Genomic DNA, 67570 nt, shown 5'->3' with positions numbered 1-67570 from the left:
TGGGATCTTCCCGGACCGGGGCACGAACCCGTGTCCCCTGCATCGGCAGGCGGACTCTCAACCACTGCGCCACCAGGGAAGCCCTGCTTTTCTTTTAATGGATAATAGCCACTTGACATTCTCTAAAGATATTTTTTTATGTGTTTCTTATTAAGTTTTCATCCATTTCTTGAATTATTTCTTTTATAACCTTAGATCTGTGGTTCTGTTACTTCATGTTGTTCCTTCTACTGTTTTTCATCAACTACCTGGTGATAGGTGGTTGTCCATTAATAGCTGGCATGGGTTATTTCTGCAGTGATACCGTTCCAATGTTCCAGCAGGCCTCAACTTTGATTGAAATGACTGCTTTTAGTTTTTACATAAATTGTTAGAGTGGGTCAAGCAGACAACACCCCTTCAGGTTCCCTGGGCATGGGCGGGCAGGCAGGCTGGGTACCCATCTGCTCTACACCTTGCCAACTTAGGAAGATGTGTACATTGGCAGAGAAGCACTTCAGAGCATGAAACTCCTGACAGAGCAGTTTGTTCCCTTTTTTCCCTCTGTGCCTGTGTGCGTCTCATGTCACCACATGATCTGCTCTCCTTCTCACTCAGACCCCTAAAGGCTTTATTTTGATAATACTTTTCAGGCTTACCCTGGCACTGAATTTCACTTGTGCCTGTCATTTAGTTTAGCGGGGGAAGTGAAAGGACTGACTGGTCTGCTGCTCAGATTTAGCTCCTGTTTAATTACTCAGAGGGCTATTCCTTCACCTCCCTCTCCTCTATATTAGGTCACTCTCAACTTGGAGGATCTCAGGATTGCATTCTCTCTAATTCACAAAAATTCTCAAAATTTTCTGCCTGCTGATGACATTCTTCCTCCTTTTCCAACATTGCTCTGAAATATATACATATATTTTATATATATATACACATTCAGCCACATAAGAGATTCAGGACAAGAGGAAATTTAGATATGTTGTCAGTCTAATCTCCTACAATAACTTCTCTTAGATTTCTCCCATATTAAACCACTGATACATTTGACCCCAGGCACAAACACAAACATTAAACCACATCTTTCCTAAAATACGTAAGAAACCAGTGAGTAAAAAAGCCACAAAACTCAAAGGCTAATGACATCTGTTTCCTCATGAAAGCATAAATGGAGGAATTATATTTTATATTTGACCATTCCTTTTTTTTATTTTCTTTTTCAACGAAAGAAGTTCTATCTGACAAGGTATCTTCTTTGGTAAAGAGGAGCATTGCTAGAGATGATAAAGCATACCATTCGACTACATATAATAGTTTCTATCATTTTCAAAATATTTAGTCCCAGAGAAACGTAAAGTGAACCCATCATCATGGCCTATTGTGTCATATAAGTTTATAATAAGAATGATGCCTGCAAGTTACTGTAAAAACCTACATTAATAATTCTCAATCTCTTGGATGGTTATCAACCATCTGAATTTACTAGTTACACAAGGAAACTGTTTCTTGCCAAAACACAGAACCACTGGCAGAGGGTTACAACCTCCTATTAATCTGCATACATGCTTCCCTTAGAGACTGAATTTTGAAATCACATAATTTGATATTTGTAAATATCACTCAGGTACATGCTATCTCCCATCTACCCATGGTGAAGAATCAGGAATCACTCATAAGTCACACACCAATTCTATGTGTTCACCACAACATTAATCATAAATGTATATATATATATATATATATGCACACATGCACCCCCGTTGTGATGTAAACTCAAAACTAAGGGCATTAGAATCTCCTTATCCTATTTCCAATTTACATCTAGATGGTAAATAGGGCACAAAAAGTGACAACAAGAACTTGTCTGTCACATATTCATGCATTCAATTTGGTCTTGAGTTGATGGGAGATGACATTGCACCATCCCGTTGTGATGTAAACTCAAAACTAAGGGCATTAGAATCTCCTTATCCTATTTCCAATTTACATCTAGATGGTAAATAGGGCACAAAAAGTGACAACAAGAACTTGTCTGTCACATATTCATGCATTCAATTTGGTCTTGAGTTGATGGGAGATGACATTCTACACGGACAAAAATATAAAGGGAGAAAAGCAAAGAGCTTTGATACTAAATGGTAAGTCGCCCAGACTGCCCAGAGCAGCGAACTATAAAATTAACCAATGGGCCAAAAGGCCATGAAGGTAAGTTGAAAGCATTTCTAAACACCAGGAGATGGAAATAGAGCTGTAATGGTAGTGCCAAAAGTTGTGATTATCTTTTCCCTGTGAACTTAGAGACATTCTCAAATCAGCCATGTCACACTAGGCTACCCCCCAAATTATAAATTAATAGCAAGCCACCACTAAGGTAGAAAAGAAAGAATCTGAAGAAAGCAAATGCTCATGCTAGCAGAAGATTCTACAATATATATGCAATGGAAGAAAAACCTGCCTTGGGTCCCAGAAAGCCAGGGATCTGACAGTATTAAAATGATACATAAGGGACTTTCCTGGTAGCACAGTGGTTAAGAATCCATCTGCCAATGCAGGGGCACGGGTTCGAGCCCTGGTCCGGGAAGATCCCACATGCCACGGAGCAGCTAAGCCCATGCGCCGCAACTACTGAGGCTGCGTTCTAGAGCCCAAGAACCACAACTCCTGAGCCCAAGTGCCACAACTACTGAAGCCCAGGCACCTAGAGCCCGTGCTCTGCAACAAGAGAAGCCACTGCAATGAGAAGTCCGTGCACCTCAATGAAGAGTAGCCCCTGCTCACCACAACTAGAGAAAGCCCGCATGCAGCAACAAAGACCCAATGCAGCCAAAAATAAATAAATAAATAAAGTTAAAATGATACATAAATCATATGCAAAGACAACTTCATTTTGATGGCCTAAGTTGAAAATATTTCCAGTTAAGACTGTGTGTCATGTTATGTTGAGTTTGGAAAAAGAAATAATTATATTACGATCTTTTATTTGTGTATAGAAATGTATTGGACAGATAAATCTAAAAATGTGTGAGGCGTTTCAGGCAGGAAAGTCTGGGGAATAAAGCACCTGTGCTGTATTAGCTTTCTAGAGCTGCCTTTCCTCTATACCTGTGTCCAAATTTCCTCCTCTTATAAGGGCACCAGTCATATTGGATCAGGGCCCACCCTAATGGCCTTAGTTTAACTTAATTACCTCTGTAAGACTCTATCTTTAAATACAGTCCCATTCTGCCCATTCTGAGGTACTGACAGTTAGGACTCCAACTTATGTATTTTTGAGAGGACACAATTCAGCCCATAACACATGCTATCTATTTTTGCTAGGTTTTTCTGTAAAGAGAGCAGCAGTGAATGGGTGAGGGCAGGGGGGTGGTGGCGGGGAGACTTACCACTGAGTTCTAAATAAATAAGTTCACCAGAGCCCACACAACTGAATTAAATGTCAAGCAAGAGCCCACACTCGATGAAAGAAAAAATTCTACATATTCTTGACAAGAAAAGAAGCAGTGGCAACTTGAAGGAGACACACTGGTTCTTGCATGTGGGCCTTATTAATTCATATTAACAATAATAGTATACAAAGGTATAGATTCATCAACAAATTAGAGAAACATTATTAATTGCAAGGTGAACAGATAATCTAGGATTGTTTAGGATGAGATCAAAGTTAATTACATATGAAGCTCCTTTACTGGAAAATATGATAAAGTATTTGTGGTATTATTATGATTAGGATATCAAATCAATAATATTGTCTATACTATCTTTTCCAGTTTTCTGGTTTCTATATAGCAGTTGATTTTCATTATTAGGATCAGATTGTTGATTGAGGTGTTTGGCTTCTTTTTTCAGTTTTTTTTTTTTTTTTTAAGAATATCATTAATAGCATATGAGTAGGAATATGAGTAACGTGAAATTTCCTGGAATTTTGACCCTTACTGAAAAATCAGGCAGACCTGCCAAGATATGAGTGAGGACTAGCATATCACTTCATGCTAACATCTTCCATTTCAAATTTTTCACCATGAAACATCCATGCATTTAAAATAAAAAACTACAGCAAATTCACTTCAGTAGGGTTTTTGACTTTAGCTTTATACTCTCCCCTCCAGACCTCATCAGCTGTCTGGAAATGCCACCAAGCAGTCTAGGTTTAAAAAAGTCAAAAGCATTGATGTTTCTTGGCAAACACATATTCCTCCTTTCTGAATCTCAATCACAGCTCTAAAACTCTATGGGGTGATGCTGGGACCTGCTTGGTTTACCTTGGGATGTGACCTGTTTTAGCTCTTGTGCTGGTGACTCACTGAACACATCTCTTTTATTAATCCTTGTATCTACTGCTATCAATCAACACTGGGGCTGAAACAGCTTTCCCAAATGTCAGAAATAAACACAGTGTTTTCCTGTAAGCTCAGAGGGAAAAAAAAGAGATGAGGGCATTGGACATATAAAACCATATGCTATATATATTTGGCTTAGAAAGCTAAAGTTTTTAAAATCTGTATTTTAAAAGTTGGGAACCTATTTAATTTTCCCTACTCAGATTCTAGGGGACATGATTTGTCTATCTTAGCTTTTTCCAGTTTTCTAATATCTATATGAGATTGATTCTCATTATTAGGACAAGATTGTTGGTTAAAGCAATTGTATTTTGTTGCTGTTTTTTGCTTGTGTGGTTTTTTTATTCATTTATTTGGAGGAGTTTCATTTTCCATTCATTGGTTTTTCCTGGACAGCCCGCTGTCTCTGCTTGCCATAGGTCATAACTATGGTTACTCTGAATCTTCTCTTCTCAAAAACAAAGCAAAACCTTTTATCCAAATGAACTGTTTATCCTAAATATTGTTTCCAAACACCATTTTGTTACAGACCTCAAAACAAAAGTACCAGTAAACACTGTATGTCTGAAAAAAAAAAAAGGATAGGATGTGGGGACTCAGCCTCTCCAACACAGAGGCAAAATATGAACACACTTGATAATGAAACCTTTCTTTTAATACAAATCATAGAAAAATCTTCACACATGTGCTCAGAGACATATAAAAATATTTATGAAGTATCGTTTGAAGTAGCAATAAATAAGGAAACTATGTGTGTTAATGGAGGAGTAGTGAATAAACTATGAAATATCAAATCAATACAATACTATGCAGCAGTTAAAGGAATGAGGTGGACCTGTATATATGTAGCAGACATTTACCAGGTCTCTATATTTTGTTTTGCTTTTGGCCATTCAGCCTGCAGACCCATTTCTTTCTTTCTTTTTTTAAATTTTCTAATTGTACTTTTGCTTGAGTTGAGAGGCATTTATTTATTTACTTACTTTTAATGGCTGTGCCGCACAGCATGCAGGGTCCTAGCCCCCCAACCAGGGATCGAACCTGCACCCCCTGCATTGGAAGTGCAGAGTCCTAACCACTGGACTGCCAGGGAAGTCCCCCCATTTCTTATTTGAAGGGAATTCTCCTTTCACAAGATAGGAACACTTGTTAGATTTAACATGTGACTTGCCCATCTCCTCTATGTGCCCCTGGGTGGGCCCACAAAAATATTCTTTATGCCAAAGATTTTGGATATTTGGTGAAAGAGATTCCAGCATCTAGAACATTTAGAAACAAGAATCAGAACAGTGCCTGATGCATAACAAGTGCTCAGTAAGTGTTATCTATTCCTATTATCCATCTACATGGAAATCTACAGCATTAACTGGGAATGTGAAACAAACTTTTTTATCAATGCTACTGCACTCTGGCTCTGAGTTAACACTAATTCCTGAGGACCCAGAATATCACTCTAGACTACTGGTCAGAGAGAGGGTATATGGATTCAGATTAAAATGGAATGTTGACAGCCTCAAAGTGGGTTTAGGAGGACACTGAATTACAAACAAACTCAGGAGCTGAAGAATGGATATCCTTAATCATAGAGCCCCCCCATGATAGCTTCCTGATTCACAGAGTAAAGAATAAAGGACTAAGTAACAAATGAAATACTCTGGAACACATATCCCTACCACAATATTCAACCAAAAGCCATACTGCAATTCTGAGGACTAGACAATGTGGTAACACCAGTTAAGATTTGAAATGAATGGGTGGTGGCTTCTGTTCTACTACCATTTAATTCTCCAGTTTGGCTGGTTGAAGAAAGATGGATGGATACTGGAGAGTAACAGTGGGTGAACATAATCCATCAAGTAAGGCTGTTCCCAGAAGCACTCCATTATCAAACAGAAGTAGATTTAAGGATGAGGTTTGAGCAGTTCTGAAAATCCAAGTAAACTGAAAAGGAGATTGCTTATACTTATTTTGGTCCAACTGCAAAGCCACTCTATTGCTGAGAGGATCTTGGAAGCATTTGCCATCAGACTGTGACTGCCCTGGTCCATCTGGCAAAACCATTCCTCTCAAGAGATGGAGACATCACATATCCCTGTACTGGTGCCACTGCACACTGAGTTTATTTAAAGCCCCTTTCTTCTGGTTCTCGGATTACCAAGACACTGTGATTCCCAAGTTGTTTAACTTTAGGAAAAGAACAGACTGATAATATAACTTTTATTCCTGAAATCATTGTATTTTTCCCATGGTTTTTAACCATGATATAGCTTCTCAAGAAGGTTTGTCTACAGAGAAGGACTGCATTGATCATGCTCTCACGTATATGCCCAGGCCACACAATAGTTATATTTTCCTTTGTTAATAAATAAATCATCATTCTGTGTCTACCTCAGTCATGCAAGTAGTTTGGTAAGCATGAGTCATATTCTCAGGGCCTGGTCACTCCTGGGAAATACAAGTCATTGGAACTTTAAAAGATGACCAAATTTAGCTGGCCTCTCTTTTAGATGACACTGCATGCAGGAGCACATGTCCATTCAAAGCATTTTGAATTTCCTTCCTCTCCATTTAGCTGTTGGTAAGTACCTGCACTTCCATTTTTATTCCTCCATCCTTATTGCATGGTAATTCGATTTCCAGTTACTCTTCTACTCCAAGGTCTTCACTGAAGGTTCTAGAAGAGTTTTCTGGGAACCCATGGTTTTATTAATATTGTTGTCACTGTTGGAGATTATGGTCACATGATAAAACTAGGCCAGGCCCCAATTTTTCCTTCTCTATCCAACTGTGTCTAGAAACAATTAATACTTCATGTTCGTATAACTGAAAAACTGGCTTCTTTATAGGTCCGTGGGATTTTTTTTTCCCAAGATGCATATGCTTATCGATGCCTCTCTAAGAACTCTCTGCATCTGCCTGTTGCCCAAACCTGTTGCCAAAGCCAGTACTCTTTATTTCCTTAGTCTTACTTAAACACATTAATCTGGATTTAAAAAAAAGCAGTTTTCTGATGACCTGTCAAAAAATCAACTCCACAAATGATTAAACTTTTCCCAAGTCTTCTTCCAAACAAGTACTGGATTGCCCAGAGATTTATCTTGGCAAAAGGAACACTGCAAACCTAGGGCATGCTGGGTAAAAATCCCATCATTAATCCTCAAAGAGGTGACTGAGTTTGCTTGGTATTCACCCTTGGCCTTTGGCCAGATATGTAGAAACTTTTTCTTAGTGACAAAATAGAACTAAGGATATTCAGGAGAGAAAGGGAGAAATGGAGGGAATAGAGGAGAAGGAAAGCATAATAGAAACATGTAAACAAGAAATGTGTTCCTTTGGGCTTATGCGTCAGAGTAGTGTATTATACTCAAATCCCAAATATAGGTTGAAATTTTATATTGTATTATTTTTGTAATTGGCTTATTAAGAGTAAATTCCCAAAATGGACCTATTACATGTCACAATTTAACAATGGAAGAGCACAGAACTTTAAAAAATTGTTTTAAAAATAATTGATTCTCTAATTCATGAGTTAGCAACTGAATCATTATAGAATAAATGGCTCACCTAAAAAAAATGTGTTAGATTTTCATATAAAGTTAGTATTTTTGAACTATTTTAAAACTAAGTAGTTGCATCACCTAAAATTAAGTTTAGCATTTGGTAAAGTCACTTTCTTCAAAGCTCTAAGGATCTTATGTTAGAGCAGTTAGTAAACAATCACATTCCTTTTTTTTTGTGGTTTGATCTGCTTGGTTGATGCCCCATTTAAAGAATATGCTTCGATTAACCAATTGCTTTTATGTGGGGACGCCCTATAATATAGTGGATACAACTGTGTTTGTACTTATATGCCTGAAGTAAAATTAATTAACATATAGGATGTTTTAGTTTTTCAGGCCTCCTCAACGGGAAAAATTTATCCTAAATCAATGAACTAGAAATTTAAAATAACACGCGTACACTTATATTAATATAAAACAATAATGATGATGGCATTTACATCTTTAGAAGCCATCTAGCTCAATTTATAGATAAGGGCACTGAGGTCAAGAGAATTATAAATTAGATGACATCTGGCTTCAAAACAGTAAAAATATTTTTGTCCTCTTCTTTTAAAAATCACTCTCAAAAAGCATAGGTAACAAAAAACAGAAACAAAACTTTGACTTCAGTACGACTGAGGCTCTCTATAAGCCTGAACCAAATAGTATATGAAAGCCGAGAGTGGATGGAGAAATGGTAAATGGCTTAGCAGGCAGCAGGAAGATTAAGTCTACAACAGCATGATACAAATGAGAAGCAAGCCATTTCTATCCTAGAATCCTGGAAAGTCTTAGGAAATAGAAGTAGCAGTTGTTAAGGAAGCCAGTTGGAAAATCTCTACGACGAGCAGTGAGAAGTTCAGGTCCCCACCTCCATAACCAGGCAACATACCTCTTCCACCTCCAACAAAAACTGAACCAGAGGGCCCTAGATTGGGACACCAAGCACAGAGCAGGGTGAGATGTGGTACCTTGCTGAAAACTGGAGGATTACATTTTATCAGCATAATAGCATGCTAAAAGCCATCATTATACCCTCCAGGCAGGAAGCTGGAAGATCCTCTTTCTGAGAAGAATTGTTCTAGAATAAAAATCAACAGAATCTCACATCCGGAGGGAAAATCCTGCTGACCATCTTGATGGAATCCACCAATCGGTAAGACCCAGCGAAATACACCAATTCCAATCAGTATTTTACTGCTTCTCTCATAAATATAAACATAGTCAAGACTGATTAGACATTTGAGATATCTGATAGAGATCAGATCTGCCTTGCTGGGCTTTATGATAATCATATGAGTTTGTAAATTCACAGTGTCTGGCAGTGTGAAGGTGCCTGCAATGCATCCATAAGATTCTCAAATAATACTGAATTCAAGTGTACATTTCTTCCCCTCCCAAAATAACCAAATATGCATATTCACAGTATACCTTTAAAGGTAAATGGAGCATTTTGTTGTGTTGCTGTTGCTCTTGTTGTGATTTTTGTTTTTAAATAAAGTGGAAGGACTATGTCCTCAGCAGTTTCAAGAAGGATATTTGGAGCATGGCTACTATAAAAACTGGAAAATTCCTTGTCTGAAATGCACATTCATGGAGAGTCACACATCTAGCTACAAAAAGAACAAGCATCTTTAGATGCACACTTTTCATACAGGTGTGCAAATCAAAACCTCCATGTCTACCTGGAGGTTCTGGAAAGGGATCTTTCATACTACAATTAAAGAAATCGAAAGCACAGTGATACTTTTTCTAGATAGGGTGTCTGATCACCAATGTAAATGGCAAAATACATAAGATTAATGTTACTCTGAAGCTCTTTCTCCTCTCTCTTACCAACCCCATCAGATGGAACCGTCCCACACCTGTCACAGGATCTTTGCTGTGGATCCTTGTGTGACTCCTCATCATGCATCCCTCTTCCTTGAGTAATGGGCCTGGGTGGTACTTCTTACCAACTCTCAGACTAAGTGGTTCACATGGAACCAACTCCATCCTCCCATCCTCAAGTCTAGAGGTGGACACTTGATCCTTGAGGGACAGTCAGAACATCATCCACCTACTCCCAAACACAGTAATCAGTTAAGCAAAGAGAATATGTCCACATCAGAAAGTTCCAGGCCTTTGGCCATGGGCACAGGGTGAGAATTCTTTCCTTTCTGCAACATGAAAGATGTAAGTCTGAGCTGCTACGGGACAGCTCAAAGAGAAAGCCTACCTGAGAGGGAAGCCAACTTCCAGAGGGATGCGAAACCAAGATTAAAAGGGTGATGTGGTTCTGATTACATCAATACACTGGATCTAGCAGTACTCAAACAAGAAATACCCTGGACTTTTCATGTACATGGGCCAATAAGTTCCCTCTCTAGCTTAAGCCAATTTGGATTGGGTTTCCTATCACTTGAACTAAAAAACCCTAATACAATCCTGAATTTGTATGTAAGTACATTCAAGATAAAACTTTATGATATAATCTAGTCTCCTTCCTTAGATCGTAAAAGCTAAACTCCCCCACAGATGTCTCACATAAAAATAGTCTTCCAGCACAAATATCTATCATATTAATAATAGAGCCTAAAAGTTATTATTAATTTTCCAACATCTAGTATACTTAATTAGGAGTGCAAAATGCTCAATAAATGTTTATTGAATGATTTGAAAATGATAGGCTGAATAAATGAATGAATAATGTAGATCCCTGACCCTGTCTAACATTAATGCATGATATATAGATTCTCTATATAGATAATCATTAATCCTAATTTAATGATTTCCAAGAATCGTTGGAAGCTCCCAATCTCCTTCAGTGGAAAGAAAAATATTAAATTAGCTTTATCTAATGCAAACAGAATGTGCCTACAAAATTCTTAGTGCTTGGTTAGAAATTTAAAAAAAACAAGTTAAACTGGCATGGTTCTTGTCAACTAGAAACTCATCAGCTACTATGGATAATGTATGGAGAGAACTCTAAAGGAAATATGAATCTACAACTGTATGTATACAGTTAAGACAATTACTTTTTAAAAAAATCCTCACATTATACTAATCTCTTTATAGTCCTGGGAATTTTCCTCTAAATATACACTAATCTGTTTGTACAATAATAATAATTAAACTCATTTATTAAGCAATTACCTTGTGCCATACATTGTGAGAAATTCTTTATATACATTACTATTTCTTGAACTCCTCATACCGATTGTACTTAAGATAATTTATCTGAAAGTTTAAATACTGTAAGCATTCAAATAACTAATTTATTCTTAAAAAAAGGTTTTTCATGATTGTCCATTTTTAGTTACACTATGTAATAACAGAGGAGCATTTTGCTACAATATTCTGTGCTAAGAGATGGTGTGACCTTCAAGGCTGCAAATGACAGGAAGGTGATGACAAAATGGACAAGGCAGTGAGGATTATAAAGGATGGTTAGAAAATGATTCTAATGAGGGTCTTTGATGTTGTGAAAATTTCATAAATCCCATGGAACAAAATGTATTCATTGGTAAACAGAAGTTACTCCAAATGCATAGGATGGGAGAGAACCTTGAAAATCAAAGAAGGCACAAGCAAGCAGAGGCCCCTGCCTGATTTTTTCCAAAGACCTACTGTATCATCCTCTCCTGTGGCTGCTATAGAAAAAGCAAATCCTGATGGTTAGTGATCTTACAAAACCTCTTTCTGCAGATTAGGAACAAATTTCATGTTTTTAAAATAAATTTTGTGCTTAAAAAAATTACCAGACTTTTTTTAGCCATTTTTTTAAGGAAATGAGTATGGCTTATAAAGTCTGATTTTGCAGTAAAAATTTGGTGGGCAAAATATATAATTATATATAACAACATTTACATCATTAAATATTTATATTTTATGTGATACATATTTTCCTTTCACAGGTAAACAAATATTTTCATTCAAAACATCCACAGATACACAATGAATTAAGTAATTTGCATGGCATTCAAGTCATAAAAAGGATTCTGTAAGACATCTATGCATATTAAATTTGTTCATTTCTTATCATACTTGACATCTCATATTATATACCAAAACTGTCAGACTAAAATGGCTTTTGTAAATCACTGTGCTCTTTTGGAGTTAAGATACCTAAAGTAAGAAATATTAATCTGGAATGGGTCAGGTCCTGACAGTCTAAGTAAATGATCTTTTACTGTAGGTACCAGTACCCACACTTTATTGATGGAGAAAGTGGGGCTCAGAGAAGTTAAGTAATTTTTCCAAGGTCAAAGTGAGCCAAGATTCAAATCCTTGTCTCTCTGATTCCAAAGCCCATGCTCTTAACCAGTGTGATTCAAAGAGTAATGACCAAAGGACATGCAGTATGATTGGTCTGGCATAGCCCATACAGAATACAGTGTATTACACTAGATACAGCAGTGCACAATAAAATATACCAGAATATAACTCCATGAGGTCAAGGATTTTTGTTTTGTTCACTGTTGTAGCTCCAGAACCTATGACAGTTACTAATATATAAGAAGTACTTAATAAATATTTGTAAAACAAATAGAAAAATGATTACTTCCCTTTACTATTAACATGACCTGATGCTTAACTTTTTTAGCAATGAGAAGATAACAGTGTCATGTATTTACATCTAAAACTCTTGTTTTTTCTCATAAGCAAATGGTAAGTCACAACTCTTCCATCATGTAATTGTGAAGTGTTTTTAAATTCTACAGGGGGAGAAAGACAATAAACCTGATAAATAAGTAAATAACATAGTATACTGAAAAATAAACAAGTGCTATATAAAAAGAAAAAAAATAGAGCAGTATCAGAAGTGCTGGGAGTTGGGGAGCAGGGGGGTGCAATCATTAGTATTTAATAGTGTGCCAGAGCAGACTTACCGAGAAGGTGACATTTAAGCAGGAGGTTACAGAAAGGCACGCAGGTATCTGGGGCAAGAGTGCTGCAGGCAAAGGGAAGAGCCAACTCAGACCCTAAGGTGGGACTGCGACTGGTGTGTCTGAGCCACAGCAAGTGAGCCATTGTGACTGGAGGGGAGTGAGCAAGGAGAAGTCCAGCAGAAGATGAAGTAAAAGTTATGGGAGGAAGGGCAAAGCATGCAGGCTCCTGCAGCCACTGCAAGGTTCTGACTTTTACTCTAAGTGAGATGTAGCAGGATTTTCAGCAGAGGCTGCTATATTGAGCACAGACTGAAGGCACCAAAAGTAGAAGCAGAGAGACCAGGAGGAGTTTCCTGCAATAATCCAGGCTAGAGATAATACTGTCTGGGTCTAGGGTGGTAACAGTAGAGGTGATGAGATGTGATGAGATTTTGGATTTATTTTGAAAGTAGTGTCAACATGCTTTCTCAATATACTGGATATGGAGTGTGAGAGAAAGGGAGACAAAATCAAGGTTTTTAGCCCAAAAAACTTTAAGGATAGAATGCCATTAAATGAGATGGGGAATGCTATAGATGGAGCAGATTTGGCAGGGGGAAATCATTCCTAGACAATTGTAAGAATCAGGCATTTGGGAAGGAGATCTAAACTGGACATGCAAATTTGGAAGTCATCAGTATACAGAAACCATGAAACCAGATGATCATCGGGCAATAAATGCAGAACGAGAAGAAAATCAAGGAGTGAACCCTACTTCTAGGGCTCATGAAGAAGAAGAGGCTGCAGAGAAGAGAAGTACAAGCAAACAAGACTGAAAATGAGTAAACAATAAAGTAGTGGTAAAAACAAACTAGAAAGGTATCTTGGAAGTCAAAGAAAGTATATATCAACCAGAAAGAAAGAGGTAATCAAAGCACCAAAGGGTGCTAACAAATCATCTAAGATGAGGATGAAGAGCAGTTTTAAAAGAATTATGGGGGCAAAATGCTGATTAGAGTGGCTTTAATAGAGAATGGGAAAAGAGAATTAGAGACATTGTCAAATAGACTCCTCTGAGTTGTTTTGCTGCAAAGAACTAGGGCAGAAGATCTAAAGAAGACTTTTTAAGGTAGAAGAAATAATAGTATGTTTATACTCTTGTGAATGTGACATAGTAGAAAGTGAAAAAAGAAAAGACATTGTAAGAAGTCCCAGAATTCCTGGAATTATTTTCTTGAGTAAATGAAAGGGGTGGAATCCAGTGTATATGATGATGGTTTTATGTCTGGTTGTAACAGTTTATCTCTCTAGTAACATAAAGGAAGGTAAAGTATGTGGGTGCAGAGGAGATGATGGGTGATGTGGAAGTTTTCATGAGATTGCTTACATTTTTTTCAGTGAAAAAGAAGGAAGGTCATCAACTGAGAGTGAGAGTGGGGAACGTGATAGTGTTTGAGGAGAGAAAGAAATAGTCTCAACAGTCATGTGACAGACTGGGAGAGGGAAGAGATTAGGGACATACAAAATGATCAGTGGCAGCATTAAGGGCTCACTTCAGGTTAGTGGTAATGAATTAAGAGTGAGGCAAGTGGGACTTCCCTGATGGCACAGTGGTTAAGGATCTGCCTGCCAATGCAGGAGACATGGGTTCAATCCCTGGTCGGGGAAGATCCCACATGCCGTAGAGCAACCAAGCCCGTGTGCCACAACTACTGAGCCTGCGCTCTAGAGCCTGTGAGCCACGACTACTGAGCCCTCGTGCCACAACTACGAAAGCCCACACGCCTAGAGCCCGTGCTCTGCAACAAGAGAAACCACCGCAATGAGAAGCATGCCCACAGCAACGAAGAGTAGCCCCCGCTCTTCGCAACTAGAGAAAGCCTGCACGCAGCAACAAAGACCCGACGCAGCCAAAAATAAATAAATAAAATAAATAAATTTATTTACAAGAAAAAAAAAAAGAGTGAGGCAAGTCTGCAGGGTGGTGGGCTTTTCTTCAGTCCTGTTTATCCATGGATCCATGTAGAGAGTTGTGGTTTTGTACAGGACAAGGCAAGAGATGAGCAAGGAAGTGATTATAATGATCAACCATGAAATTAGGCTTGGTGAGGAGGAAATAGAGAACAGCAAGGGGGTAAGAGACAATCAAAGGTGGTCGGTAAAATCAATGGAGTCGAGGTATTGAACTTCATCATTTTAATTGGAGCCATTTTTTTTAGCCACTCAACTCTTTTTGAATCTTAATTCTGTTATTAACTATATTGCATTTTTGTATTACATGAATGTAATGCTAAACTTGGCATTAAATCACTCATTCATTCACCTATTCAAAAATTTTTTTACTGAGTACCAGATGCTGTGGGATATAAAGTTAAATAAGATTGGTCTTTGGCCTCAAGAATTTCACAGCCTACAAAGGGAAACAAGCAGGAAAAATGAGGAATTACAGAAAAATGTGGTAAATTCTATGAAAAACTACTACAGCAGTACAGAGTGGAGATCTCTAAATCAAACTGAAGGATGACAGAAGACCTCTGAGGTGGTGTTTTGAAGATCAAATAGACAATCAAACAGGAAATAGAAAAGGGCCTTCCATGACTCATCCAAACCATAAATCAAAACACTTATTGAAGTTGGGCCAACTAGAGTCTAGTGGCACATCTCTAAAAATCACCTCCTAAATTATATAATTTCACTAAGTAGCCATAGCTGTTCTGCCAGACCTGACCATTTCACCCATCTCTGTTTTCTACATCTTGTCCATGAAGCCACCTTGAGTAACTACTTCAAATATCTTGCTGGAATCAAAATGCTCTATACAGTTTCTCTGACCTCCCAGTGCAGGGAACCTATCTAAGGGAGAGATTGGTTTGCCATTTGCTCTTAGAAAATTCATTCAGACCCTCACAATTTATCACTGACTTTTTTCCTAAATGCTAACAAACCACTTGTTTAATATTCTGTTTTAGGATTTTGCCACTAACTTACATCAGATTCATCAACCTGTAACTTGACTGCTTATACAGGATGAAATCAGGGTGGGAATCAAAACCTCATTTTGAAAATATTTTAAGGAGATGTCAGTGTTTGAGAGTCACTTTCATGCTAAGGGAATTGAGACAGGAAAGTTCTGCCTAAGACAAAGGATGAGGATAGACAGGGTAAGATAAATGGAAGGAAAAGAGAGAACATTAGCCTGGAGAAATGGAGTGTTATTTAAGAAGTCTGCATTCAATCCGTGAAGGGGAGTAATCCAGGTCAGCCTGGATAAAGTCCTTAGAAGTCAAAGACTATGTCTTGGTTCTGACATCTGGTAAACGGTTCTCTTGGAGCTTGAGATAAAAGCCAGACTAACTGGGGAAAAACTTGGAAACCACTTTTAAATAAAACAAAGGAAATTCTTTTCTATGACATCACACCAACTCTGCCAAATCCCAGTTTGCCGATGCTTGTCACAATGTTTACAATTAAGAATTTGCATACATAAAGTCCTTGGCTCCACTGCAGTTCAGCAAGGCTGCCAGGAATCTGGAATAACTCCTTCAAGGGGAAGGGAAAAAAATTTAATTGATGACCGACAAAGAATCACTGCTCAATCCAGATAAAAGAGACTAGTGGATTAAAGAAATTGCATTAAATGGGTCGGTAGGTGAAGGCCTATCTGATAGCCAGGCCACTAATTGCTTTTCTTCTTGCCTTAATTGTAAAAGTTAATCCCCAAGTTTTGTTTTATTTGATTCCTTTAGTTGCCTACATTAGTTTTTCAATCTTAAAATCCAAATACAGACTTAATACTGCTTTTATCAAGGTTAAAAACAGTGCCTGACAAGGATGAGGATGGCCAAGGGAGAGACTACTTTTGATTAAATCTTATTTAAAAACTAAAAAAAGTAATGCTTGAGCAAAGTATCTGACAAGCAGAAAATCCAATATTCTCTGTTGAGTTTTTGTTGGGGAGGCAGGAAATGGAAGCTAGAAATCCTGAAATTGTCAAAATGAAAGCAGTCTGATTAAATTTCTCTCAACTTAACATTGAGAACAATGTATTATTATTCCAAGATTAGCCAGCCCTGAAAACAAGCATGTTTCCTTCAGGGAAGGCAGCTAAGGCAATCAGAACAATATGCCAATTGTTGCCTTCTAGAATATCGTTGAAATACTCCTCCCATTTCAACAGAAAAAAAAATTTTTTAACCAGCATTATTTATGAAACATCAACCAAACACTGTGAATAATTATATGGGTGGGTACTCCATGGGTGGGTATTGTCTTCTCTGTTGTTTTATATGCTCTGAACAGACAACCATGCTACAAAACCAAGAAATTTTGAAAACTGAGTCACATGAATAGTTTAAATTGAAATGAAATGAAATAGATGCAAAATTAATCTCACATATTTAATGATGAATCATTGTTACTGTGATTTTATGTTACTGGTGATTATGCAGAATTGAAGATTGGTTTATATATTTATCGTAACCAGCATTTTAAACAATTTTTTTCTCTTTTTTTTTTTCTCAGTGCCTGCTGTCGGTGCTGCTTGACAGTTTTCTTCACTCCATGGTAGGTTTTAATTCTCATCACTTTATTCCCGTCATAGAAGTTAAAATAAATTTCTAGACTTGGTACCTCAAATTTAGGTCCAAGGCTCTAGTCTGTGGACCTCTGCCCCACAGGGCCTTGCTCACTCCCACCACCACAGCAGGCCTTCAAATGCCATCGAATTACTCTCCATTCAGGACCCTTGAATTCCTGCTGGCTGAAGAGTGAAGAGAATGAAAATGTTGATTGTAAGCCTGTGCACGAGCTCGTGATATGGCAAGCACATGTGGGAAGCGGTGTACAGTGCAGGGGTGGAAGAGCAGGTCAGTCCGCCTGCACGGACTGACAAAGGGGTGGGTGACAAAGGGAAGAGGCTGATGCCAGGGAGCAAACAGATGTGGAGTTTATAAGCCTACACCCCAATACCTTCTGAGAAAACACAAAGCTGTTTCCATTGTTTTTTTCCTATCTACCTTCTCCTGACATTTAGCCTTAATATTGCCAGATGCCTTTAAAAATAAGGGACAGCTTATCTCCACATTATTTCACAGACATCTTTTCCATTTTATGTACTGCCTAGCACTTAGCGTAATGCCTCATATGCTATAGGAACTCAATGAATAATTACTGAATACATTATTTTTAATCATTTTTGAAAGAAACTGCTCAGTATTGTATGTATATTGCTCACTAGAACCAGGTCATTGACTCACCTAAGCAGTTCATAGTTTATTACTAAATTGTTGATCCAGAAACAGTCCAGGCATCCAGGGTATAGCAGGGAGAGAGTGTGCCTGAGTCTAGTTCTGTATTGTTCATCCAGTGTTCTACGTATAAAACAGGCAGAAAAAAAAAAAAACAGGTAGAAATCTATTTTCTGGCTCAAATCTACATTTTGTCTTAAATAACTGTGTGAATTTGATCCTAATAGCAGCCAGCTGCTAGATCTTAGAGCATATAGTTATTATACTACCTAGGTTTTCTTGTCTTTAAGAAGAGGGGCCTATTCATTTCACTGCATTTTATTAAGCAGGTCCTGCCTGCAAAGCATTGTGCTCCACACTTCTATAGAGGAGAAACATGACAGTACGGTGGTGCCCTCTATTTTCTTCAGGAGCCGAGACCACCCAAAATAGGTAGGTCTCTATCCTCCTCTAAACATTCACAAGGAAGGGCATTTAGGAACATCTCTTAATAAACAATGTTAATAAAAGTAATTCTTCCTATTGCTTTTCCTTAAATCCCTTTTGGGATTTAACAAGGACACTGATAAAATGCCTTACATTCCCTAGAGTTAGAAAGCTTTTTATTTCTAATCTAAATCCTGTGTGCTATAGCTTAAATCCACTTCCTCTTATTCTGTTCTCATGGAAGACAGAGAAAAATCATTCATCCTCCTCTATATCCTCTATATAATAGTTCTTCATGTATTAAAGATTTCAGCCTTCATTTCTCCAGGTTACATAATGCCAATTCCTTTCATTTTATTCATATATCTTATTTTCCCAAGCTTTTAAATTAATTCCATTGCACTCCTCTTGGACTCTATGGATAATGAAATAGTCATGCAGTCCCTTTCAGATTCCAATTGGGTAATAAACATTCAAGGAGGGAAGTATTTTTAAATCTTAAATCAGAATCTCACATGACCTGGGGTTTAAAACATTTTTGGAGAGCAGAAGGAGGCTGGAAAGCACATATAATATTGTCACAGAAAGCATGGGAATAAGTAGGAAAGTACTGTTTGGGTATTGTTATTATTTTATAAAAGAGAAAATTAAAGCATGTGTCACAGCAAGTAAGGAAAAGATGCAAGATTAAAGTCACAATTAAAATAACCAGCTGCTGATTCCTGGTTTCCTACCAAATTGCTGTCAAATGACTATGATATCTGATCATAGTAATCTGGATTTAAGTTAAAAAAGCAACAACAACAACACAGTATCACAGTTTAATTGGACAGTGGGAATTCACTCTACACTGTGGTCATAACATTGTTCTAGAAAGTCTTCCAGTTTTCTCCTCTTCCCTTTCCAACCAAGTTCTGCAAAAGAATTCCTCTCCACTGATATATCCTACAGGGAGAAGTAAGTAAAACCTCTGAGATTGTTAACCTACTAGACATCATCTGATATCTAGAATCAATTAGCATGTATATGAAATACTACTTGCCTGAATTCCTTAACTGATGAATGGATAAATAAAATATGGCATATCCATACAACGGAATATTATTCAGCCACAAAAAATGAATGAAGTACTGAGACATGCTACATACCATAGATAAACCTTGAAAACATTACGTTATGTGAAAGAAGCTAGGCACAAAAAGCCACATATTGTATGAGTCCATTTGTATGAAATGTCCAAAATAGGCACATCTATATAGAGAGAAGACAGATTAGTTCTTACCACAGGCTTTGAGGAAGAGGGTTGGGGAGTAACTGCTTGACGTGGACAGCATTTCCATTTGAGGTGATGAAAAAGTACTGGAACTCGATAGTGGCAATGGTGTTGCAGGGCTCATAAAGCGATATCATTTTTGTGAAGTTCGCCTTATGAAATGCACTTAATCCCCCTGAATTGTACACTTTAAAATGGTTAAAATAGTAAATTGTATGCTATGTGTATTTTACCACAATAAAGAAAACATCAATTTGTATTCTCAGGGACTGTATTTATTAACACAAAATGAAGCAGAAATAGAGGTGGGACACAAGAGGACCCTTTTGCAAGTTGGTAATCAGTTTAATATTTATTGAGAGCCTATGAAGAGCAAAGTACTGGGCTGAGTGCAGAAACATAGCAGCGAACAGAGACAGATGTGGCCTCTGCCCTAGAAAAGCAGTTTAGTGGAGCAGCCATTTTTCCATTGCTTCTCTCCCGCAAGAGATATGTTCACATTCTTAGAGAAAAAATAAGAGGAAAAAAAAAAGAAAGAAAGAAACAGACTCTACTGAGCCACCAAATATATCTCTATCTGTAAATAAACAACCAAAAATGAAGCAAATACCTGCTAAAACAAACAGCTGCTAAAAAGTTCATCTCGGGTCCTAAAATAAGGATTGGCAAACTTATAGTTAAATTTACTCTTAACCTTATTGGATGCCATGAAAAAGAAGGGATACTATACAGTGTATCTGCACATAATTTCACAAATAGGGATCCTTTCCATCTTACATATAATTTATCATAAAGAATAAAAATTACAAGAGAGTTTGGATTACTCTTCAATAAACACTAACACCTACCCTTCCTCACTCCTCCATGGGTTTGGTATATTCCCCTGCCCTGTGGATTCCGGGCTTGGCCACATGACTGACTTTGGCCAGAGGAAACTTAGAGGATGATGGGTGTAGAGAGTTTCTGCTCTTTGCCACAAAAAAGTGCTCTGAGCAGAAACTGGTCCAAGGACAGTGAAAGGGACACAAAACTGATATAACTCCAATTAGCAGCCTTAAGAAGAATTGCCCAACTGTTCTGGGCTAGATCACTCTGCAGTCAAATATACATCTTTGAGCATGAGAATAATTTCATGTTGTTGTTTAAGTCATGAAGTTTTGGAGTATTTATGCAGCATTATTGTGGTAATAGCTGATTAATACAACACATACATTGGAATCAGCTGACCCAAAATTCTCCCACAATATATGATTTTTTAAAAATACTTAGAAAGTTAACCAGCAATAATAATTTAGCTTTTTCTTTATATATTTCCTTATTCAGTTATAGATTTAGTATTAAAAATTGTCAACAGTGTAAAATGGAAATTTACACTAAGTAACCTATCTTTTATCTATTAGTATAACTGGTAAGATATGCAAGGATATACTACCGAGATGTTAAGAAATATAGAAACTATATATATATATATATATATATATATATATATCTCCTGATATATATCCTGATATAATCAGGTTCCAATAAACATTTTTCTTTGTGTGTGTGTGTGTGTGTGTGTGTGTGTGTGTGTGTGTGTGTGGTACGCGGGCCTCTCACTGCTGTGGCCTCTCCCGTTGCGGAGCACAGGCTCTGGACGCGCAGGCTCAGCGGCCATGGCTCACGGGGCCAGCCGCTCCGCGGCATGTGGGATCCTCCCGGACCGGGGCACGAACCCGTGTCCCCTGCGTCGGCAGGCGGGTTCTCAACCACTGCGCCACCAGAGAAGCCCCAATAAACATTTTGATGAAAGCAAATTAATCACTAATTTGACATTCTCTTTTGGCAAATTAGCACGATTAGATTTCACATTAAATGAAATGTGTTTGTGCTTAAGTACTTCATCAAAGCAAGATCACTGGTGGCATGGCTAAAGGGATATAATTCAAGTAAATCTCTTCACTATATTCTCCCATTTCAGACATTTCTATTCTTAGTTTTCATGTTTTCAGGCCTCAGGCAGAGCTTATAAAGCAATGTCAGATATTTTTGTGAAATTTTCCTTATGAAATATTGAAGAAGTTTATAGGGAAAGCATCTGGCACGTTCAGAAAACCTTATGATGTTTTTCTTTTAATCTGTGTCCCTCCATTGGTCCAGGTGGAAAACTGAAAATACTGTACAGTGACTATTAAGAAGATATTTATAAAAACACTGAGTCTCTTAAAGAAATGTAATTCAGTTTTAACTTTTCATAGGGCGTAAGTTTTTATTTTTCCTAATAAAATGTTAGTTTATGAGATAAACATTGTTTACAAACTATGATGGAATATCTAATGAAGGTAATTTTCCTCTCATTGAACACTCCCTGATATTCACAAAAGTTCACTGGAATAGGAAAAATGCAAAATAATAAAGAAGAAAAAGATGAAACAATGCTTATTAAGAAACACAAACCAAAAAAGGAATTTAATCTTTATGATAATTAGAAAAAAATACTTTAGGATAGATAAGTAATAAAGGCAGGCAAAGAGACACAGTATTCTACTTGCCTGGGATAGCTGAGAGTTAAAAATGACTGTGAAAAGACCAAAACACCCCCCTAAATAGCCACAAGATGAAGTGGAACAGAAACTGCTATTCATTCAATAAACATCAACCATACAGTACGTACTTGATTAGAAGCTTAAATAAATCAAGGGAGTGGAGATTACAGGTTGTAGTAAGTCTGAGAAACTTAAATAATGACTAGAGTAGAAAAACACATCAAGGAATCATGAGTTCTGCCCTGAGGGAAAGAGTAGTCATGAAAAATTCCAGAGGCAGGTCTCCAAAGTAAATTCATTTCATGTGTCCTTTGACTAAATTAGAGCCATGGAAACCTTTTTTTTTTTTTTAAATATTACTGCACTGTAAAGCAATAGGGCTTGTGATCAGAAAGAAACTTAAAGAAAGCAAGAAAAGAAAGTATTTGAGAAGGACTCAAATACTTTAGTTGCGGAGCACAGGCTCTGGACGCGCAGGCTCAGCGGCCATGGCTCACGGGGCCAGCCGCTCCGCGGCATGTGGGATCCTCCCGGACCGGGGCACGAACCCGTGTCCCCTGCGTCGGCAGGCGGGTTCTCAACCACTGCGCCACCAGAGAAGCCCCAATAAACATTTTGATGAAAGCAAATTAATCACTAATTTGACATTCTCTTTTGGCAAATTAGCACGATTAGATTTCACATTAAATGAAATGTGTTTGTGCTTAAGTACTTCATCAAAGCAAGATCACTGGTGGCATGGCTAAAGGGATATAATTCAAGTAAATCTCTTCACTATATTCTCCCATTTCAGACATTTCTATTCTTAGTTTTCATGTTTTCAGGCCTCAGGCAGAGCTTATAAAGCAATGTCAGATATTTTTGTGAAATTTTCCTTATGAAATATTGAAGAAGTTTATAGGGAAAGCATCTGGCAAGTTCAGAAAACCTTATGATGTTTTTCTTTTAATCTGTGTCCCTCCATTGGTCCAGGTGGAAAACTGAAAATACTGTACAGTGACTATTAAGAAGATATTTATAAAAACACTGAGTCTCTTAAAGAAATGTAATTCAGTTTTAACTTTTCATAGGGCGTAAGTTTTTATTTTTCCTAATAAAATGTTAGTTTATGAGATAAACATTGTTTACAAACTATGATGGAATATCTAATGAAGGTAATTTTCCTCTCATTGAACACTCCCTGATATTCACAAAAGTTCACTGGAATAGGAAAAATGCAAAATAATAAAGAAGAAAAAGATGAAACAATGCTTATTAAGAAACACAAACCAAAAAAGGAATTTAATCTTTATGATAATTAGAAAAAAATACTTTAGGATAGATAAGTAATAAAGGCAGGCAAAGAGACACAGTATTCTACTTGCCTGGGATAGCTGAGAGTTAAAAATGACTGTGAAAAGACCAAAACACCCCCCTAAATAGCCACAAGATGAAGTGGAACAGAAACTGCTATTCATTCAATAAACATCAACCATACAGTACGTACTTGATTAGAAGCTTAAATAAATCAAGGGAGTGGAGATTACAGGTTGTAGTAAGTCTGAGAAACTTAAATAATGACTAGAGTAGAAAAACACATCAAGGAATCATGAGTTCTGCCCTGAGGGAAAGAGTAGTCATGAAAAATTCCAGAGGCAGGTCTCCAAAGTAAATTCATTTCATGTGTCCTTTGACTAAATTAGAGCCATGGAAACCTTTTTTTTTTTTTTAAATATTACTGCACTGTAAAGCAATAGGGCTTGTGATCAGAAAGAAACTTAAAGCAAGAAAAGAAAGTATTTGAGAAGGACTCAAATACTTTAAATACTTCAAAATGAAATCCATCTCCATAATCTTGATAAATTTTTGTTTTTCTTAAAAAGATAACATCCCTTAAGTAAAAAGGGAAAACACCAATGGCAGGTTGAACCTTGAAGAAGAAAAAAAGCATCCACTAGAGTCATATCTGCACATCCAAGGACAAACAATGAGACAAGGTTGAAGATGGTACTGGGCCCTGTGTCATCTTTATTTTGTGTGAACCTAACTGAGGTAATCCATCATTATGATCTTTAAAACAAACAAAATTAGAAGGCAGTACCTCTTTCCCATATATTACCCCAACTTCACACCCACACATACAACCAGAGTGAGATGTCTAAAGGCAGATGATGTATCATTTCTGGAAAATGTTTAGAAACAACATACTTGAACTAAGGCTACAGGCTGCCTGCTATCCTAGCTCACACATCACTGCCCCCCACCCCTGACACACACACATAAAATCTTACTTTCCATTTAAGTTTTAATGGGACAATTTAAACAATGCCTACATAAGCATAATGGAGATCCCACCCACTCTCTGACAAACAGCAGATCAAGAGTCTTCATTTATGACCCTAAGCCCAATCATCAGGCATCAAGGAGGCCTGTTCACAGAAACTGAGACCTATCCTCCTCTAGGCCTTCTACCTAGATTACCAGTGATAAAGGTGGGTTGCGGGGGAGTGTCTTTGCACATTAAGTAACAAGTTCCCCCAGAATCCCAATTCCACTAAGGTTCAAGGCAGAGCCTCTCCCATCAATAGCAAATCCCAGACTGTGTCTAGTTCAGGGAGATGCATCCCTTAGGCTTTCTAACCCTATGATACAATGTCAAGTTGGAGTCCATACACTGGGTCAAAGACCCACTTCCTCATTTCCTGTTGCCTCTGCCAATAGGGATCAAGAGGGAGCTTCAAACATCCAACTGTTCCTGCCCAAAACACTCAGCTTTGCTCACTTTCTGCCTTGAATCAATGAGAATGAATCTCACTATAGCCTTTAGCCTTGTATATGTTAATCTTTAGACCCAGGTGTCTAGGTCCACCCTTATCTCCTACCTTGTAATCCCCACAAGGTTCTGCTAGCTCCTCATCTATTCTCTTCTCCCAACCCTCCTGTAATCCTATTACTAGACTTTTGAACTCCATTACTGGCATGGTCCCAAACATCCCGAGCCCCTTCTCTGATTCTCTTTATCTTCTTACTCTAAAGGAAATCTGGCATTGCCCTGAACACACTGCTTCCTGCATAGCCCTCTCAAGCGAAGGCTGATTTTCTCTCATAGCCCTTATGTCCCTGAGCACAGGAATGAGGTGGATATCCTCTCTGTTGCTCATTCCTTTCTCAGTTCCACTACCTAAAAACCTCCAGCTGTATATTTCATGGCATCAGATTATATTATCTCCTACCCCTCAATATTGCTTTATCTACAGATCTTCCACCAGGTTATTCACTCTTGTGTCTCAAAGACTTTCACTTCTGGCTCATTGTCCTCCTCTCCAGACTATTCCTTTCTTAATTTTTGGAAATTTCAACATACATGTAGATAACCTTTTCAAGGCCCTAGCTTCTCAGTTCCCTGAACCCCTCTCCTCTAGTGAAACTGTTTTCCACATTATTTTAGCCATCTGCTCCCACAGATTTTGTCATTATAACTTCAGCCTCTCCATAAGCATTATTTCACATATTCTACTATTGGATAACTACCTCCTTTTATTCTTCTCACTCTATCTAGCATGCAAACTGCAACAATCCTTTGGCCCCACTAGGACTCCAGATCATTGGTCTTACCAACTTCCACTGTACCTCACCTTCTTGCTATTTCTCTCCCTTCTTTAACCAGCTTTACTCTCATAATCCTTAACTCTCTTGTCCTTCTCCTCCATCATTATAAATACTTGGAAAATTTCTAACCCTGGTTAAATCTAACCTTTCAACCACTACATGTATGCACCTCTGCAGCTGGATGCGGCTTTAAAAAACCACACAACTACCTTGATTGGTATCACTTTGAATTCATGATCACAAACCTCAAACAATCCCCTAATGCTCTCTTGCTATCATACTACACTTCTGTAGCCTGTTCATTTTCTACTCTTCTAGAAATTCATTTTACTTTTTCTCATTTCTCTTCAAATTTCCATCATCTCCTCCCACATCCTCACTCTTGATTATGATTTTGCTTCCAACTTCACTATGAAAACTGAAGCAGTTGGAGGACAACATTCACAAACTCCTACTACCACATCTACCCAATTGCCAGTCTTACATATGTCACCTGTTACCACAGCAGCTTCCTGACTTTCACAGACAAAGCAGCCCCCATAGTACACCAGTTCTCGAGGGCTAGTCTGGGAATCATTCTTGGTGACCCAGTCTAAAACCTGCTCCTCATGTCTTTCCAGATGCCGTAATACAAACTTTCCAGCCATAAATTCCTTGTGCTTAAAATAACGAAAGTAGCTTCGTTTATCTGCAGCTTAACTCACTGCTACATCAGTCAAAAGTCAACAAAATGCAGTGGAAAAAATCTAATATGGTTCATAGGGTTTGTTTTTTTTTTAAGGAAATAAAGGAACATACCCAACAAATAACAGATGAAGAAAAGATTTTTGAAATGGGAGATACTCCAGAAAACAGAAGAAAATTTTAGGCAAAACATCTTAAATAGGTAATTGGATCAAAAAGAAGAGATGCAAAAGAACAAAGGAGAGATGCTATTTCAAGTGAAGAAGTTATAAAAGGGAGCCAGAAAAGCTAAGGAGAAAACACCATTACAGAAGTAAAAAATAAATTGAAAGCAGCAAGACAATGAACTAATACTGGTGAAAATACAGTTGTAATATGGAGGGAAGCTCAGGAAAGTAACAGAAAAGTGACGATAATAAACTTCTAAGGTAGTCAATACATAAAGCAGAGAACAGAATGTAAAAATTATTCACCAATATTTCTTTTCTAAAATAACACCTATATGTTAACGTTAAAAGGGCTAACTGTGCTCCATGAAAAAACAAAGAATTGTATTTACTAATGATATTATTAGATGTCCAAAACAAAGGAAGACTCTTATAAGTACCTGAGGAAAAGAATCAGATCCCCTACAAGTGTTAAATAAAATAAAATAATCTCAGGCTTCACTTCAGCAACACTGAAGGCCAAAAAAGACAGAGGAACTACATCTACAGAGGGTTGAAGGGAAAGGAATGGTATCTAAACACTATATATCCATCCAGGCTGTAGTGTCTGATGTTATAATACCTCAGGAATAAAAACACTAAAAGCTCTTCTTGAAAAAGAAATATACGTGAATTCTTAATGGAGCCAACTGAAAGATGATCTGGAGTGCAGTAAAAAGGAAAAAGAGAAATGCTTCCTAGATCATTTATAAAATAGATATCACTGCTACTGTAATCACACAAAGGTGCCTTTAAAAAAGAAAATATAGGTTAATTTCACTTATCTAGTGATAGCCATTCCAGAAAGGCAGGGATGGATTAAAATTAAGAATTCTATTAATAATGTCCACCATATACTCATCTAAATAGATAGCAAAAATACATTTGATAAAATTAATTATTTATAAAAATTGGTTTGAAATCAATCGATTCTTGATTTTTTTAAATTTCAATAAACATTTATAGTTATTTAATTAACATGGTAGCATATACAACCCAAAAGCCAGCATTATGCTTAATTTAAGACACCAGAAGCATAAATGTTAAAGTCAGCAGTAGGGTGAAAAGATGCCTAACACCATGACAGCTTCACTTTGCACTGGAAAAAGTCGGAGAACAGAGCACTGAACTAAGATTTAGAAATACAGAAAAGAAAGGCAACGTCATTACTATTTACAGACTGTATGACTGTCTCTCCGGAAAACCAAAGGGAAGCAACTTTAAAAGTACTAGCAGGGGGCTTCCCTGGTGGCGCAGTGGTTGAGAGTCCGCCTGCTGATGCAGGGACACGGGTTCGTGCCCCGGTCTGGGAAGATCCCACATGCCACGGAGTGGCTAGGCCCATGACCCATGGCCATTGAGCCTGCGCATCGGAGCCTGTGTTCCGCAACGGGAGAGGCCACAACAGTGAGAGGCCTGCGTACCGCAAAAAGAGGGGAGAGGCCACAGCAGTGAGAGGCCCGCGCACCGCAAAAAAAAAAAAAAAAAAAAAAAAAAAAAAAGTACTAGCAGGAAACAAAGTAATCAGCACAGAGCTGGATTCAAAATTAATATACAAAAGTCAAAAACTTTATATATTCTTATAAAAACGTAGTGAAAAAAATATTTATAATAGAAATGAAAACTACAAAACATCCTGGGAAAACTGACCAGAAATACATATTCCCTATAAGAAAAGAGTATAAAATTCCAATGAGGGCCATAAATGACTTGAAAAATGAGTTTTATTTTATTTTGGGGTAGAAAGACTCAAGAGTTTAAAGCCATCATTTTTTATCAAATTAATCTATAAATCAGTGTTACAAAAATCAATATACCCACTGTACTTTTAAAGTTGGGTCCAAAATTTGAGCAAAGGAAAGTGGAAGGTCTCTTAAATATTCAAATATATTAAAGCCACCATAATGAAAACATCCCAGGATCAGCACAGAAATAGAAAGAATTAATAAAAGAAAAGACTCAAGTATATAGAAAAATAGAATTTGATAAGGATGGTATTTCAAATCAGTGGACAGAAAAATGGACTATTGAAAGAAGCAGGTTGTACAATGAACCTGTCATTTGGAAAAGGATAGCAATTTGGAAAATAATTAAATTGAATCCATGACTTATATCTTGTTACAAAATAAATTCCAGAAGAACAGAAACTTACATATAAGGCAAAAAAGTAAATTCACAAATAAACTAAAGGAAACAATGGCAAATGTGTGTCATAAACTTCGAATGCAGCAGGTTATTTCCAAGCATGACATGAAATCTAGAAGCAATAAAATAAATAATGGACACATACGTTCACATGAAAATCTGAAACTTCTGCAAGGCAAAATATACCATAACAAAATGAAGAAGACAGAGTCGATCAGAGAAAAGTATAGACAATACAGAGAAAGGACAAAAGTCTAACATCCATAATATATATTAATATATATATTTATGTATCATATGTTAATATATTAATATATGATATATTAACATTATATAAAAGTCTGTACTTAAAAAGGCAAATAACCCAACAGGAAAAAAATACATATGAACAGGAAACTCACAGAAGAAATTCTGTGGGCCAATAAACTTCTAAAGAGAAGCTAAACCTAACAAAGAAATTTAAATTAAAACGGAATTAACAAAGATTAATAAAGACCAACGACAGATACTAGTCAGTATTAATGAGTGTCTAGACAGGTGTAGCTTAATACAACTTTATTTGGCAGAGCAATTAATAACATGTCAATTGGCAAAATATTTACTGACAATCTACTAAAACTCTAAAAGTTCAGAATCTTTGATCTAGCAATGCCACATGTACTAATTTAGAGAACAGAAAGAAGAGTGGGGGAATGAGAATGGGGGGATATGGGGAAGAGGAATAAAGAGAGTAAAATGAAGGGAAGAGGAAGAAGAGAAGGAAAAGGGAAGGAAGCCAGAGGAGGGGGAAGAGGAGGAGGAGGAGGGAGAGAGTTCTATAAAAAATAAAAAATAAACTCTGGAAGAATATAAAGAATATACACAAACTGTTAGTGACAGTTACTTCTGGAGGATGAGGCAATTTCACCTTACTATTAAATATTTGTGTAGCACTTAATTTTTTAATAACAAGGAAATATTGCTTTTGAAATCAAATATTTCAAAAGTAAAATGAAATTGCAAGCAAGCTTAGAAAGACAGCATTTCTTCTACATTGATTTCATTGCTAGGTTTTTCCTGCCAAGTGTATATCTAGAGCTCCCATAGATAAAATTTCTGATTTCCATTCCAGTTGTGACCATCCCATCCCCTCTGTTCATGCACTATAAAAATAGAGGAGAATGGAATGGTCTCCATCAAAGCTTTACCCCTTAACACTCAACACTGACACAATCTATTTCCCCAAAGTGCTCAGACTGTTGATTTTACGAACCATTAGGCAAGAAATGCTGTAAAGCTAGCACTGAGTTATATAAATAATGATCTGAAAGGAATGAAAATGATCGTTCTTTGCCAAGTCAGCAATCTAAGAATTGTGTTGGGGAAGGAACAGAAAGTTGTTTACATCAAGATACTTTGAGATGTTTCCAATAAAACTAAAAATCAAAGAAGTTACTTGGACAGGCCTGCTCCTTAATTAACACTTTGGGAATGTCTTATCAGCAAAAGGTCCCCTAGGAATTGGTATCCCCGCTCAGTGAAGAGGAGGATTTTGACCTTTTGACTTAACATTTTTGAATCTTTCCTAGCATTGATTCAGTACCCAAAAAATCCAATTTAGTATTGACTTCTACATAATAAACAATATAGTAAATGGATTTATACATATTAATTTTTGCCTCTACATATTTATATTTTCATAGCCTAGGCAATGATAAAAATGATGAAAGGAACTTGGAAAAAATAGTTTAGTAACCAATTCTCCCAATCAATACACAAATTATTTCAAAGGCAGAGAGTCAAAGTTCTCTGAGGATTTAATTTTCTCCCCACTGAAAAGCACAGAGATGACTCAAAGAAACTGAAGTCAACATCAACCCATCTTCTGTAATTTGGAGAGAGTTTAGGGGTGTGTGTATTGAATACAGACCTTGGATGGTCCTCTGTGTCCTCCGTGAAGAAAAGCAACAGCTTGCTTCTCTATATCGTTCTCATCTTCTGGGTGACATCTCTCATAGTTGCTAGAAAGCTGTACTTCACAGTTAGTTTAATTCAAACCTCACTTATGCGTTTAGAGTAAAGTAGTCCTTGTCTTTTGTAGTCTGTTTCTAGGTTAGTCTTCAAGTTGAAGTATGTGATCATCTTAAGACAGATCCAAAATTACGACCCCCTGTGAGTAAAACTCCACCACGGCTGACATGGGAAAGAAAGAAATTTTGGTACCAGGTGTTCAAGGGTTAAGATTAGAGGCAGATCATGGCTGAGTATCCATAGAAAATGTACAAAAAAGATGGTAATTCATAAGACGTCTTTATTTCCAAATACTTTGGTTTACTTTTTTTAATGAATAATATTCAAAGGAGAGAGAAGATGGAGCTAAAAATATAAATTCATCCTCATGTGGTTAACAGCATGTATATAGGTAAGAAGAGTGCTTTCTCTCTGTTTTAGTAATGGGAAGGAGATATTGTTAAATCAATAAGGACATGTTTATAAGCCAAAGATGTACCATATAACATGGGGATACATGTTTAGCCCGAGACAGTTCTGTTCTAATGAGACAATTAGCTAGCTTACTGGATATTTTATATATGCTTAATACAGGTACCTTATCTCTCCTTTCACCCTGCTCTTACCCCACAGGCTCTCATGCATTTTGTGTTCAGCCAACAGGGATGCTCAAGCAGAAAATAAAGAGAGAAGAGAATATGGTCAGGGTATTACGCCCTTAATTCTCTCCTTGGAAAATCACCTCAACCTGGTTGTGTCCCTCAAAAGAAAGTCATTGGTTCTCTCAAGGAAGTATGCCCTACTCTCATCCTTCTGGCTTCCATTAACATCTCCCCTTGTAGCTTCCAGCCTAGGGGTTGTAACAGCTTCACTATTCCTAGCTCCAGGTTGCTGCACTACCCTTGACATCTTACAGAATTCTACAATAGATCAGACTTAATAAAAGAAACGTTTAGGCATTGGCTCTTACTGGCTATTGAAATGGTGGAGAGAGAATTTATCATTATTCTTTCCATTGAATCACAACACTTGATTTTAAAAACAGAAGTATAATATAATAAATTGTTTATAACAGAATCCAATTTGTTATTTTACTAGGGCTATCACTTCATGTTTATACAGTATAATAAAATACTTTTGTAAAGAATCTGCACGTAAAAAGAGCAATCAACTCGATAGGAGAACAAAACAACTTTTGCAACAAAACCAGTCGACAAAAAAGACCCTCATATCCCTAAACACAGCAGGTAACAATAAATTAACAGCATCCACAAGTGTCAGTGTCTGTGTGGAAGAAGACAGAGAGAAGAAATGGGGTGTCTGGTGGATCTGAAAAATGAAAGAGCAAAATAGTGCACAGGTATTCACTGAGAAACAAGACCAGCCAATTTGAAAACAGCAGCCAAAACTGGAAAGCATTTTGCCCAACTCAATAGTAGATGATTGCAAGGGACCCACAGTAAAGTCTGAAAAAGACTGAAGCAGTGTGGGTCACATGAACTGTCAAGACCAAACAGCCAGAATTTCCTTTCGAGAGAGCACCCCACAACGGGGAGAAACTTCTTAGAATGAAATAAAAATTCAGGAAAACTTTGGACAATATAGAAAAATGAAAGACAGGGCCCAGGTAAATAGGGAAAGGGAAAGAGAGCCAGGAAATCTCAAAAAGTAAGTGAACATATGCTCTAATGTTTCAAAAAATATAAAAACTGAAGTGGGAGCACTAAAAATTAAGAAAACTACCTTGAGCAATAGAGCCATAACTTCTAAAAAGTTAGGAAAACTAGTTTCACATAAATATGAGCAACAGAAAAGGATCTAGGTCAAATCCAATACAAAGTTATAGGAGGAAAAAAGAGAAAAAAACATATACTACCCCTCTGGACACTGAAAACATACTAGAAAGACATAAGCACAAAACAGATCTAATCATGACCTCCCAGATCAAATGAAGCTGTTAAGAAAACTATATAACTTAAAAGAACAACATAAATCAGAATTATAACTCAGAGTGTTAAGAGTTGATACACCTAAACTGAGCTGTCAGGCCATTTACACTGAACTCACCATCACCCTGGCTCTGCACCCACCTGTCACCCACCCACCACCACCTTCCTTCCACTGATTTATGAGGGAAGGTGAGAACAACGGGGACATGGCATTGCTGTCAGGTCAGGAGGCTCCACGGGCTCCAGCATAAGCCTACAGCAAAGCATGCGGGAAGGAGATCTTGGGAGAACCTGATCATCTTCCCCGGAACCAGGGTGTCACAGAGCTTGGTTTAGCGCTCTCACCCGAAGACATCAGCTGGCCCTGACTGAGAGTGAGAAGAGCCCCTGATGGGTGCAGGCACACATCCACCAATGGCAGGCAAGAGCACTACCTGCAGGGGACCAGTTCTACCAGAAGGAGGTGGCAGTGGACCACCAGGGGCTGGACCTCAGGGTGAACCTAAAAGCGTCAGCATGAAGAACATCACCTGCACCAAGGAAGTGCAGGTGGAAGATTCCCTATGGTGAAGCTTCCTAAGAACTCACCAGGGTGGCCTGTGAGAGGAAGAGCACTGAGCAGTTGCTGTGAGGAACGCCAACACCAACCCAGTCAGTTTAGACTCGCATGTCCCATTCCCTCTCTGTCCTCCTCCCCACCCTCAAGCTGGAAGAAACAGAAACAACCTCAAGGACAGGGATAAAGATGTGGAAAGCCCAGGAGGTGTAATCATTGGTCAAACTGTGCACCCCTTGCCTACTACAGGTTTCACAGGAGCAAGCTGTGAAAGGGGAAAGTTTTTAATTGAGTGAGAGATGGACGCTGCATTTAGAGAAGACTGAACTTTCTAATGTCTGAAAATGAGACTGTCTCCAATGCCTGAATATGACCAGAAAATGATGAGATCTGTCCTAGATAATTTCCTGAGGTGAAGGGAGATCAGACAGAGAGGGCTGATCCACGGCAAAGTGAAAGTAAATAATGAAATAAAGTTGCTCCTGCTGGTATCCTACCAATGAATTGGTTGCACGGTAACATTTCCAGATCTAGCACAGAAGAGCTACACTCTCTGGGACTCCTGAGGAAATAAAATTAACAGATGGTGAGGACTGACTGTGCCCACACTCAGTGTGGGCCCTTAGTCCTTACAATGTAATGATTCAGTATGGATTCATGCATTCTAAATCTTATAGGTAAGGAAACTGAGACTCAGAAATTTTATGTAAATTCCCCAAGGATGAAGCTGATAATAAGGATGGCTAGGACACTTGCTGAGTAGGCTGCACCAGCTCTGTGCTGAGTTTTACACACGTTTCTCATTTAATCCCAAAAACACCTTAAGGGGTAGGTTTTATTTTTATGCCCAGGTCAGGAAGTCAAACTCAGGTCTTGGGTGCCTCATCCTGCTTCACTACCTTGGGCAGTCGGGTGCTTTAGGAAGCCAAAGAAAAGCTTAGTGCAGTGTATCTTTTAGTGAGGAAAAGGTCCCATTGGCACCCTCAGAGCCAAAGAAAATGTGTTCTAGATTTAGTGCCCACTTTTCTTTTCAAGTCAGAAGCAGGTAGTTGCAACAAAATTACAGAATAGAGTAGATTTTACTCACTATCCATTTGTATCCCAAAATTACTTGATTCATACCAATAGTTGCTGGGCTGTTTTAAAAATACTCATTTTCTCTATTTAAAGCTGTCAGACACAAACTCTTGGGTTGCCGCCTGATGTAAAATTAACTACCAGCATACTTCTACTGCCAAGAATAAAAACTCAGAACCATAAAATGTAGACGGCTTACTGTGCTAGAGTTAACGTTATAGTTAGCATTATTAGTTTTCTTCCTAAGGAAGAGCACAATATTAGGTTCGGGACATACCGCTCAGTGCCAGGCAGTCACAGAGAAATATACTTCCAGGAGTCATTGAAACTGTACTAGCTGGAGAGGAAGGATAGATAATCATAGTACACAAGTACACAAATTACACAAGTCAGTAGGACAATGGAGCAGACAGGAAGATGATAATCCTGGTTTCCTTGGGGCAGTATAGAATGTGGTATTCGTAAATCTTAGTTATGATGGTACTGAAATCTACAAAGACACCCTCAGTCATCACCTCGGCCCTTTTTTATTTTTAGTTACAAAGTAAGGTTACATTCTGCTCTGTTTCAGTAAGAAATGGATTTTGTTTTGTATTCTCTAGGCTCTGTTTTAATTAAGAAATTCTATGACAAAGAGACTTAAGTTAATTTCTATAAATTAATTTTATAACCAAAATCTCTAAGCCCTCCACCCTTTGGCCTAGCTTGTTTTTAGTAAAAATGTATTCTGTAACCAACATCTTTTTGTTCCTTTGTTGTGTCAGGATTTGTTTTCTGGGTTCTTAGTATATAAGACATAGATACATTCTATGACTCTTGCTGTCCTAGAATTGGTTTTCAAGGTGGACAATGAAAAACGGAGTATTACAAAAAGACCTATAGGAGCCAAGAAACTTAGTCAGATTTCTTAAACACTTCTAACTTCTTGGAGTTTCATGTTATTATCTCCTTTCTTTCCCCCTTGTGATGATTAGTTGTTAAACCATTAAAATAAAAAGATTCTGTGCTGTCTTTAGGTACAGAAAGCAAAGGAGTTCTTAAAGGGCTGCATCTGAATCCTCAGCCAGAATCATGGAAAGAGGAAAAACACACGCACACACACACAAAAGAAGTATGCAGTAGCATCATTAAACAAGGAAGGATTCCAGGTTCAGGTAAAAAGGAAGACCTTCAAGAAAGAACACCAGAGCCCTGGGAGCATATTTGGGCCAGGCTGAAGTGAGTGGGGAGAACGTTGCACCACAGCAGTTACAGGTGCATGATCCAAAGGACACCAACAGGTTTGCATTTAGGTAAAGTGCCATGCCACAGCAAGCATACCGAACCCAGCAAGGTCATGTCACACAAAAATCTTTCTGACTTTCTCCATTTTAAAGGAGATATGGCCAGACCACCTCTCCCTACTAAGACAGTTGGTAGAGAATATCATAGCATTTATTCTTCTCTGGTATTGTGGGCCTATCAAGCCAAACTAAAAAGCCCCCTTAAACTAAAGAGATAAAGTAATTCTCCACAACTTGGTGTGTTGCAGTCTCAAAATCAAAAGACCATGGATACCAGAACTGGAAAGTAGATAGGAGAAATGAAAACTGACTGAGTCCTCATATAGAGATGTTCCCCCTAAAGGAAACTTTCTTTAATAGCCCTCCCAAGAACAAGCCTCCAAGGAGAAAAGGAAAAAAAAGATTTGTGTACTTTGCACATATTTGGATATTCATAATTGGAACATCTTTTGAAAACCTCAACAAAATGGCCACAGAAACCTGGATAAACACTGGCAATTTTTAAAGTAACGACTGCTCCCTTCCAAACCAATTTCAGAAGCAACAAGGAGTATAATACTGCAAGGAGTAATTGAGCAGTCCATAAAAACAATTCTGCTTTATGAAAGTCGGTGATACTCATGTATTACAAGAAACAGGAAACATTCTCTGTTTCTGAAGCATTTATGGTCATGTGTTAGTATTTATATTAACCTGGATTATTCCCTCTTTAATTTTAGGTAATATAGTGCTATCTAAAGTTAGGTCTCTTTTTTCTTTGTTACATTTTTCTTATGTCACATGTGCTTTTGGGTCAACATTAATGGTGCAGCACAGAAACACACATGCTGGTAATTATATTTTCCTTAAGATGCATTTCTTCTCTGTTGTGGATTAATTCTTATGATCTTTCTCATGAAAGCCAAGCAAATCAGATTTATGTTCATGGAACTATAACAAGAATTTTGGAAATGTTTTTAATGGATCCCACATGTTCTGTTTGCTTAGACTCATAAAGCTGGAAGGGAATTTCAAGAGATCATGTGGGGATTTTAGAAACTGAATTTTATATGATCAGATATCATTTACTAATTTTCCAGGACAGATTTCTAAACAAATGGGTAGTTTCTCTTAGGCCTCTGGAGTTCTCACTTGTAAGACTGAACCCACTTTTGTGTAAGAGAATAAACTGTTTACAGATAAAGGGAATTCTGATGTCACCCTTGTGAAGACAGCAGAAGGCAAGTGGCAGACACCACAGAACACCTTAAACAATTCTGGTATAAAGAGAGACAGATGACACCAGAATTCCAACCAATTAAAAGCATAAAAACATCTATGAAGCATGTATAAGTAGTCAGTATTATTTCCTAAATGTACTAGTGATGCAATATGCAATATAATGTATGTTGAATGTCTGCTTTCCACATGTTGAATCTACAAGGGATAATCCTGCTCAATTACTCTTCAATCAGGAAACTGTTTTATTATTTGGTGTCCCAAATATCGTTTGCCTTGAGGAAACTGAGAAAGTTTAGTCATTTTGGCCAGCCCCCTGCTGCTCAGGCATCCATATTTAAATCATCCAAAACAGGTGGTTGCTTATCTAGTTTTTAAACCCTTTCAAAAACAGGGATCTCAAAACCTCATTACACCAAAATGCTTCCTACATGTAAATTTGCTCTTTGGGTTACTACCAAACTCACTATAATGAGTAGACCTTATCATGGCAGCAGATAGACTTTGTAAGTTGGCAAAGAATTAGTAATGCATGGTAGGGAGCAAAGAGACAGCTGTAGGAAATAAAGAGGAAGACTGAGACTAGCTCATGAGCACATGGTTCACGGTGGCAGTTCTCAAACTGTGGCCTGCATCAGAATCACCTGGTGGGCTCATTAAACAGATTGTTGGACCCAGAGCTTCTAATTCAATAAGTCTGTTGTAATGTAATGCCTGAAAATTTGCCCAGTGAGGCTGATACTGCTGGTCCAGGGACCACATTTTGAGAACCACTAGCCTAAAGTATTTACTCATGCAAAAGCCCTAGCTTCCTGAGATACACTAATGTATACAATATAAAGACAGAATAATCTTAGGAAGAAAAAGTTTGCTTTCATTTCTCCTAGAAACATTTTTCACATACCATAAGGATTAGATCTGCAACCGTTTGTCTCTCTAATGATGGAGTTAACTGCTCTGATCCAAAAAGACCCTAAATGGTTACTGCTCAGCCTGGAGTGTTACCTCCCTAGGTATTTACATTTCAAAGAGGCATGAGCTCCAAAATTTGAAGACATCTCTTGGTGGCAAAGGCCACATGGCATTCTGGCTCCTGGAGAGATTTTATTTATAAACCAAAGGGCTGAAGTAAAGATTCAGGCCCATTATGTTTCCAGGGAGACATTTTCAGGAGGGGAGGGGGTACAGCTGTCTCCTTCCCATTATAAACAGAGAAAAATCATTTTCCTTGTCTCTCACCTATGGAGTGTTCAGCAGCTCAAGTAGGATACTTGTCCTGACTTTTTTTTTTAACATCACTTTTTATTTTATTTTATTTATTTTTTGGCCATGTTGGGTCTTCGTTGCTGTGTGCAGGCTTTCTCTAGTTGCAGCGAGCAGGGGCTACTCTTCATTGTGGTGTGTGGGCTTCTAATTGCGGTGGCTTCTCTTGTTGCGAGCACCGGCTCTAAGTTCGCGGGCTTCAGTAATTGCAGCACGCAGACTCAGTAGTTGTGGCTCACAGGCTCTAGAGCGCAGGCTCAGTAGTTGTGGCACACGGGGCTTAGCTGCTCCGCGGCCTGTGGGATCTTCCCAGACCAGGGATCAAACCCGTGTCCTCTGCATTGGCAGGCGGATTCTTAACCACTGAGCACAAGGGAACCTCCTTGTCCTGACTTTATCACATCACCCCAGAGGTGAGTTCTGGGGCAAAAGGGGTTGATGTGCTTAAGAAACCTCTCTTACCCACAATAATTTATGTATGCATTTAGGATAAAATTAATAAAAACAAATATTAAAATCCAACAGCATCCCAACCCTAAATCAGCTCTACTGTGATTAGGATACCTAGCAACTCCTGATAAAGATCAAGACTGCACCCAATTGATTCAGTAAAAGGAATATTAACAAATTTTATCCAAATGATTTCTGCCTGGTAGAAAAAATAACCCCATATGTTACAGTGTATTGCCTTTCAGGCCATTAACCAGTTTCCAATCTAACTTAAAAATCTCATTCTAAGATTCTCTTATTGAATTTCCTATAAATGTCCAGTTTCTGTACATGTCCAGTGCTACTGTAATCAGCCTTTCATCTTACTGGTTCCTTCATTATTTGATAAGCTAAGTGATATTGTTGACAGGTTGTTTATATTTGTATGAGTTATACTTTTTTTTTTGTTTGTTTGTTTTTCGGTACGCAGGCTTCTCACTGCTGTGGCCTCTCCCGTTGCGGAGCACAGGCTCCGGACGGGCAGGCTCAGCAGCCATGGTGCACGGGCTTAGTTGCTCCGCGGCATGTGGGATCTTCCCGGACCGGGGCACGAACCCGTGTCCCCTGCATCGGCAGGCAGACTCTCAACCGCTGCGCCACTAGGGAAGCCCTATGAGTTATACTTTTAACTTTGAAAATTTTATTTACAGGAGGGTCCAGTAGTCATCACTCCAACAAAGCCTGTAGCAACTGGTCTTGCCCCTGGTCTGTGCTGCTACTGCATCTCTACTACCTACTCATGGAAGTACTGACTCTTCTCTTGACAAAAAAGGACTCAGTTTACTTGGGCAGACACAATCATTCCTCACCTAACATCATGTTCACTCTACCCTGATTGAAATGGGGAAAAATGTTAACCCTTATATCTGCTCTTCCTTTGACAAAAGGTCCTCCTAGAGCTTTTAAGTAGCACAATTCCAGGCATCCACGGACATTTACATAACCCCCATTTAAATGATGACCTCTGGAGTTGTGCAATATGGGTAGCTCTTGATCAACCCCACTGAGTCTTGTCTTGGGAGGTAAAGATGGATCATTAAAACATTATTTATATTTTATCCATACTCTATGAGCCTGTGGTTGTAGAACTACACACTCAGCCGGAGGAAAAAGAATCTACTCTATGTACACATTTGGAGTTATAAAACTAATGAAGAAAGAGGAAGCTCTAGGCTGCTTAAATGTATATAATGAGCACTTTCCATTTTTCTTGCTCTTATGCAGACAGTCATTCTTTCTCCATATAAGTAAATACATTTAGTCACTTCATGACTCTCAAGCACTGAAGGAGTACAGAAGGCCAGGCTCAGCTGTCTCTACCTGTTTCTTTCCAGAGCACATTTGCCTCAGAAGCAAATTCTGTTTCATCCATCCAGCTGTATACATGGTTTGTAGTGTAACAGCCCTTGGTAGGAGTGATTTTGCTGAACTGTTGTTGGATGTGAAGCCACTGATAATCAACAACCCTGAGAAATTATCAGTGCACCACAGAACTCTGTTGAGAATACCATTCTTTACATTACAAGATGCCATCTCCATTAAGTCTTCATTCAGGAAACAGCTAGCTGCCTGTCCCCAGCCTCAGGGATATTTCTGTACCTCTGGAGCCACAGATATGTTTGTACCTTATGTACAACTGACTCCATATGCTTCTTTTCTGAATGGCTTCTAAAATATCAGACACAAGCATAAGGGCCTTTGTAGATCTTTGTGGTTGACTTTTTAAATTATTATTATTATTAATGTTATTTCTTGCTCCATTTTAATATCCATGCCTTTGTGTTGCTTACTTCTCTTTTCCTTTAAAATTGTATCATTTTGCTTTCTCTTGCTCTCATTCCCATCTCTTTCTCTCTCTCCATCACCCACAACTGTCATACAGTCATACACACACACACACACACACCCACACACACACACACATCTGGAAATGTAAGATCTTTCTGGAACAGGCAGGCAGTAGAAGAAAGAAACTGTGGATTCTCTAAGTCAAGGACTTAGTACTCTAGTTGTCTGTTAACATATGCCCTCATGACTCCACACATTATTCATCTGTCATCCCCCGCCACCCTATAGTTTCCAATCTTTCTTCCCTACTTTTATCAGGAACACTAATCAGCTTATCCAATATTCAGTAAGTTTTCAAAAAATGCAGTTCTTGATATTAGGTAGTTCTTTCAATGTTGTCAAGAAACTGGGACGTATTAGTTAAGGTGAGTCATTTGTTTGGGGGAAGCAGTTTTTTGAATTAGTAGGCAGTAATACGTGTATTTATGTCTCTGTGTAGCAAAAATAAAATTTATTACTGCAGAATATGTTTCTGATTGTTTTAAACTTTCATTGACCACCAGCAGCATATGAAGTAACAGAAACAACAGCATTAGACCTAATTACAGCCCACTGGGCATGCTGCCTAAAATGGTCATTTTCTGGCTTCTGTCTAATATAATTCTGTATATTTGGCTTACCCTGCCAATTTAGGTTTTATTTGTCATCACTTATTCATCATTATTCTTAAAGACCTATATCTATCACTAAAAATTCCCAAGCAACTCTAATCATGTAAAGAAAAGAAAAATCTAATTTGTAGAAAATATCCGAGTCCCAACTTTGTTATAAATTCTGAGATTTATTTCTTCAATAATGTATCAAGACAATTTGAATAACAGTATTTTTATAGGTTTTAATGTTGTAAATTCTAGATGTTAAACTTTTTGCTTTAATTCTCATTATTTCCAGGAACTCAAGTAATGTGGAAAATATTCCTTCAGGTACATAGTATACTAACTAATGCATTACAGTTTCTTATGTATCGTGATTACTCGTGTAAGATAAGAACAAGGATAGGGTGAAGGTTACCACTTCCTACCAAAGAGGCTGTGGTACTAAGGTCTTTATAGTTCGTGAGTGCTACCTAAATATTTGTTGACTGTGAAAAGAAGACACCCCTTCCAGGGCCCAGTTCCGTCATTCAGTCCATCCACTGGTCTTGGGATACTTGCATTGTGCTGTTACAGCTCTCACTGTCCTTAACCCCTATTCCCTTTCAGCTTTCCGTGATCTTTGGCTCTTACGCAGACAACATAAGCGGGAAGCATCATTAACATCAAATATGGGGAAAGGTGGGGAAGCTGCAATCCCTCTTCCTTTATTTAAACTGCATAAAGGCTCACAAGGCAGTCATATAGAAAGAAATCGTATGTCTCAAATGGATAGTTGTAAAAGTTCCCACACCAGGGCAATAGAAAATGTGAAATGTAAATCATCCCCCTACTCCAACCTGATGATATTCCAAACTCTTCCAAGTTCTAGGGCTGGATCAAGAATTCATGCATGTTGTTGGCTATTTCTAAAAATCCCAGATAAGTTACAGCCATTTGGACATGCCTCCTTTCCTCAGAATCCAAAAAAAAGTGACTGAAATCTAAGGCCCACCCCCACCCTACCCCTGGAGACAGCTGAGTCATTCCAAAGCATCAGAAAATTATCTATTCTGGCAAAATTTCCATTCTCCCCTGCTTGCCTCATCTTTATGGCAGTTAGAAACCCATTGCAAAGCTTCTGGTTACATCTGAAGACCATGCATTTACCTAGCCTAACTTGCAAAACCCCATTAAAATGACAGGGAAGGAGAAAAAAACAACTACGCCTTATATTAGTTTCCTGAAGCTGCTATAACAAATTACTACAAACTCGGTGACTTAAAAGAAATTGATTCCCTTACAATTCTAGAGGCTAGAGATCTGATATCAATATCACTGGATAGAAATAAAGGTGTTTGCAGGGCCTCCGGAGGCTCTAGAGGAAAAGCTGTTCCCTCCTCCTCCAGCTTCTGGTGGCTGCCAACATTCCTTGGCTTACGGCTGCATCATCCTAACCTCTGCCTCCATGATTACATCCCCTTCTCCTGTCTGTAACAAATCTCCCTCTGCCTCCCTCTTATACGGGTACTTGTGGTTGTATTTAGGGCTCACCTGGATATCCAGGAGAGTCTCCCATTTCAAGATCTTTAACTTAACCACACCTGCAAAGTCTCTGCCACATAAGGGAACACTCACAGTTTCCAGAGACTAGGACATGGATCTCTTTCGAGGGGGCCATTATTCAACCTACCACATGCCTAAAAAAGATATCAGGAGAAGAATCAACAGCATCTAAGAAAGGACAACCTTTTAGATGATTAAAGTAGATGAAGCAGCTCAATATCGCTAATCATCAGAGAAATGCATATCAAAACCACAGTGAGACACCACCTCACACCCGTCAGAATGGCGATCATCAAAAAGAACACAAATAACCACAAATAACAAATGTTGGTGAGGATGCAGGGAAAAGGGAACACTTGCACACTGTTGGTGGGAATGTAAATTGGTGCAGTCACTGTGGAAAACAGTGTGGAAAAAAAGAATACTAACAAAAAGTGAGCCACTGCATCCATCCAGTGTCTTTCTCCCAACCTGACAGGAGAGCAGAGATTATGCTGTGGAGAAATAAAGTCAGAAAGGCCTTGCAGTTATGGCCATCAAACAGAATGGAGGAGAGGAGTGTGGCATAGAATGAAAACTAGGGGATGAATTCAAAGTGCACTAGCGAACTAAGGGATATGCAGCCCCCTTCCTCTGACCCACTCCTAAAATGCCACCGTATAGCCAAAGGTCAAAGAAATGAGGGATTCCTCTCTGGAAGAAAATAAACAATTTCAGAAATATGCATCTACAAGTAATAACATTTGGGGGCATTCCAATGAAAAGACCAGGTCCTCCTTTTAAGACTTACAGTAGCATGTCTCAAATTTTTGGTCCCTGCACCTCCTTATATTCATAAAAATTATTGATGTCTCAAAAGAGCTCGTGTTTATGCAAATTATAGCTATCAAATTTTACCATTTTAGAAATTAAATTGGGAATTTAAAAAAATACTTGTTAATTCATTTCCAAACAACAATAACAAACCTACTACACAACATAAATAACATATTTTTATGGAAAATAATTATTCAAAACAAAAAATATTTAGTGGAAGAGTGGTGTTTTGGCAACCTCTTTAATGTCTGTCATAATAAAATACATCCGGGTCCTCATATCTCTTCCTGCATTTAACCTGTTGCAACATGTTGTTCTGTTGAAGTACACGAAGAAAATGCAGCCTCACACTAATATATAGTTGGAAAATGGAAGAGTATTTGAACACCCTTTTAGGATAAGTGCAGATTGAAACTCCATCACAACTTGAAAATCAGTAGTTTCGTAAACGTTACCTTCAGGCAGAATCTGAAACCATATCAGTGAACTTTTGTACTCTGTTTCGTTAAAGTCCATTGGTTGATATTGTACTTTGAACGCATCTTTTGATTTTGTAACATTGTGCATTTATCATTTGGAAAAATCATTGCTCACTGAGTTATACAGATCTTCCAAATGTTGACACATTTCACTATACAATATCCAAAAAAATCACATTTGTTAATATTACCACTGATTTCATCAGAAAATTCTATAAGTATTGGTAAGCTGTCAAGTTCCCAGTGACCAATTCAAATGTTCCAAACTTCTGATATTTCTTGAAAGCTTGAATTTTATCATTGGCAAAAAATATTGTGAATTGTTTTCCTTAAAGTGACATCCTCACTGTATTCATTTTTAAGAAAATGTCTGCTAGATATCCAACTGTGAATGATCATAGTTTGTCTATCACTCATTTTTGCAAATAAAAATGGTTTCCATGAAAAAAAATAACTTCAACTCTCAACTCAATTGCACTAGTGCTTTTCCTAGAGACAGCCACTGTATACAGTATGTAGCAGAACTGCCCTAGGCAGACTTGCCATTTTCTAACACAAAATGTTAAAAAAATGTGTACTCAATTCATAAATTTTACTATTTCACCAAGGTCTACCTTAAGTGAATCCACCATGTTTTCCAATAGCTTGTAGCAGTGAATAATACTGGTATGGTTTGGTGTCATGTCCTTTGTTCATGGCAAAAGCCTTCAGCACTTTCATCCACCAGTGCTTTGCACCACCAGTGCAAATGTTAGCACAGTGAAAAAGCAAATAATATCTGGTATAACATGAAAATAATTTTGACCTCATGAACTCCCTGCAAGTTTCTCGAGATCTCAGGGGTCCTCGAACAACACTTTGAGAACCACTGCCCTATAATCAAATGAACAAACCCTATCTTTATGTTCTGAGAACTCTTTGTGCATTTTAGTCACTTACTTAAAAATATGAAGGGTTAATTAAGAATAACTTTTGTGTTAGGGTTTTCCAAGACCACCCTCAGGCTCAATGATCACTAGAAGGACTTACAGGACTAGAAAAGCTGTTATACTCATGGTTATATTTTATTACTATAAAAGGATACAGATTAAAATCAGTAAAGGGAAAAGGTATGTGGGGTGAAGTCCAAGAAAAGCCAGGCAGAAGTTTCCAGGGTTCCCTTCCCAGTGGAGTCATATAGGGATACACATAATTCTCCCAGCAATGATATGTGACACATGTAAAATTGTGCCAATCAGGGAAGCTCGCCGGAGCCTGAGTATCCAGGGTTTTTATTGGGAGTCAGTCATGCAGTCAAGCAGTACTTGTATGACTGACCTCAGCTGCTGAGAATTCAGCCTCCCTCCCCCAGTACAAAACCAGGCATTCGCCATAAATCACAGTGTTAGCACAAACTATTGGATCACACTGGTACAGTGGGGCCCAAGGGCTCAAGCATACAAAATCAATCTTATCAAGTAGAATATTCCAGGGGCTCAGAATTTATCTTATAGGAGCCAGCCAAGGGCCAGTTCTGAAGACAAGCCTTTCTGTGAAATGTGCTGGCTTTAATCCAGGCCTGCTCAGTTAACCCTTTCTGCTCAACCTGCCTCCAACGTGAAAGAAAAAGATAAAGAGCTCAAAGGAAAATAGAAGAGACAGAAACAAAGCAAAAGCAGAGAAAAATTCAAATAAGTTATAAATAACATCCTCAGTGAGATAAAAGATACTGCATTCATAAAACAATATGGGTAAGCTACACAATGATCAGAGGATAAGAAAGAGCTCTTGGGAATTAACCATCACAAAACATCCAAAATAAAGAAATCAGGGCTTCCCTGGTGGTGCAGTGTTTAAGAATCCACCTGCCAATGCAGGGGACACGGGTTCGATCCCCAGTCCAGGAAGATCCCACATGCTGCGGAGCAGCTAAGACCGTGCGCAACAACTACTGAGCCTGTGCTCTAGAGCCCGCAAGCCACAACTACTGAGCCTGTGTGCCACAACTACAGAAGCCCACGCACCCTAGAGCTCGCGCTCCTTAACAAAAGAAGCCACCAGAATGAGAAGCCCATGCACTGCTACGAAGAGTAGCCCCCGCTCACTGCGACTAAAGAAAGCCCACACACAGCAACGAAGACCCAACGCAGCCATAAATAAATAAATAAAAAAAATTTATTTAAAAAAAGATCAATGTCTCCTAGACTAGATTTGAATCTTAACAAACAAAAAAAAAGAAATCAAATGGTTGGAAGTTGAAACAGAACATACCACCAAGAAACTAGAACAAAAAAGTAGAGTCAGAAAATATGAAAACAATGGTTAAAAAAAAAAAAAAACCACAAAAATCCCTCTCGAATTGATCCAGGATGGCCAATGAATGAAAGGAGTATGAAAATGAGAGACCAGGGACAATGGAGAGAAATAGCTCAAAGAAGTAACACAAGACATTTTTCCAGAACTATAAGACAAAAGTCTACAGTTTGAAAAAGTCTACTGAGTGACTAGAGCAATGAAAGAATATGCATCATTTCAAAATTTCAGAATGCCAGAGATAATGAGAAGATGCTAAAAGCTGCCAGAGAGAGAAAGCCTGTCAATATAAAAGAATGAAAATAAGAATGGTATCATATTTCATAACAGCAATACTGAATGCCAGAAGAAAGTGGAGTGGAGCAATGCTTCAAAATCTAAGGGGAAAAAAAAATCTAAGGGAAAATATTTTTTCTACTTAAAGTCCTATCCAAGCCAAAATATAAATAAAGTGTGAAAATAAAATAGAGTCAGTGTAGACACTAAAAGCTTTTTTTTTTTTACTGAACGTCCCAGGCACCCTTTTGAAAGATATGCTTCAGCAAAAAAGGGAGTCAGTCAAAACAGAGAAATTTGTGCACTGTAAGCTCCAACAAAGTGACTGCAGCAAAGGGCAGTAAGAGTGTCAAAGAAGGTCCAGAATTATCCCATGCATCACTCTGTTTCCTATACAAGTAGGATGACTGTTCAGCCTCTGTTTGTTGAGACAGTACCAGCTTATACAAGTTGGTCATAAAACCTCCTTTAACTCTCAAAAATGTCCAGGTTTGACAATAAATCATATAGTCACTTTAATTAAAAGCCACTGTATCAAACAGCCTAGCTAAGTTATTCTGAGATAACAAATGACACTAAAATCTCAGTGGTTGACAACAACGGGAATGGAATTACTTCCCTTTCGTGTTTACCATGGGTGTCTCTTCTCCGCATCTTCATTACAAGATCAAGGCTCAAGAGTGGACTCTAGCTGGGGTACTCGAATTGCATAGCAGAAGAAAAAGAATGACGGCAGAACCACATTATGGCTCTTAAAGTCTCTGCTGAGAAGCAGCACTTATCACTTGCATTCACGTTATTGGCCAAAGCAAGTTACATGGCCAAGTCTGACACCACTGAGTTGAGAATTAAAAACCTTCTCTAGTGTGATTCCCAGTAAGGAGAGAATCAATTGGGGTTGATGGGAGTAAATTATGTTTTAAAAGTAATTTATATTACCACAGGTATTTAGAATTATAGTTTTAAAACTGTGTGTATTTCACTTTAATCAAAATAAAAATTGACTTTAAAGTAGCAATTCATGAAAAGTCCTGATTCTTATCTAGAGAGCAATCAGTTGGATAGATGTGCATTAAATAATGGCATCATTCCTCAAAATAGATCTAATGTTGTTTCAGGGAAGTTAGAAGTAGCACCAGAGCTTTCCAACTGAACAGTGTAAACCACTAGGTGAGACTCTACTCACTCGTGACTTACTACGTCACAGGCAAACTGACCTAAGTCTGCTCATTCATTCATTCCTTCCTTCAGTACACATGTACTGAGCATTAGAAATCCAAACTCAAATAAGATTATATAACTTCCTACAAGGAGCCCTAAATCTTAAGGAAAAAGATGTGAAAATACTGATAATACAATGGGACGCATACTTTATGCTTTTAATAAAGTACTTTGTGCGTACTGTTGAGTTGATCTTGTTCACTGGTCTGAATCTCACTATCTCCCTCCTGCTGTGGCCTAGATGAGGCACTTGGAAATATCTGTAAATTTTTAAACTATATGGCATTTTTATAAGGTGGTTAAATATCCAAATAATCTACAGTGACACACTTCTCCTTAAGTTCCATGCTAAGTAATCATCTCATGCTATCTACCCAGAGCATCTTTCTCTGGGTTGATAGTCATTGCCTACAGTGTAAAGGAAATGACAATAACACAGAAGCACCATTGTAGAAGATGCTATTTCACAAAGAAGATCTGATTCCAATTATGACCATTCACATAAGAATTCTGATTAAGGGAACCTACAATTCCACAACTGTAAAACCCCAAATTATCAGCTAACATGTAAACTTTCACTAGTAAAAACAAAAACAAAAACAAGCAACAACAACAGCAAAGTACAGCTGACCCTGAGCAAAATGGGTCTGAACTGCACAGGTCCACTCATGCACAGATTGTTTTCAATAGTAAATACTACAGTACTACATGGTCCAGCAGTTGAATCTGCAGACGTGGAACTGCAGATACAGAAGAATGACTGTAAAGTTATACATGGATCTCTGACTGGGGTTGGGGGCTCCTTGCCCCTAACCCCCACATTCTTCAAGGGTCAACTGTAGAATGAAAGTGTAGAGCATCGTAAATCAAGGCAGAAGATGAACCAGATAAGAACGAGAGTAGGGGAACTTTCAGGCTCACATTGATGATGCTTCCCTAAAGGCTGCTCCTCACTGGTCCGTGTATTCCTTCTCTGGGTTGAATATTCCTGGCACTGCAATACATCTCCTCCATTTTTCCCTTAACCTCTCCTCACTTCATGAGATTGTACACGCCTATTGTCCTAAGAGTCAAGCAGATCTTAGGCTCCATCTCCTTAATCTGGGGGAGAATGTATTTCCTTCCATTCTCCCAAAGCTAAGATCACCTAGGAGTGGAGAAAGATGAGAAAGTGTAGGCAAAAACCTTTGTGCTTTATCACCTACTAGAAATAGCTCTAAGTGCTTTGCATGCAACATCCCACTTCATCTTCTCATGAGACCCATGAGAACTTTTTTTTAAATCTCCATCTTACTGATGAAAAAAATTGTGTCCCAGAAAATTTAATAGTTTGTCCAAGGTCACATTACTAGTAACTGGTGGAGCTAGGATTTGAGCCCCTGTAGGCTTCAGAGCCAATGCCTTAATTATATACTATACTATACCACCTCCATAGCAGCAAATATGAAAGAGACTATAGTGATAGAAACTGAAAAGTAACAAATATCTTGAATATGTGCCAATCCAACAATCTGCAGATAGATTCCACAGAATGAGAAACTTCTGTACTATTTTATGTGGAACATCCACCTTTCCTTTCAAACAACCCCAGCTAGAACAACAACTTGCCAAATGGCTTGAACGCAGTAAGAGCAACTAAACAATCTCAAGAACTTATACAAAATCATTTCACAATATATGTAAAACAAATCATCACTCTATATGCCTTCAACTTGTATAATGACATATGTCAATTATTTCTCAATAAAACTAGAGAAAAAAAAAAAACTTAAAACCTAAAATGTTTTCATAGCTACTTCATAGAGCTAGTATAGCACCTTGATTTATAGTCAACAATTTGTTCCCTGTGGAAAAAAAAAATTTTATCATACAGTAGATCTCATATGAATATTCACTCCAAGTTAGTATGAATTTTAAGCATAAGCATTGTGGGAGAAAATAGTGTTCACTTTTTAATTGCTTAGTGTTTAATTTTAAAATATTTCATTTCTATTCAAGTTGTAATTTGAGCAACATATGCTGCCAAATATTAAAACAAAAATTGTCTTAATTGATTATTAACCATATTTTATAGAAACAAGTTTTATTTATAATCTATTATCAATAAGGAAGACATATAACAACACATTATTTTTCAGCAGAGATCAAGAGATTTGTATTTCAAGTGCTGTATATACTCTAAATATCTAAACCCACTTGTATTTATTCTTTAAAAGGAAAAAAGAAAGCAAAAAAGGTCAATTTCTAATTTCACAGAACATTAGTGTGTACTTTGAAAGTACTGATTTTGCCTCTGACAGTTATTTCACTCCATTAGAAAATTATGGCTTAGAGGTTATTAGAAATATAGCAGAATATTACATGTGCACGATGGCAATTTATTACTAAGCTTTCTCAATTTTATTCCCTCTATACTTCCACTTTCCTTTATGCAGACTGCCAGACATGCCACACTACAAAAAAGTAATAATAAGAAATTTTATTTGTTAACTGGATTAGAAGACTTTTCTGGATCATCATTAAACCATTACTATATTTCAAGTTATATTATTCACATACTCTTAGGAATGAAGATAAATACATCTGAGTGTTATTCTTAGTACACATATTTCTTCACTGAACATGTCTGCCACTTCCTTAATGATTTGAGGATTTTTATGAAAGTGCAGCAGGAAAACATCGGAGGGTTTTTAATGGGGAGGTAACATGACCCAATTTACATTTCAAAAACATCTGTACACTGTATGGAGAATGGATTAAGTATGCAAGAGCAGATGCCAGAAGACATGTAGTGTTGAGATTACATAGCTAGGCTTAGGGTAGAGCTCTAAGATGGAGAAAAGTAGACAGATTTATCATATATTTGAAGGTACAGTCCACAAGACTCAGTGATAAATTTGATATATGTTGAAAAAGAAAGAATGACTCTTGGTTTTAGCATTCTATCAATTAGAGATAATTTTATTTTGAGTCATTTTTTCTCTATGTATGAGGAATTTGGATCTCTATTGTATTAATTCAGAGTATATTTTATGAGTATACTTTTCCCACACTTGGCCAATCTGTCAGTACAGTTGATTTCACATCATCAGGGCTATTGTGCCCTTGTTGACCCAACTCCTGGTGGAGGATCACCCATCCCCCGCAAAGGAATTATTTCAAAGGGACTTTCTCAAAGGCCTGGGGAGGCAGAGGTCTCACATAAGCATTAAAACTTCATAGCCTAGGGCTTCCCTGGTGGCACAGTGATTGAGAGTCCCCCTGCCGATGCAGAGGACACGGGTTCGTGCCCCAGTCTGGGAAGATCCCACATGCCGCGGAGCGGCTGGGCCCGTGAGCCATGGCCACTGAGCCTGCATGTCCTGAGCCTGTGCTCTGCAACAGGAGAGGTCACAACAGCGAGAGGCCCGCGTACCGCAAAAAAAAAAAAACAACAACAAAAAAACTTCATAGCCTAGGGTTAGGAATCAATCACACATAAACAAAAGGTTGAATCTTCCTTTTCCCTGGAAAAGACTTCTCTTTGGGGAAATATAGTAGAATGCTGATATTTGTAAATATTTAGAATCCAGTGGATTCTATTTGAATATGCTATGTTTCATAATTTTTCTGATTATCTTTGTTGTTTAACTGAGTAACCACTGGTTTTGACAATCTTCATAATGCCCTTTTAAGTGGCAAACTGACAGCTTTGATTATGATTATAACAGATATTGTGTAATGGTATAGAAGTTATATAAAAGTAAAAATAACCACATAATTCAAAGTAATCTTACTTGAGCTCAGTAAAAACTCTGTATTATATAAGAAAGTAAACTGTCTCCCCTTACAAGCAGCATTGAAGACCATAAAAATAAGGTGCAAATAGAAAACTCACTTTGTCATTAATTGACATTTACTTGTTTCAATTATATCTGTTATTAAAATATAAAAGTTTAAATATTATACAAGAACTTCATGAAGATTGTCTTGGAAGAAAAATATGCTCACTGCTTAACACATTGCATGTGGATCAACTGAAAATTAAATTTACCATGATGCTTAAAAAGAGACCAAAAGAATGTCCTAAAGTACTAATTCTGGTTGGTGGTATTATGAGCATTATTCATTTTTTCTTTATTATATTTTATAATTTTATACTACTAAAATGTAAAACTTTTGAGATCAAATAAGGGTTATCATATTAAATGTAAAAGATAAAGGGCATACATCCTGATTTCAAAGCTACAGAAATTAAAACGTGTGGTACTGGCGCAAGAATAGACAAATAGGTCAATAGAATAGAATTTAGAGTCTAGAAATAAACCCTTATGTTTACGTTCAATTGGTTTCAAGAAAGGTACCAAGACAATTCAATGGGGTTTTTCAATAAATGATGCTGAGACAACCAAATATCTACATGCAAAAGATGAAACTGGACCCTATCTCACACCATATACAAAAATTAACTCAAAATTGATCAAAGACTAAACGTGAGAGTTAAAGCTATAAAGTTTTTAGAAGAAAACCTAGGCATAAGTCTTTGGGACTTGGAAGTAGTTTTGGGGACTGTGAATTAAGAAATCTTTGGTTTCTTATATGTGACACTAAAAGCACAAGCAATGAAAGAAAAAGAGAAGTTGGACTGTATTAAAATTTAAAATGTTTATGCTTCAAAGGACACCATCAAGAAAGTGAAATAAGGGACTTCCCTTGTGGTCCAATGGTTAAGAATCCGCCTTCTGATGCAGAGGACGCAGTTGTGATCCCTACTTGGGGAATTAAGATCCCACATGCTGTGGGGCAACTAGGCCCATGCGCCACAACTACTGAGCCCATGTGCTCTAGAGCCCGCATGCCACAACTAGAGAGCCCACAAGCCGCTACTACTGAGCCTGCGCACTCTGGAGCCCACGTGCCACAACTACTGAGCCCGCGTGCTCTAGAGCCCGTGTGCCACAACGAAAGATCCTGCATGCCACAACAAATATCCCGTGTGCTGCAACTAAGACCCAACACAGCCAAATACATAAATAAATATTTTTTAAAAAGAAAGTGAAATGACGACCCACACAATGGGAGAAAACATTTTCAAATTATATACCTGATAAGGGGTTTGTTTCCAGCACATATATATAATATATGTAAAGAATTCTTGCAACTCAACAATAAAAATCGAATGTCAAATTTTAAAATGGGAAAAGGGTTCGAATATACCTTCTTTCTCCAAAGAAGATATATGAATGAAATAAGCACATGGAAAGACGCTCAACATCATTAGTCATCAGGGAAATGCAAATCAATAACACAATGAGATACCAGTTCACACCATTAAGATGACCGTTATCAAAAAGACATACTGTAATAAGTGTTGGCAAGGAGGTGGAGAACCTGGAACTCTCATACATTGCTAATGGAAATGTAAAATGATACTGACACTCTTGAAACAGTTTGGCAGTACCTCAAAATATGATACATTGAATTACTATATAACCCAGCAATTTCACTGCTAGGTATCTACATATGAAACTTATAAAGAATTATGTCCCCACAAAAACTTGTTCACAAATAGTGGAAACCCAAATGTCCATCAACTGACGTAAAGACAAACAAAATGTGATCTATCCATACAATGGACTACTATTTGGCAATAAAACAGGATGAAGTACTGATACAATAAGGATCAATGTTGAAAACGATGTGTTAAATGAAGGAAGCCAGACACAAAAGGCCACATGTTATATGAGTCTGTTTACATGAAATGTCCAGAATAGGCAAATCTACAGAAATAGAAAGTAGACTAGTGGTTTCCAGGGACTGAAGGAAGAGGTGAGGTGGGGGTAGGGAGTGACTATTAATAGGTACAGGGTTTCTTTTTGGCATGATGAAATGTTCTAAAATTAGATTTTGTTGAGAATTTCAAAATTTTATAAATATTATAAAAGCTATTGAACTGTATGTTCGCTCTAAATGAGTGAACTTTATGGTATTTATTTATCAATAAATATTTTTTTAAATATTCACAGCAATAGTGTTTGTCACAACATATTATTCTGACAATAATCCTAATATCCATTAACAGTAGAATAGATAAATAAACTTGAATATTTACACTCTGCCATGTCCATGGCAGTGGAAATGAGTGAGCTATATACACTGAGTATAAATAAAGAAGAATCTCAAAAACCTATCACTGAACAGTAAAAGGAAGGTACAGAAGTTCATAGAATGATTACATTTATAGATTTCAAATAGGCAAAACTAAACATAGTAACTCTTCTCTGACTTGATTACTCGCTTAAAGGGAAAACAAAATCAATGTCATGGTTAACAATTTGTCCCTATTATAAAATCTATAATTTTTAAAGTTTAAGATTATTTTGCTGGGAAAGAAGCCCTTCCGCTCTAAAAATAGACACCATCAATATCTTTATCTTCATTCTGCACTTTATTTTACCAAATTCTTATTCAAAGAAAGTTAAAAAGAAATTAAAAAACTCTTGATAGAAATGTCAATATAAATGATGAAAAATACTAAACATTACAAAAACATCCACTAAACACTGTAAACGTAAGGGTAGGTCCATATTTTATCCCATAGTGACTGATGGCAGATTAAGAGACTGCAATTGAGGACAACAGCATTTTTTATTCCAATTAGTGATGAAAGATTTCATAGAGACTCATAACACTTTAAGATCTTCTGTTTCAAACACAAAGAGATTATGAAGTAGAAAGCATTTAAAACTAAACTGTCTTTATTTTGAGTCCATTTTCTCATTTTACAATTCTCTGCTTATATATTTAAAGTCTGATTGAATGAGAAAGCTACAGTATCCCCACACTTATCAATTTACTATGTGGTTTATAAGATGATTTAGGTTGTATCATTTCTGAAAGAACAGTGAAGGACAAGATTAGTGGGTTCTTGGAGACTCTGATTCAACATTTGAATATTTGAATATAAACATTTGAATATTTTTAAAGGCACCACAGGGAATTTTAAGGAAACCACTGAATTAGAGACTTTTTAAAGTCCCAGTTCCAGTTTTACACTATAAAATACAATAACCATGTAAAGCAACTAGTTAGTAACAACAGAATGGTACCAGGTTAGTAAAGTCATCAAATCACAAATCTTGGAATATAAACACACTGCTTTGTGATGAGCAGAGTAGCTGTTCTATCTGGTAAGAAAAACTGAAATCACATCCACTAGGAAGGCCTGATAGGCACTGAACACAAAATGAGTAACCAGAATTCATTCTTTTAATAAGGTACATTCTTCAAGGCACTTATTCACAGGGAAAATTAGAAATTACGTGATAAGGAGTTCTCATTATCTAGCTGTGTGGTAATATTTTTCTTGTAGATATATGTAAACAATCTCTAGGCTGTGATTAGATCTCAATTTTTACCCAAAGGTTTTTATGACTTTCTGCAAAAATGGACATTAGGAATCAAGAGAAAATTATTAAGATTCAGATTTCTCTATTTCTCCAACTTGGCAATGAAGCAGTAACATGGTATGTCAAAAACACCTAGAACTGGGGCTTCCCTGGTGGCACAGTGGTTGCGCGTCCGCCTGCCAATGCAGGGGAACCGGGTTCACGCCCCGGTCTGGGAGGATCCCACATGCCGCGGAGCGGCTGGGCCCGTGAGCCATGGCCGCTGGGCCTGCGCGTCCGGAGCCTGTGCTCCGCAACGGGAGAGGCCACAGCGGAGGGAGGCCCGCATACCACAAAAAAAAAAAAAAAAAAAAAAAATACCTAGAACTAAAGAACAAATTTAACTCTGTATACCTTATCCATTTGTAGTTATTTACATAATAGTCATCTCCTACAGACTTCACAGAAATTTTAGAAGGCATGTGATTTTTTTTTAAGTGGTTGTCTCATAATATCCTTAAATTACTTTCAAAGGTAAATTCTCTCTTGGGTTTCCCATGTTATGTCCCTTTCTGCAGACTCATGTCGATGGAAAGCCAGAGGAATTACCTAAATACGATGGAGAGAGGGCCAAACATAGTAGTCCAGGCCTGTGTCAGAGTTGAACCTCTTTTGGTTCTACCAATTCCCATCCCCATTTCCACCATGATCCCCTCCCAGCATGCATTATAGGTCTGCTTCTGAATGATCCTATTTCCACAAAGCTACATATCATGAAACAAAAGTTTCCTCTTATGTCCTTATTTCTACCTTCAATTGATTTATTGGCTCAACTTCTCTAACGTTCTTTGGCAAAGAAGTTACATAAATAGGAACTTTCTTCTGGTTAGGACATGTTGACTACAACAAGGTTATCTTTGATTCCTAATATATTTTGAAAGAAAAAATACCAACAATTAAACACTGAACATCAGTATGTCTTTTGTTTTTTATTCTTTCAAGAAGAAGAAAAATATGAGAATTAGAAAACAAATAACTCTATTAAAAAACGGCCAAAGACCTTAACAGACACCTCACCAAAGAAGATATACGGATGGCAAATAAGCATATGAAAATATGCTCTACATCATATGTCATCAGGGAAATGCAAATTAAAATGACAATGAGATTCAACTACATACCTATTAGAATGGCCAAACTCCGGAACACTGACAACACATGACGCTGGTGAGAATACAGAGCAACGGGAACTCTTGTTCATTGCTGATAGGAATGCAAAATAGTACAGCCACTTTAGAAGACAGTTTGGCTGTTTCTTACAAAACTAAACATTCTCTTACCACTTGATCCAGCAATTGTGCTCCTTAATATGTAATCAAAGGAACTGAAAACTTACATCCACACAAAAACCTGCATATGGATGTTTATAGCAGCTTTATTCATAATTACTAAAACTTGGAAGCAACCAAAATGTCCTTTAGTAGGTGAAAGGATAAACTGCAGTACATTCAGACAATGGAATATTATTCAGTATTAAAAGGAAAAATGCTCTCCAGCCATGAAAAGACACAGAGTAAAGTTAAATACATATTACTAAGTGAATAAAGCTAATGTGAGAAGGCAATATACAGTATGATTCCAACTCTATGACAGTCTTGAAAAAGAAAACTATGGAGACAGTAAAAAGATCAGTGGTTGTTGGTGTTGAGGGGTGAATAGGCAGAGCACAGAGGATTTTTTAGGGCAATGATAATACTCCATATGATAATTATGAATATATGTCATACACTTGTCCAGACCCATAGAATGTACAACACCAAGATTAAACCCTAAGGTAAACTATAGACTTAGGGTGATTATGGTGGGTCAATGTAGGTTTATACTTGGTAAAAAATGTACCATTCTAGTGAATGATATTGATAGTGGTGGGAGCCATCCATGTGTGGGGTAAGGGGGTATGTGGGAAATCTTTTTACCTTTCTCTCAATTTCATTTTAAACCTAAAATTGATCTAAAAATAATGTCTTAAATAAAAACAAATAATAATATTAATAAAAGGCTGAATAATTTATCAAAATATCAAAATTTTGATAAATACCAATATTTATCAAAATATGTTTTTTATTCTCCCATCCATAGGTATTTTCCCCTCTCCATCCCAAGATTTTCTAAGCTTATGTGTCCCCTTGCCTTGCCTCAAATGTTTTTGTGTCCAAATAGAAAACAGAAATTTTTGAGTACCCAGAATATAATACCTTCTCCTGGATTTTATATTCAAAAACTTAAACTCATAGAAGGAATTACTGGGGTTCCAAAGAAAAAGAAGTGAAAGTTGAGGGATTTGAGGTAGGGGGAGGAGGAAGTAGGAGAGCTTCTCTTAAAGAGGTGGGGGACCACAGCTTATCTCCACACAGATGTAGCCACACACCCTCTTTCCAAAAGGTGAGAAGCTTTCTGATAGCTCTTAAAGGTAACCTGTGGAAGAGTGATGGGCATAGAATACTAAGAATCATGTCCATGGGAACCTTAGGGAAAGATCTTATGCCCAGTCTTGGCACAGAAATGACAATGCTATAATGTAACTTAGGATATGAACAGTCAAGACTAAAGACTGAGGGCCATAAAAAAGAATGAAATAATACCATTTGCAGCAACATAGGTGGACCTAGAGATTATCATACTAAGTGAAGTAAACCCGACAAATATGATGTCACTTATATGTGGAATCTAAAAAAAAAAAATGATACCCGACAAATATGATGTCACTTATATGTGGAATCTAAAAAAAAAAAAATGATACAAATGAACTTATTTACAAAACAGAAACAGACTCACAGACTTCAAAAGCAAGCTTATGGTTACCAAAGGGGAAATGTTGGGGAGAGGGATAAACTAGGAGTTTGGGATTAACATATACACACTACTATACATAAAATAGATAATCAACAAGAACCTACTGTATGGCACAGGGAACGCTACTTAATACTCTGTAATAACCTATATGGGAAAAGAATCTGAAAAAGAATGGATATATGTATATGTATAACTGAATTGCTTTGCTATACTCCTGAAACTAACACAACATTGTAAATCAACTCTACCAATATAAAAAAAATTAAATAAAAAAAGACTAAAGACCGAAGAATATAATGTTCTGAACTGTAAAGAACTGTTAAAACCTTTGGGCGATAAAGGTGGCAGGGAAAGAGCCTTAGTAATGATTAAGATTTAATTTCTTGGCAGTCCATCAGGATGGGAACTTGGAGAAAATCTGACCTGGAAAAATGAAGGGGATACAATAGTTTCTTATCGCCTCGTGTTATAGAACAAATATTAATTTTCTACAATAACAACATTGGTAGAAAAATTCCATGTATGTACACCATACCTTTTCAGCTCAAGTTTAGACGACCAGACAGAATGCTTCCAGAAAACCACTAATGAATTTTTTCAATTTAAGAAAGGTCATCTATAGAACCATCAAGATATTTGATGTAGGGCTTCCCTGGTGGCACAGTGGTTGGGAATCTGCCTGCCAATGCAGGGGACATGGGTTCGATCCCTGGCCCAGGAGGATCCCACATTCCGCGGAGCAACTAAGCCCGTGCACCACAACTACTGAGCCTGCGCTCTAGAGCCCATGAGGCACAACTACTGAAACCCGCGTGCTTAGAGCCTGTACTCCACAACAAGAGAAGCCCCCACTCTCCACAACTAGAGAAAAGCCTGCGCGCAGCAAAGACTCAATGCAACCAAAAATAAAATAAATAAATTTTAAAAAGAAAAAATATATTTGATGCAGTGGCCACAGCAGAAACATGTCTTGTGTGCACAATAAAGAGTATAAAGTATAACAGATTTCTCTGAGTAACACATAAAAGCCAATCATTTCTTCTCACTCAGTGAAACAAAACCAAAAAGATCCGGACGCACAGGCTCAGTGGCCATGGCTCACGGGCCCAGTCACTCCGCGGCATGTGGGATCCTCCCGGACCGGGGCACGAACCCGTGTCCCCTGCATCGGCAGGCGGATTCCCAACCACTGCGCCACCAGGGAAGTCCTCCACCTCTAAAAGTAGGTAATTTTTTTCTTCTCACATGCATGGAAATAGTCTAAACTTTTGAAGAGTCAACTCAATTCTCTGTATTAACAGTAGGCTATAATTTAAAAAAATAATCTCAGAGAGAATTTATATCTAATTTTAGAGTAGACATTTTCAAATTCACTTGATTATCTTTATAGGAATACTACAGTATAGAAGGTAACTATCTTTATAGGAATTTATAACTTACGAAGCCTGATACTGGAGACAAATCTCAGGAATAGATATAATGCTTGTATGTTTAATTATTTCTTATACACTGCACTTCTTGAAGGCAACAGATCATTCACATTGTAACCCCCTTTGCCCTAGTATATTGCTTTGCACATAGTAGGCATTCAATAAACTTGTTTTGAATTAAATTTAACTCTTTCCTTAAACTTCACGTTCCTACCCAAAAGTAAACTGTAGTAGATGATGTGGGTGCCTCTCTTAAATCCCTTTTACAGGTTAATATGCCCATTTCCCAGCTCTTCAAATTGCTATTGCTAACAGCTTATACCTGTGACCTTCTCCAGAGCATTGCCTCAGCGGGAGATGCCTTGGAAATTATATCACCATAATCACCCCACTATGTCCACCCCAGGGGATGGCCAATGATTGGTTGATATGGGGTACAGAGTCTGGTCCTCTTGCCTCAAAGCAGGACAGCTCCAGGTTGGACCATTTATGCCTCAGAGCCCTCTGAATCAGGTTAAGGCTAGACTTTACCCAAGATTTTATCATTGCTCAACTTCTCTGCCTTCCTTATCCTGCTTCCTTTACTCCCTTACAGATCTGTCTTGAAAAGCACTTCCTCATCAACTCACATATACCTAAGTCTGTGTCTTGGACTCTTCCTTTAATGAATGTGGTCTAAGATACAGTGACTCTCGTTCTTGTTTCCCTCTCTCTCTCTCATGCATGCACCATTCCATTAATACAACCACACCTTCCATAAACTGAGTTTAGGTTTATTTCTGCTTAACTCTGCTTAATAAGTATTGACTGTTGCCTGGACTTCACCAAGCAAAGACAAAGGGGTGGTTTCTAAAAAGGCAGAGGGTCCCACACAGGCCTGAGAGGTTTTTCAAGAGAGAATCTTGGAGTTTGCTCCTGCAGTATCAAGACTATTTGAAAGTGTAGTTGCAATGCTGAACATAACCAAATGTAAAATTCAACTAAAGGTCTAGATTTTAAGAGAAAATCAGGCTCCTGGCTCTGTGGGAAAAATTCACATTAAAATTATTTGTCATTACTAATTATGACTTAAAATTGTACAGTAACTGGAAAGACCACTAAGATAAGAATCTGGTGACCTCATCAACAAATAAAGTATTTAGTTGGCTTATTGTGCAAAAGTTTATAGTAAACTTATATGTGAATATTATAGATCACAAAATTTGATATTTGAATTACTACAAGCTAGAACTTTTTCATGAACATCTAGTAAACAGAAGAGTTGAGGTAAAGTATAGTTTTTACCAACAACAAGGATGGTAAAATAAATGACTACCTTCAAGAGCCAACTCAGTCAGAGGCTTACACTTCCAACTCTCGCTCAGTGTTGATAATCAGATGACTTCAAGCTGCAACTCTATAATTCTCTGTTCTTCATGTCTCAAAGTGAATGAATACAGAAGCTCCAAATATCACATTTCCACATCACTTTCAAAGACAAAAAGCAAGGGGAAGGGTAGCTTTCTCTCACTGGGGAAGAAATCTTTCCCAGGAGCCCCCAGCAACATGTCCCGTGGCTCAGGTCATTTTCTCTATGTGAAATGTGAACAAAATGGGAGGAGATGGTGGAAAAAGTTTGGGGCCAGGCAACAAACAGTTCTGCTATAGTCAACATAAGTCAAGGAATCCCCTTTAGCAAACCTATTTCCGAGTCTCCTTCTCAAAGTTATAAACAGTCATTTAACCAAACTCAAAGCTTTTTCATCTCAGACGAGATATATTTGCATATTTCTACACTGCTAGTTGTAAGGGATACATTCATTACAATTCAAAGTTGTAGACAGTGGCATCGTATAACTTTTCTCAAATAAGGAAAAAGGCCTAAAAATAGAATTGCTTTCCTCTGTACATTTTACAATATTACATTAATTGTCCACATATAACAGCCACTAGGTTCATGTTGTCCACTAAGAGGGGGTATGGGTGTAAAGTTAAGAGCACAAAGAGCCAGATAGAGGTGAGTCCAATCTAGCATCCTTCACTTACCAGCCACGAACCTTGGGTCAGTCATTTTACCTCTGTGTGCCTCAGTTTCACTACCTGCAAAAGGGCCCTATCAATCCCTACCTTGCTCTTTTGAGGATGAAGGTTTACGTTTAAAAAAAAAAAAAAAGCAGTTTCTGGGCCAGAGTAAGTAGTCAATAAGTGTTAGCTATTATTTTTAGTTCAAGAGTCTAAAAGCTGAAACGATGACAGTCATCTAGCCAAGTCCCATTCTCTCCCTCAACTAGAGCAAAAAAATAAAAATGACCAGGATCGGCTTCATCCCTTTCCAACCTAAAGGTTTCTGAGAAGTTATGATTTACTGGTAAGAATTTACAGGCCTGAATGATCCCTTCAGAGAGACTTCCTAAAGCAGGCCTCCTAGAAGACTTGTGACTCACTGGACTTAGTTTCTATTATTCCCATGAACTGCAGTATGGAAATGCAAAAGGGGCTAATCTCATTTTAGTCTATTTTTCATTACCACTAATGGCTTTCACATGTCTTGGTCTGAGTGGTAGGTTTTATGTGAGTATCTCTTGTTTCAAATGTAAAATAATTGCATGATTATAACAAACATAATTTCGATCCTGTAAGCCTCCTAGACAGCATCAGTTACCCATGCTGAGAAGGAAACTCAATATTTGAAATGCTTTCCTACATTTCAAAAACACTGTCATCTGGTTTTCTGCCTGTGTTTTTCTCTAAGAGTTTTTTTTTTTTTTTTTTTTTTTTTTTGCCGTACATGGGCCTCTCACTGCTGTGGCCTCTCCCGTTGCGGAGCACAGGCTCCGGACGCGCAGGCCCAGCGGCCATGGCTCACGGGCCCAGCCGCTCCGCGGCATGTGGGATCTTCCCAGACTGGGGCACGAACCTGCGTCCCCTGCATCGGCAGGCGGACTCTCAACCACTGCGCCACCAGGGAAGCCCCAAAACATATTTTTATTAGTGAAATTCTTCTAGATGCTTTCTCCTCTGCAAAGGTACACCAACCACACATTAGAGTGAATGGCTTTTCTAACCATACTAGTAACTGTACAGTATAGTTTTAAATTTCTCTTTGCTATTACAGTTCTTATACCAAAAAAACTAAGTCATGAATTAACAATGCTTGAGATCTTTAAGTATATAATTAAGAAATTATATAAGCCAATCCTCAGTTCTAACCCATAACTGTCCTGTATTTCATTTTGTCTGGGTCCACTGGTGGAAGGAATCACAACGTACCTAGCATTAAACACCTTCTTTTTGGAACAGATATTTTTGGTTTACAGAAATAAAATACCATGAAATAAAGACAATAGTTTCCAGAGACATTATGCAAAATACATCCAGTAAGAAATTTAAGTCTCTCTCATAAAAAATGAATAAAAATGGATGAATTACTTAACCATATGGAACAATACAGATAAATACATTGCATGCTGTTATACCTAATACAATATATAATAAAAATATATGTCAGTCAGTTTTTGCTGCATAGCAAACAACCACAAAATCTCAGTGATATACAACAAAGTCACTTATTGCTTGCTCACTTGTCTGCAGGTCAGTCGGGCTTCAGCTAAAGGCCATGACACAAAGCTGTTAGATGATTCCAAGTCCGTTCTAGATTCCAAGTCTGTGCCTTTCCTTGTCTTGGGCCCAACAGGTTACCCAGGGCATGCTATCATGGAGATGGCAGAAGAGCATAAAGGCAAGTCCAACATATATAATATGAAACCATTCATGTAAAATTTTTTAATAAACACAAAAGCAAAACCATGTATTCTTTATGGATATACACATGTATAATAAAGAATAAAAACATGAATGGAAATGGAATGACTTCAATATAGTGAAATGGAGGGAGATGAGATAAAACTGGAGTTTTAGCTATAAAAGTAAAACCTAATTAAAAAGAGAGTCCACAAAAAAAAAATATGGCAAAACATGAACATCTCTTAAATCTCAGTGTGTGGTAAATATATGTCTATTATAATTTTTGTATATTCAAAATAATTCATAATTAGAAATTATGAATGATTTTAAGTGTTTGAAAAACAGCATAAAGACTAACCAATTGCCCATAATACTTCTGGAAAATATTGTTTCATGGGAATCATAGATTAATTGAGCTGAAACAGTATTTGAGACAGTCTGAAGACCCTACAAATGCCCTCAGTAACTTAGCCATATATTAATAACTCTCACTATCTAGGACTTCCTCTCCTTTCATAGCAATCAGGGGCTTTGTTCAAAAACATTTCCATAATTTATGAGAAATCTTGATGTTTGATGACAACTTTAACTGTGGAGTTGACCACACATACTGAACAATCTGATATTTTCTGGATTTTTGTCATGCTTATAACTCCCCAGGGATATTTTTAATACATGGAGATTGTAAGTAGCTAATAGAATGACAGCCAAATCTGATCATCTTCTTTGTTTTAAGGACAGCTCTTATTGGGTTGCAAATAGAGACTGAATTAAAATCTGGATGTGTCCACAAAAAGAGAACGCTCCAACCTGAAAATGGGGTGTTCAGCCAAACTTCACCTAAGGAAAGAGAGCTACCAATATGAACACTGAGTATATATGTTAGCATTTGTTTTACATGTATTTTCCCACAGAATCTTTGCGGGGAGAGTATCTCTTCCTCCATTCTCACTCTCAGTTGAAATTATCACTGTTGTCGTAGTCTCAGCTAAGTGTCACGAAAACAATTTTAAAGACTGATTCACACCAATATGTAACCTATGTACACAGCCCTGGAATTCATACCAATATGTAACCTATGTACACAGGCCTGGAATTCATACCAATATGTAACCTATGTACACAGCCCTGGAAACAGGTGTAAAAACAAAGTTATTATACTGTGACTGAAAGTGAAGACCAGCTATAATTTCCTTCAAAAGACTGAAATAAAATAGTACTACAGTGTAGAGATACATGGAGATACTCTAAGGCAGTTCTATTTAGTAAATAAATAAATTAAGCATATTACATTTATTTAGAAAATGATTACAATTGTTCATGGATAACATTAATGAATTTGGAATTCCTGCATCTTAGAACAAATATGGCCAACCAGACAACTCAATGTTTTCCTTAACCTAGAGAAGGCAAATGAAGACACCAAGAGAGAGCAATGGCCCCACAAGAGCACAATCTCGCTAGATGATAAAATTTTAAATAAGAAGAAGAATGGGCAAAAATACATTATTGGGCAGGAAGTTCTATTTCCCCTGCAGGAATACATCACAGCTCCCGGACTAATGTATTCACCCAATTTCTCACTTTAAGCCCCAGAAGACACCAGCAAGTCTTCTTATTCCATAGAAGAAATTAATATTTTCCCTTCTATGTAGGCCTGTATCAACTACCTTCATAATACAACATACTAGAGGAGCCATGAATAATAGCATGGATTTTAAAAGCCTTCTAAGGCAAATAATCTCCCTTCTGCTCAGAAAACAAGGCTAAAGTCTCTGACAACAAGCATATAACTAAGTACTCTATAGGCACTATGCTCAGTCAACAAGTATTTACTGAGCACCTACTATGTGCCAGACATAATGCTAGATCCTGAGGATACAGTTGATGGCAGGCAGCCTCTCACCCCCAGTAATCCCTACTCCCTGTTATTCATCTTGTGTAATCCCCTCCCTGAGTCACTAGATCCAGTGACTTCCTTTTAATGACTAAAAATGGCAGAAGTGATTGGATGTCACTTCCAAAAATAGAATATGAAAATACTGTAGCTTCTGTCTTAAGTTCATTCAAATTCTCTCTCTCTCTCTCTCTCTCTCTCTCTCTCTCTCTCTCATTCTCTCACCAGTCACCCTAGGGAAAGCCAGCTTGCCAGGGACAGAGGCAGTCCTGGCCCACATGAATTAGCTTAGAAGGAGATCATCTAGGCCTGCCAACAAACACAGGAGTGAGCTTGAGAGCAAATCCTTCGACCCAACCTCAAAAGACAGCTTGAGCCAGAGGTACTCAGCTATACCACACGCACATAAATCCAGACCCACAAAAACTGTAAGATAATAAATGTTTGCTGTTTTAAGCTGCTAAATGTGAGGGTAATTTGTTAAGCAACAATAGAAAACTATTACACTATGATTTACAACACAAACAAGGTCCTTGCCTAAGTGCAGCTTACAAATGAGTGGGTAGACATGGATAATAAACACAGACATAGATAATACAATTTTGTATAATTTTAAATGCTATGGGGAAAATAAAACAAAGTAATGGGATACAGGGTGACTGTATAGGTGGGTGGAAAAAGAAGATCTCTCTGTGGAGACCAAAGTGAAGAGGACCTGAGCAAAAGGGTATGTGCTACTGTAATAAATTAAATGAAAAAGTAGATATGAGAATCCAGCTATCTGCTGTTAAGCCGAACATCAAAGAAATTTGCAAGGGCTTCCCTGGTGGCGCAGTGGTTGAGAGTCTGCCTGCCGATGCAGGGGAAACGGGTTCGTGCCCCGGTCTGGGAAGATCCCACATGCCGCGGAGTGGCTGGGCCCGTGAGCCATGGCCGCTGAGCCTGTGCGTCCGGAGCCTGTGCTCCACAACGGGAGAGGCCACAACAGTGAGAGGCCCGCGTACCACAAAAAAATAAATAAATAAATAAAAAAGAAATTTGCAAAAACGTAAAGCAATGCCATTCTTTTCAGTAATTTTTTGTTTTGAAAAATAGTTATTTTCATTAAAATGTGATATGTACTATGTATTATTGCTGTCTTTAAATGAATTAATATTTTTCAATTTTAAAATTTTCTGTTTTAATTTCTAATATAATAAATCTAAATAGCTATAATGCACTTAAACAAGGTCTTTTGAGGATCCTCAATAATATTTAAGAGTGTGAAGGGGTCCCAAGACCAAAATAAATAAGAAAGCTGGTGTAGGTCATGGTATGGTATGGAGTATGGATCTTACTTGAAGCTGAATGGGACTAAAATCCATTGAAGGTTTTTTAAGCAGAATGATATGACCTGATTTAAATTTTTTAAAGATTATTTGGGCTTCCATAAGGAGAACGGACTATGTGGGAGAGAAATGTGGAAATCTGTCAGAACTTGGCAAATAACTACCCACGGATATTTTCATGTGGACCTGAGGAGGGCAGTTCATAAACTGAGGGTTGAATTTTTTACAATAGAAAAAAAATCCGACATGAAAATAACTTATATCTCTATTTTGCAACTAAAGATTTTATACTGTCATATTAATAAAAATAAAGGAATAAATGAATCCTGATTATTTAGATTGCAACATGGAATTTCCTTTTCACTTGTTCCTCAGACCCTAGTGATTTGTTCCAAGCCTTCATGTTGTGCTCTGTGGACTTTACCTAGGCACACCATATAATTTCTAAGCAAAATAGCAAAATTATACTTTGGTGACATTTTCTACAAGATGAAACAATCAGAAAACAGGGCTACCTGCTGGCTGCATTCAGCTTTGCTTTTGCCGTTATGAAATTCATGCTTCTATAAGCCGGCAGTAATAGAATTTCATCTGCCTTATAAATAGCACTTTTCGAGATGGATAAAATGTTACCTCTAACAGTGGTGTGCCACAGAAATAGAAAACAAACAAATCAAACCAAAAACCCTCTAATTTTTGCATTGTTGGATGAAATGTGGTGGGTTTCTTTTCTGCCAGGTATCAACTCACAGAAACAATAGGATCTAACCTGAAGTTCTAAAAAGTAAAAATTTCAGTTAAACTGAATTACTATGGGTGTTTCAGATATCTTTCCTGAACTTTTTTGCCAACACTAAGGAATACCCAGTGCTGTTGATGACTAATAAGTCTAGCTTGATTTCTCTCCCACAAGTAATGTTTCAGGAAATACAGTTAAAATGCTAGGAAAAACAGAAATTATACATCTTTGTGAACTAAGTGAATTTCTGACCTTGCTCATATCCTCCTTTGTGAATTAATCAAACATTGAGGTAAATGCCTACCTAGTGTAGCCTAAATACAATACCACAAATTTCTCATTACCTTCAGTAATTTCCCTTACTTTACAAGACAAGAAAAGGAAAAACCTCTAATAATTTTTTTTTTCCTGAGAAGCAAAGACAAAGCTGATGGCATCAAAGAATAAAATGTAACAGCACAAAGAGAAGTGAAAATCCGTTAAGGATTTGGTGTAGTATTCCTGAACTGGTCTACAGAATACACTTTTAGCGTAA

The 67570-nt window shown here is 37.6% G+C and overlaps 1 long non-coding RNA gene across 2 annotated transcripts; it reads left to right on the top strand.

Annotated features, from left to right (window-relative positions):
• Positions 1-6824: 6824 nt before the first annotated feature.
• Positions 6825-40395, top strand: LOC102990943 (uncharacterized). Of its 2 annotated transcripts, XR_448597.3 has the most exons (5): positions 6825-6897; positions 8904-9017; positions 17233-17274; positions 18287-18389; positions 39279-40395. It is a non-coding gene; the product is annotated as an uncharacterized lncRNA (long non-coding RNA). The 2 variants fall into 2 exon arrangements; XR_002892057.2 differs by lacking the exons at positions 18287-18389; positions 39279-40395 and adding an exon at positions 17388-17934.
• Positions 40396-67570: the final 27175 nt, after the last annotated feature.

This window comes from Physeter macrocephalus, chromosome 8 (genome assembly GCF_002837175.3).
Source record: "Physeter macrocephalus isolate SW-GA chromosome 8, ASM283717v5, whole genome shotgun sequence".
NCBI classification, from domain to species: domain Eukaryota; kingdom Metazoa; phylum Chordata; class Mammalia; order Artiodactyla; family Physeteridae; genus Physeter; species Physeter macrocephalus.
This window is presented reverse-complemented; position numbering and strand designations above follow the sequence as displayed.